Source organism: Nicotiana tomentosiformis, chromosome 12 (assembly GCF_000390325.3).
Source record: "Nicotiana tomentosiformis chromosome 12, ASM39032v3, whole genome shotgun sequence".
NCBI lineage: Eukaryota > Viridiplantae > Streptophyta > Magnoliopsida > Solanales > Solanaceae > Nicotiana > Nicotiana tomentosiformis.
Genome location: NC_090823.1, coordinates 40,539,911 through 40,611,999, shown reverse-complemented (window position 1 = coordinate 40,611,999; position 72,089 = coordinate 40,539,911). Strand labels below are relative to the sequence as shown.

The 72,089-nt window shown below is 39.5% G+C and overlaps 2 long non-coding RNA genes across 3 annotated transcripts; both read right to left on the bottom strand.

Moving 5' to 3' along the window:
• Positions 1–23,571: 23,571 nt before the first annotated feature.
• Positions 23,572–24,547, bottom strand: LOC138903708 (uncharacterized). The gene is made up of 2 exons (XR_011413064.1): positions 24,101–24,547; positions 23,572–23,944 (listed from the first exon to the last, which is right to left on the bottom strand). It is a non-coding gene; the product is annotated as an uncharacterized lncRNA (long non-coding RNA).
• Positions 24,548–41,544: 16,997 nt separating this feature from the next.
• On the bottom strand, positions 41,545–44,514 carry LOC104087885 (uncharacterized). Of its 2 annotated transcripts, XR_684401.4 has the most exons (3): positions 44,353–44,504; positions 43,780–44,040; positions 41,545–42,114 (listed from the first exon to the last, which is right to left on the bottom strand). It is a non-coding gene; the product is annotated as an uncharacterized lncRNA (long non-coding RNA). The 2 variants fall into 2 exon arrangements; XR_684400.4 differs by lacking the exon at positions 41,545–42,114 and having other exon boundaries at positions 43,715–44,040; positions 44,353–44,514.
• Positions 44,515–72,089: the final 27,575 nt, after the last annotated feature.

Below are 72,089 nucleotides of genomic sequence, written 5' to 3'. Positions count from 1 at the left end.
CAACCAATGCCATAGGAATTGATCTCAATCCATAAAGCTTCGATCCTTGATGAATTTCCAAAAAATCAACAAAAGTCAACCCGGGATCGCATACTTGAAATCTGGAACCATTGCCAAAATTCGATGACCCATAAGCTGCCGAGTCCAAATATGTGATTAGATTCCAAAACCGAGTATAAATCGATACTCAATTCCTCAAAATACACTCTCTTAAAATGTAGTCAAAACCTCAAATTCCATCTCAAAATTTCATGTTTTGGTGTTAGTAATTCATATAGATTTTTGAAATAATACCAAAAAGATGATTAGAAATTACCAAGCAAAATCGCCCCTCTCCAAGTTTAGGGCTCAAAATATAAAATAATTAGTCAAAATCCCGAAATAAGCAACTTAAATAAGTCTGCCTGGGGATACTCTTCGCGATCGCGACAGAGCCCTCGTGATCGCGAAGCACAAATGCGATCTGCCACACTACCCTCTCTTCGCGAACGTGAAGCTACAGTCGTGAACATGATGACCAAGAACTCTTATTCATTGGGAACATGATCATACTTACACGACCATAAAAACCAAAGTCCCGCCAGCCTGCACACTTTCATGAGCGTGAACACCTCACTGGAACACACTAAACCAGCCAGCCCAACACTACGCGAACACAGTCCACAAGCCGCGAATGCAAAGAACGAAGCTCCTTTAGCCTACTTCTTCTACGCGAACGCGAGAGCTTCCTCGCGAATGCTATGCATTACCAGAAACCAGCAAAACCAGCCATGCAAACTCAACTGAAATGGTTCGAAACTACCCCAAATTACATTTGAGCCCTCAGGACCCCATCTGTTCATACCAACAAGTCCAAATACATTATCCAAACTTATCCAAAGATTCAAAACACCACCAATAACATAAAAACCATGAATCGAAGATCAAGATCCTTTGCTTATCTTTCAAATATTCAACTTTGTCGAACGCGTCCGAACCACACTTAGACACTCAGGATCACAACCAAACTTTGAACACAAGTTCCAATCAACTAAATGAACCTATCAAGGTGTCAAAGCCACAATAGGAGTCCTATAACACCGAAGTCAACTCCCGGTCAAACCTATGAACTCTGCAATACTTCAAATTGCCAAGTTTCGATAAATAGAGCCAAAACCTTCTAAGAATATCCAAATCCAAATCCGAACATACGCTCAAGACCAAAATCATCATACGAACCTATTAGAATTATTAAATCATAAATCCAAGGTTGTTTATTTAAAAGTCAAAACTTGGTCAACTCTTCCAACTTAAAGCTTCCAAATTGAGAATCACTTTATCAAATCCATTCTAAACCACTCGAAAATCAAAATCAACCACGCACGCAAGCCATAATATACCATATGAAGCCACTCGAAGTCTCAAATTATAGAATGAAATGCTAAAAATGTAACGACCAGTTGGGTCGTTATAGTTGTCTATGTGCCACTCAATCAATCAAGGCGCAAATCACTATCGCGTGGAAGGAAAGAAACTCTGTTGGAAGTACAAGTTAGTACCATAAAAGGAAACTATCGATTAAAGGATATGAGACCAATTCAGTCAAAGGATAAGAGATCAATCAGCAATAAAATCAGCTTCAAACTATAAGAAGTATCTACCAGATAAGGAAAAGAAGAAATCAAGATGGCCAATGATTTGCTGCCAATCAAGGCAGAATTGCCTATTAGACAGTATAAATGAATCCAATCATAATACTAGATTCAAAGGCATCCATTAGGTCATACCCTTATAATATAATTTCCTCAAAAGGAAAAAACACAATCAAAGGGATCTGTGTTTTCATCTCTTAGCTCAAGAAGGTAGAAAGCATCGTTCATATTTGTGAATATATAAAGTGACAAAAGACTTGAAGAAAATTGCGCAACTTTCATATAGTTTTCAGTCTTTCTACTTCTTAGCAAAATATTGTATTCACGAGTCTACTATTGTCACAAAATATATATAGAAAAATAAAATAATTGAGTGAGTGTGTCCAGAAAAACTTAAAAATTATAACACGTTGGCGGTAAATGAAAGAAAAAACATAAACTCATTTGTAACTCAATTTCGCTGAAGATCTAAGAGAACCCTTGTGACCCAAGGGAACTGGATATAGGTGCCACACCGGTACACGAACCAATATAAAAACCATTGCCTAATTTACTTCTCGTCTTATACTTAGCTAATCATATCTGTTGCACTAACATTTGTTTGCAGGAAAAGATAGTTGACTACAATAAAATCTAGTCGACTAAAAGAATTATTACAATTCACTCTCCCCTCCTGTACTTTCACTCTAGTATTGATGTATAGATGAACATGCTGAAAAACTTATGAATCATCCCCTCAAAAGGAGTAACCTTGCTCTTAGGCAACCGAAGTAATATCTTCTCATTTCACACTACATCCACAAAGAATAACACATATGAGTCATCCTACAATCTCAATATATCAATCAGGTGTAGTACATCGGGCATCTGGCAAATTTCATACACAAGTCATCCTTAATGTCGCCCTTCTCAAGTTATAGTTAATCAACAAGTGTACCTTAGTCCAGGAACTATAATAACATATGTCCATATGATCGGATAATTGATGGTAGACTCCCCCCATCCTTTGTTTAAACCCATAATTACATTATTCGAGAACCTACAATACATTTTCTCCTTAACTTCTATGACCACACACTGGTACGTAGCTAAACTGATAACTAGTCCATGTGATACTGATCATATCACATTCCAAATCATCTATTCAATGCACGCTTATTATTGTGATAGTCGTGTCATCTTGCTCAAGCTATACAAACTCTCATTGTAGTGCTTCTATTCCAATATCTTGAAAGAAAACTCTTCATAAGAGCCTCATAAAAAGTCATTCAATCTCAAACCACATGAGATAACCCACCTATTTAGTCTTAACTCAACATCTCATTGTAACTTTAACTTGCCTATTGGCATCTATGTGATCATCTAAACTTTCCAAATCTATACTCCTCTATAAGATGTAATAATATGTCCATCCCATTAATGAACTACTAAAATCCCATTGATACGTCTATGTCATAAGACTTTAGTAGTCAACAACCTCGATGGTGAAGCATTCTTAATTTACCGTAGCATCTCAAACAAGCCCTTTCTGTTATAGCCAAACTTTCTAAGTGTAGTCTTTAGACACATAAGACTTATTACATAGCGGCCTCGCTATCCAATCCAAATTTACAACTCTATCATCCATTATCCTGATGTTTGTGGAGGTACCCACTCAATTCCCGAGCAACTAACTATTAACACTTAGCTATCCCATATCTCATCATACCATCTCCTCCATCTCTAGGGACATATCAGACTAAAGAGTCCTAAATCACAATCTTCATTCAAGTGAATTTCCCAAGCCTAAGCTGCGATATATAGATGGCCACGATGTCATATAGACTGGCCTACCCCCATATCACGGGAAACATATCTCGCACCTCATCCACAATATTATCACAAGCCGTTGGTGAATAAATAGAAAACGTGTTCTCACCTATGTATAGGAAGGATAAGAAAGAATGTCAGAATTCCTATTCCCAGTTCTATAGCACGAAGAGTGAGTGAAAAAAGGGAAACACTTTCCTAAATGTCGTAGTAGCCTCTTTTCTTATACATATGGAGCTTTACATATCCACAAACAAGACTCTACAAAGACACTATTTATGATTCGTAAGACCTATGAACCTAGTACTCTAAGACCACTTTGTTACGACCCAAATTCTACCAAGTTATGATGCACCTAACCCAACCCACTAGTGATCCACGTCCAATCCGCAGTCAATAGTGAATGGAAATGGCCGTTGGAAGAAAACTACCCAAAAAGAGTCGGGGTCGATTTCCACATGGTGTTACTAGGGGTGTTAGGAGTACACACTTGATGAAAGTGAAAAGAATAGCTAAATTGCACTTCCAGAACATGTTTTGATTTCTAATTCTAATTTTACTCTAGCAATTATAACCTAAGAAAAGAAACTAGAAGCGAATCAATGTTTTTGGTGTTTTTTCAAATAGTTTAAAGGCCTAGGGTTGTGATCATAACCTAGGTGTTTCCCTAATGGGATAAAGATTTTAATGCTTGTTTTGTTGATTGGAGTGTATTATAGATCTCAACTCTATGTTACCCACCCAATACCTTCGGTCAGAGAGTGATTTTGCCCAATTTGACTTTCTTAAGTCCAAATGGGTATAAACCAAAATAATTGATAAGAACTCAAGTCGGGTTCTTACTATCTCTAGTTTGAACCCTTTAATTAGGTTAATCAATCTCTCAATTAACCCAATTCCTTGTTAGCTAAGTTATCCTTGACTAGGTCTCTCTTTCTCAAGTAGAGACTAAGTCAAATAGGCAAGCATCAATGTCTGCAATCATTAATTCTAAAATTGATGCATGAACTAAGCTAAATAATCAACACCCAATCATAAACAAGCACTAAATTATTTATCCATAAGGTTTACATACTAGGGTTGGGTCACAACCCTAGTAAACATCTACCTACTCATAATGAAATTTGCAGAAAATAAAGAAGAAAAGTTAATTAAACTCATAATGGAAGATTAAAATAATGAAATCTAATGTTAAAATACTCAATAAGCTAAAACTTCCTAAAATAGCTAAAAGAAATGGCTACAACAACTTTGTATGATCAAACTTGACCTAATTTTGTAAAACTCATCTATTTATACAGGGCTAGAAATCACGGACAAAAATGCCCCTCGGGAGGTTCTGCGTCGCACAATTTTATGTGCGGTCCGCAGATTTCTTCAGTTGGCAGGAAGGAGGTTTCTGCGGCCGCACATTTTTGGACTGCGGCCGTGAGTCAAACTTCTGCGGCCGCACTTCACAAAGGCTTCAGGACTTGGTCTTCTTGCATATTCTCTGAACTTTGCATCTTTGTCAGTAAAAGCCTAGTTCTGCGGCCGCACAATTCATGTGCGGTCCTTACATCACTGAAAGTTCTGTTGAATTTTGCTTCTTAGTTTGCGGTCGCATATGGAATTCTGCGGTCCACAATTTCTTCTGCAGACCGCACATTTGTGCTTGTGCGCCCTTTATTGCCTTGTGATTCGGAATACTCATTTTTAGTCGAATTTTATCTTGATAGACCAAACTTCCAGCATTCCTGTAATTTGCACAATTTTATTCGTTTCGGGAACACAATTCAATACTTTCTGACTAAAACAAAAGCTAAAAGGTGTTAATAAGCAGTTAAAATCCCCACTTATCAACTCCCCCAAACTTAAGTCTTTGCTTGTCCTCAAGCAAATAAATTAGTTCCCACCTCCAAAAGTTAAGGGTCATTTCGACGAGTCAAAGGTGAGCCATCCACACATCAGTTGGGACCAACAATTGCTCACACTACTCATGTATTATCAACAAGGCGACAAGTTAAACATTCATGCACATATATTTCTAATGTGACATTTGAGCTTCAAGCATTGACTTTACTCATCAAGGACTCTTGTTGTATCATGTAGGTCATGGTGGAGTCCAAACTCTTCCTCCACTACTTTCCATTTGCCTAGCTTACTTAAGAAATTTAGCACTCAATCCAAAGATTTATGAAAGGTTCACTCATCTTTCTCAAGAGAATGTCACAAGTACGACTTCAAGTACCATAGGCTTGCCCCTCATGTAGATCGTCACTAATGTAAGCTCACTCGCTTTGAAATCAAGTAGGACTTCTTTCGAAATGTAATGAAGGCTTTTGGGTTAGGGTAGGATACCGTATGGGTAAGTGGTTACACCTTTCCTTAAGCACTCCATCTTTCATTTCTAGGCTCACACTTTGCCAATTCTTAGAGGCACTTTCTTTTCATTGGAGACTAGAGATACTTAGCATCACTATTTCTTGATCATTTCATTCTTTTCTCCCTTTTTGATTTCTCCATTTTTGGGATCATTACCTCTTTTTGAATCCATTCAACCCTTTCACTTATTCACTTTTTGCATTTTTCTTTTTGTTCTGTTCTTTTCTTGCCTTCTCTTCTCATAGAGATCCTTTCTTTTCTCTTTTTTGTGCCTTGATACCTTTTTCAAGTTCCTTGTCTCTCCCCCAAACTTACGTTTTAAGCCATTTATTTCACAAGAGTGTTAAGGAAAGCTCGGGTGCAAAGAGAAGGTCACGACAAAACGGGTAAAGGCTTTTGTAACATGGTTATCAAATGAGAAAGACTAGAGGCTCAAAGGGGTTGACTAGGGATAATGACATTGATTGGCAATAGAAAACTCAAACGGGTCAAGGAGAGCCTACAACCACTTCTCAAACCAAGCAAAACTTAGGAATTTGCCTTGAAACACATTCAGGGAAAGTTCTAGACCCTTCGCACGGATACTTAGACTAGCAACAATTCATCTCGCCCCTCATACAACTGGATTGTAAAAGAGGACAGAGTTGAGGGCCCACAATGACCACATTCAAGTTTAAAGATCATGATGGTCCACTTAAACCACTCGATGATTGCCAAAGTCAATACAAGAGTCACTCACTAGAGCTATTTCTTTCAAAAACCTTGTTTCTAACCATAAGCACGTAGTTAGGTTTGTTGGTGCCAATTGAAGTATGATTGAGTCTTCGAGCATGAATTAATTAGGTCTTTTTATTCATTACTACTACTATTATTACCTAAACACAAAAACAGACTCATTCCTTTAAGAAGGTTGTCACACCATCCATCGTTGGGACGAGTCACCCGGTTCACACTAAAACTACCTTTGGTAAGAATCGTGGCATTAAGAAAACCAAAGGCTTATTATCTACTAAAACTTAAAAAGAAGCTACTAAGCAAAACAAAAGCTAATACACTACTAAAATATAAAAAGAAACTAATAAGCAAAAACAAAGATAAAGAAGTTAATGAACAAAACTACTAAGGATAAAATGAATCTACATAGTAAGAGAGAGAGAAGATATATACATACAAATAAGAAATGAGAGGATATCATTAAATTATTACATGCCAAATGTATCAAAGTACCAAATGTATCAAATAACCCCCCCCCCCGAATAAAAGTAAGAATTGTCCCCAATTCTTAGCAAAATAAGAGTAAAAGAGAGAAGAGTGAAGAAAACTCCCTATGGCTCCTTGGACATCTCTGTGTCCCCAGCAGTATCATCACCCTTAGGATCAGCTAACTAAATCTCATCACCCTCAACTCTAGGTATGGCTGGGTTGGCGAACATCTGACGCACGACCTCAGCAGTGTCAGCAGCAGGGTCTGGCTCTTCAGACTGGCCAACTGGTGCCACCGGTGCAGATGGTGTTATATGATCTGGGACTGAATGGAGTGGGTCAAGCAGCATGTCAAAAGGGAGATTTCCGGCTGTAGCAAGCCTGGTCACCTGTCTTCAGAGCTTGTCCATTGACTTCTTGCTGGCCTGGGATTTTCTCATCTTCTTGACTTCCTTTCCCGGCTCTTCAATCACTGACCCATGTTGTACCAAGGTATCCATAATAGTCTTCTGGTTCTCCAGAATTTTCTTCAATGTCTCCTCAAGGTCAGAAGGAACATGTGATTCCTGTGAGGTAGACTGCGCTGCAACAGTACTAGATAAGTCAGACAACTTTACAGTGGTTGTCTACACCCAGTTGTTGAGACTCACCAATATCTGGGAGACTCGCAGTGTAGATAGTAGATGAGAAGGCATGTGCATTGGCTTCAAAGCTGAGGTGGAAGCTGTGGTAGGAGCTGCAGTAGGGGCTGTGGAGGAGGGCGTAGGCATAGCTGTTGCACTGGTGGAAGGCTGGGCTGAAGTGGATGGAACATCAACTACCTTAGCTACCATAGCTGGCTCATCAGACTGGCTCGCGGTGGTAGGAGGCTGAACTTTCTTCTTCGGATTATTCCCATCCATCAGTGAATAACAAGTAAAAGGCTTCTTCGGCCTCACCTTTGTGTCATAATCCCTCGGCTCTACCCTTGCATCTGTGAGATATTCTGTAATAGTGTTAGGATATGGGTAGGATGAGTCATCTTGCCGAGAAATCACTGAGATGTTGGCCGACATCATGGCACCCATATTGATAGGGTACCCGACCATAATAGAAGCAACCAAAACCGCCTGAGGAATCGGAAGGTGAGTCTCACTTTGGCTCGGGTCCAGTCTGCTGTAGACAAAGGTTTGCCACCCCTTCACCTCAAAACTTAGAGTGCTCCGGTGGATAAGAACCCCAACGACAATCCATGGTGGTGGTGGCCCTGGTGCTGCTAGAATCTCCGCTAACCAAGTTCGGACTGCGTCTCCTAATACAGACTTCTCCAAGTACTCCTTTGGCTCAATATCTTCGAAGCCCAAGTACGTGTTAAATGTATGCTGATCAAACCTCACTTTGAGGTTACACACTTTGGTCACCTTTGTCCCCTTTTTGATATGTGCCACATTGGCGTAGAATTCACGGACAAGGTACTCTTTGGCATCTACTACACTCTGTGTGAACCACATCCATCCCTTGCGTTCCTTGAACTGCCTCAAAACGGCTGGATTGTACCTCTCTAAATCTTTCAACAGATGTTGCTGCCCAAGTGTTAGCGACCTTGCTGGCCACCATGTACGAAAGATGGTGAAGGCAGCCAAGCTAACAATTCAGTCCTCCCAAACCTCTATCTTCTTCTATCTTTCAAGACCGGCATCTGTAGCATCTCCCCCTCTGCCATCATCGGGATATCATGAACTGGAGCATCCTGCGCTTCAGGGACTGGTGTAGCCGATGGCTTAGAAGCCTGACTAGAACTCTCCAAATCCTCGAAAGTGCTATGAGATAAGGACGACACGTCCCTGAGTTGGTATCTCTCTTGCGGCCTCGACTGTATGGTTGTCTGCTCCTGAATAGAGGTTGAGTTGCCCTCTGATGCTTCCCTAGACGGGACATATGAGCTCGTCTTGAAGATATATGCACCTCTCCCTCTACCGGTTGTAGCTTTCTTTGTAATTGTCTTTTGTTGGCCAAGGGGTAAGGCACTCTTGCCTCGACCCCGAGAAGGTTCACATCTCCCTTTAGATGTGTCGTCGCGTCCTCTAGATCGAACCATTGTCTGTATCAAGAAAAAGCGATTGTTAGATACAATTCAATGTTCAGACATACACGGGAGTTATGCAAGTAAGCTATAAACCATAAGACACAGTGATGGTACACAGTTAAAACATGCTTGTAGAGAAATGATCTGCGGTCCGCACAATATTTCTCGCGACTGCAGATGAGGACTTGCGGATCGCACACTTTTGTTGTGCGGCCGCAAAAGTGAAGTGCGGTCCACATAATTTTACTTGCGACACACCTCTGAAACTCAAAATATGCCAACTCTCTGATGATAGAGAAATGGCTGATGTGCGACCGCAACATGATTTCTGCGGTCCACAACATTAGACATGCGACCGCATATTGGGGTAAAAAAGTGTAGACTCTATGATGACAGTAAATATGTTATTCTGCGACTGCGATTGGAATTTTGCGGTCCGCATATTTTATCTTGCGGCCGTAGAATGAGTTCTTCACTAAGTTGCCCTAAATTCCACATATGCTGACCACACAAATTCAAGCGCGGCCGCAGAATTCAAAAGTTATGCACCAGTCATTTTTTTCTATCTAGGTTTTGCAATTTTGTGAATAATTTGACATGGCAACATCATAAAATCATGAAAATATGTTAACTCAGTCCCCATAGAGCATGGATTAGTTAACCCGTTACAGATTTACCCCCATATGGATACACAATTGAATTCTAATGACAAATGGCCTAAAAAGGACTAAACATCTACAGATTAAAAGAAAAAGAATAACAAGAAATTGAAGCATAATAGATAAATGAGTGTAATGAGTGACTGATCACAGCTGTTGTGTGTGTGGACAGACGAAATCACCAAGAAATTTTTCACAGAGGAATAATTTTATGCTCAGAGAGTGAAAAACATACCAAATGCCCCTATTCCTCTATTTATACTTTTTGTTTACCAAGGGAAGAAGAGCGAGTGCGACCGCACATTTTCATGTGCGGTCCGCACTCTGTTACCTCATGAGCATCTCATCTACGGTCTGCACAATTTTGTGTGCGGCCGCAGATTTCATGTGCGGTCACACATCGACCTTTTTTCTGACAGGCTAAACTTCAGAGAGTTGGTATTTTCACCCTCTCATTTGTGCGGTCTGCAAGGTAATCGCGCAGCCGCAATGTTCTTTTGCTGCAGCAGCCAAACAATGTGCGGTCCGCACAAATCAACTACGGTGCGCAATTCTTACAACACTTAGCTAGATATTTGTCCACAATTCTTGTAAGTCACACTCACCCATGTAGCACACTTCAAATCAAGTTAGATTAAAAATAACACCTAACTACAAAAGGAAAATGAAAAGAAACATGGGTTTCCCTCCAATAAGCGCTTGATTTAACGTCGCGACATGACACAAAATACCATCAATTGAAATGAATGACCACCACGACGTGGCTATCTCCAACTTTTCCCAAGTAGTGCTTCACCCGGTGACCATTAACTCGGAATACTTCATTGTTTTTGTTCTTCAAGTCTAATGCACCAAAAGGTGTCACATCCACAATTTCAAAAGGACCACTCCATTTAGACTTTAGCTTCCCGGGAAACATCCTCAACCTTGAGTTAAACAACAATACAAGATCGCCCATATTGAACTATTTGTTCCAAATGTATTTTTCATGAAGATATTTCATCTTTTCTTTGTACAAAGATGGACTTGCATAAGCATGGTACCGGAACTCATCTAATTCATTCAAATGTGCAACCCTCAAGTTAGCGGCGACATCCCAATCAAGATTCAACTTCTTTAGAGCACATGTGGCCTTGTGCTCTAGTTCCACCGGAATATGATAAGATTTTCCAAACACCAACCGGTATGACGACATCCTGATAGGTGTTTTGTAAGTCGTCCGATAATCCCATAATGTATCATCAAGCTTCTTGGACCAATCTGTCCTATTAGCATTCACTGTTTTGGACAATATACCCTTTATCTCCCGATTGGAGACTTCCACTTGCCCACTAGCTTGTGGGTGATAAGGGGTCGTGACTTTGTGAGTAACACTATACTTGCTAAGCAATGCGAAAGCCTTATTCCAAAAATGTGACCCCCATCGCTTATAATAACACGTAGGATACCAAACCTTGTGAAAATATTCTTCTTTAAGAAAGCCACCATACTTCTCGCCTCATTGTTGGGTAAAGTAATGGCCACAACCCATTTGGACACATAATAAACCGCGACCAAGATATAAGTGTTTCCATAAGAACTCACAAAAGGGTCCATGAAATCAATACCCCACACATCGAAAATATCAATCTCCAAGATGGTTGTGAGAGGCATTTCATTCTTTTTTGAGATTCCACCGGCCCGTTGACATTCATCACATCTCTTCACTATTCAACAAACCTTCTATCGTGGGATTAACACGACTAACCATTGTGTGGTGAATAAACTTGCTGGTGGAAATTTTATGATTACGCCTTATGCGGAGGCGTGTGAAATTTTAGATGAAATGGCGGAAACATTATCGATGTGGCAATCCCGGGCTAATGTTCCACAAGGTGATCCCAACGTGATCCACCTTCACAAAGAGTTGCATGACCATGGGCAAGCCATAGCCTAATTGACTACCACCATGAATCAACTAGCAAAGGCTCAACTTCAACAAGTGCAAAATCCTAGACAAGTTAATGCCATGGAGAGAGTAAACATGATGGTGAACAAACAGAAAACCAAGGGTCCATAAGTGCAACAACGAGTGGACAATATTGTGCAAGAAGATAGTGGGTTTGATCAAGATGACTCATACAATGACCAAGAAAAGGAGGTGCAATATGTGAACAACTTTCAAGGACAACAAAACAACTTCCAAAGCCTAAGCCAACAATAATGGCGACCTCAAAACAATCAAGGCAATGGGAATTCTCGCAACCAAGGAAATTGGAATGGTGGAAACAATCAAGGAAATTGGAATAGTGGAAACAATCAAGGGAATTGGCATAACAATAATAATCAAGGAAATTGGGGCGGTAACAATCAAGGCGGATGGAACAATAACCAAGGCAATCGGGGGTCGGGCTTGCAAAGGCCCCCGATGTATCATCAACCGAGAAACCCGCCTCCTTATCCTTTCCATGGTCCTAGTTCTTCCAATAATGAAATGGGGCGTATTGAGAACATGTTCAAGCAAATGATGGAAAAGAATGCTGATTTGGATGCCCAACTTGCCTCACACAACACATCGATCCGCAATTTAGAAGTGCAAATGGGGAAAATCTCTCAAGCTCTCAATTCTCGTCCTAATGGGGCACTACCAAGTGACACGGTGGTGAACCCAAAGGGTAGAAATAATACGGGGCATGCCATGGCATTAATACAAGAAGTGGAAGAGGTGGGAATGCACCCACCTCAAGTCAAAGGCAACTTGTGGATGATGAGAAAGTGGTACAAGAAGAAGAGGTCCCGAACGATGTGGTGCAAACAAATGATAAAGTTCGGATTGATATTGATGATAATGCGGAAGAGACTTAAGAGGATGTGAACCCATCTAGGGATCACGTTATTAACATACCGGAATAGGTAGTGCAAAAGGCTAAGGCACCATTGCCTAAGCCTCCACCTCCATATCCTCAAAGACTTGCCAAACAAAATGGCTAGAATCAATTCAAAAAGTTCATTCAAATGATAAAGAGTCTCTCAATCAATGTTCCATTAGTTGAAGCTTTGGAACAAATACCCGTTTATGCAAAATTTATGAAGGATCTTGTGACAAAGAAGAGCTCAATGAATTTTGAAACTATCAAGGTCACTCATCAAATGAGTGCAATTGTGCACTCAATGGCTCCTAAATTGGAAGATCCCGGTGCTTTCACAATTCCTTATACAATTGGAAGTGTTGAGTTTGTTAAAGCTCTTTGTGATCTTGGGGCAAGTATCAATTTGATGCATTATTCAATTTTCAAGACATTGGTAATTGAGCAACCAAGGCCCACCTCTATGAGGTTACAAATGACTGATCGTACAATGAAGAGACCTTTGGGAGTAATTGAAGATGTCTTGGTTCGTGTTGGTAAATTTATTCTTCCGTAGTATTTTGTCATTCTTGATTGTGAAGTGTATTATGAGGTATCGATTATTATTGGAAGACCTTTCCTTGCTACGGGGAAGGCTCTTTGTGATGTGGAAGCCGGAGAACTCACTTTTCGGGTGGGTGATGAAAAAGTGGTATTCCATGTGTGCAAGTCTATGCGGCAACCAAATAGCAACAGGGTGTGTTCTTTTGTGGACTTGATGACCGATGTTATTATTGATGATACAAGTGTCACAATCAATGTTGGTGATATGTTGGAGGCCGCCTTGCTCAACTTTGATGATGACAAAATGGATGGCTTCATGGAATATGTGAACTCTTTGCAAGGAATGGGGTCGTACAATTATGCACCCCGAAAACTATCCTTGGATCTTCAAAATAGGAAAAATCCTCCTACAAAGCCTTCCATTGAAGAGCCTCCTATCTTGGAGTTGAAGCCATTGCCTTCACATCTTCAGTATGAATTTCTTGGCCCTTGTTCTACTTTACCTATTATTCTTTCCTCTTGTTTGACTAACGTGCAGGTAGATTCTACATTGGCAGTGCTACATAAGAGGAAAAAGGCTATTGGGTGGACATTGGGGATATTCGGGGAATAAGCCCCGTATTTTGCATGCACAAGATCAACTTGGAGGAAGATGCCAAACTATCTATTGAACATCAAAGGAGACTCAATGAGGCTATGCAAGAAGTTGTCACAAAGGAGATCATCAAGTGGTTGGATGCCGGGGTTGTTTACCCCATTTCTGATAGTTCATAGACTTCTCCGGTTCAGTGTGTCACAAAGAAGGGGGCATGACAGTGGTCACCAATGATAAGAATGAGTTGATTCCTACAAGAACGGTGACCGGTCGGAGAGTTTGTATGGACTATCACAAGCTCAACAAAGTCACAAGGAAGGATCATTTTCCACTTCCCTTCCTAGACCAAATGCTTGATTGGTTGGCCGGCCGTGCTTTCTATTGCTTTCTTGATGGGTATTCGGGCTATGACCAAATCATTATTATTTTGGAGGATCAAAAGAAAACAACCTTTACATGTCCCTATGGTACTTTTGCCTTCAAGCGGATGCCATTTGGGTTGTGTAATGCACCGACGACTTTTCAAAGGTGTATGATGGCTATCTTCACGGACATGTTGGAGGACTACCTTGAAATTTTCATGTATGACTTCTCGGTGGTTGGGGATTCCTTCGATGATTGTCTTGCAAATTTGGATAAAGTGTTGGCAAGGTGTGAAGAAACGAATTTGGTGCTAAATTGGGAGAAGTGTCATTTCATGGTCGAGGAAGGCATTGTCCTTGGCCACAAGATCTCAAAGAATGAATTAAAGTTGACAAGGAAAAGATTGAGATGATTTCTAAACTTCCACCTCCAACTTTAGTGAAAGGCGTGCTGAGTTTCTTAGACCACGCGGGGTTCTACCGGCATTTTATCAAAGATTTCTCTAAGGTGGTAAACCCGTTATGTAAGATTCTAGAGAAAGATGCTAAGTTTCACTTCAATGATGATTGCATGAGAGCCTTTGAATTGTTAAAGTTCAAGTTGACAACCACTCCTATTATCATCGCTCCTAATTGGAGTGTCCCTTTTGAACTCATGTGTGATGCTAGTGACGTAGCGGTTAGGGCTGTTTTAGGGCAACACATCAACAAGATTTTCTTATCCAGTCTTCTATTCTAGTAAGACCATGAAAGGTCCCAAGTAAACTACACCGTTACGGAGAAAGAGCTCTTTGCCATTGTGTTTGCAATTGAGAAGTTTTGCTCGTACTTGATGGGTACAAAAGTTATTGTCCACACGGATCATGCGGCACTTCGTTATCTTATGAGCAAGAAAGATTCTAAGGCTCGGTTTATGAGATGGGTGCTTTTGTTGCAAGAGTTTGATATTGACATCCAAGATAGAAGAGGGAGTGAAAATCAAGTGGCGGACTACTTGTCTCATTTGGAGGAGGATGGGAGGTTGCATGATGGCCTTGAAATCAATGACTCCTTCTCTGATGAGCAACTCTTGGCTATTTTAATGAAGCAAGTGCCATGGTTCGTGGATCTAGAAAATTTCCTTGTGTGTGGAATCATCCCGGATGAGTTCTCTTCAAACCAAAGGAAGAAGCTCAAATGAGATTGTCAAGATTATTATTGGGATGAACCATACCTTTTCCAGATTTGCACAGATTGGGTGATTAGAAGATGTGTACCAGAAGGAGAGAAAAGTGAAATTCTTGGGGCTTGTCATTCTTGCCATATGGTGGTCACCATGGTGGATCAAGAACTGCGGCAAACGTGCTAAGTTGCGGTTTCTATTGTCCCACTCTTTACAAGGATGCAAGTGATTTAGTGAAAAGATGTGATGAATATCAACGGGCCAGTGGAATCTCGAAGAAAAATGAAATTCCCCTTACCACCATTTTGGAGATTGATATCTTTGATGTATGGGGTATTGACTTCATGGGTCCTTTCGTGAGTTCTTGTGGAAACACCTACATTTTGGTCGCGGTTGATTATGTGTCTAAATGGGTTGAGGCCGTTGCTCTACCCAACAATGAGGCGAGAAGTATGGTGGCGTTCTTGAAAAAGAATATTTTTACAAGGTTTTGCACTCCGCGGGCTATCATAAGCGATGGGGGGGGGGGGGAGTCACATTTTTGCAACAAGGCTTTCGACACCTTACTTGGAAAGTATGGTGTTACTCATAAAGTTACGACTCCCTATCATCCACAAGCAAGCGGTCAAGTGGAAGTCTCCAACCGGGAGATAAAGAGTGTTTTGTCCAAAACAGTGAATGCTAATCGGACGGATTGGTCCAAGAAGCTTGATGATGCATTATGGGCTTATCGGACGGCTTACAAAACACCTATCAGAATGTCTCCATACCGGCTGGTGTTCAGAAAAGCTTGTCATCTTCCGGTGGAACTTGAGCATAAAGCTATGTGGGATCTAAAGAAGTTAAATCTTGATTGGGATGTAGCCGCTAACTTGAGGGTCGCACATTTGAATGAACTGGATGAGTTCCAGTACCATGCTTATGCAAGTTCATCCTTGTACAAAGAAAAGTTGAAATATCTACATGACAAATATATTTGGAACAAAGAATTTAAGGTGGGTGATCCCGTATTGTTGTTCAACTCGAGGTTGAGGATGTTTCCCGGAAAGCTAAAGTCTAAATGGAGTGGTCCCTTTGAAATTGTGGGTGTGACACCCTTTGGTGCATTGGACTTGAAGAACAAAAATAATGAGGTATTCCGAGTCAATGGTCACTTGGTGAAGCACTATTTGGGAAAAGTTGGAGATGGTCACGTTGTGGCGGTGATTCATTTCAATTGATGGTATTCTGCGTCGTGCCGCGACGTTAAACCAGGCGCTTCTTGGGAGGCAACCCATGTTTCTTTTTCTTTTCTTTATTTCTTTTGTAGTTAGGAGTTATATTTTTACTAACTTGATTTGAAGTGTGATGCAGGGATGAGTGTGCTTTACTGGAATTGTGCACAGAAATCTGGTTAAGTGTGGAAAGAATTACGGACCGCAATTGCATTGTGCGGACCGCACAGTTATGGTTGCTGCAGCAAAAGGAGTTCTTCAGCCGCACAATTACATTGTGGACCACACCAATTAAAGGTGGAAAATGATAGCTCTATAAAGTTGTCCTGTCAGAAAAATGGCCGATTTGCGGCCGCAACACAATTCTGCGGACTGCAAAACAAAAGGGCAACTAAGCCCCCTGGTAATAGAGTGCGGACTGCAATTGAAATTCTGCGGCCACACTCACTTCTCCTTCCCCTGGGCAATCGATAAGTATAAATAGAGGCTAGGGCCATTGTTCCCATTTTCCCTCTCTGAGCACACAACTGGCACTAATTTGAAATATCTTGTTAAATCATCTGCCCACACGTCTGGAAACAGTTGATCACTCATTTCTTCACACTCATTCATTTGGTATGTTTCACAATCTTGTTAATCTTTTTCATTTAATTTTTAGATTTTTAGTAAAATTTTAGGCCATTTGTCTGTTGAATTTGATTGTACATACTTGTGGGGGTAAATCTGTTGTGGGTTAACTAGTACTTGCTAATTGTGGACTGGGTAAGTGTATTTTTATGCTTCTACGCCGTTTCCATATCAAAATTTATGCAAAAATTGCATTCCCTAGATAAATACACACACCGTTCGTAATTGTTGGAAATATGCGGCCGGACAAGAAATTGTGCGGTCCGTAGAAGTTGAGTCTAGGGTACTTTTGTAAGGAAGGGTTCTGCGGCCGCAAGAAAATTGTGCGGACCGCAGAAATCCCATTACGGTCGCAAAATAGCCAATTCTCTATTATCAGAGAGTTGGCATATTTGTGGTATCTGAGTTGCAGTTGCAAGACAAAATGTACGGACCGCAATCCAAATCTGCGACCGCAAGAGCAAATTGTGCGGTCCGTAAGGCCTTTTCTACGGCCGCAATGAAATATGTGTGGACCGCATATCCCTACCCTGCAAGAATGTTTCAACTGTGTTCCTCACTGTATCTTCTGGTGTGTCCTTAGAATCATTATATGTCTGAACTTGAATTGCATCTAACAATCGCCTTTGCTTGGTACAGAAAATGGTTCGATCTAGAGGTAGAGGCGACACTTCGAAAGGAAGGGGTGACCCTTCTCGGGGACAAGGAAAGAGACCCTTACCCTAGTGCCCAACAACACGAAATCACAAAGAAATCAGCATCCGGCAAGGGGAGAGGTGCAGACCTTTCCGAGACCAGTTCTTATGCCCCATCTAGGGAAGCATTAGAGGGCAACTCAGCCTCTGTACATGAGTAGCCAGATATCCAGTCAAGGCCGCTGGGGAGGTATCAGCTCACAGACGAGTTGTCCATATCTCATAGCACTTCCGAGGGCTCGAAAAGTGCTAGTCAGGCTTCTGAGCCATCTACTACACCTGCCCCTGAGGCACCAAAGACATCAGTTCAGGACATCCCCGAGGATGGTAGAGGGGGAGATGATACTGTTCCCGGCCTCGAAAGGTCGAAGAAGAAAGAGGTATGGGAGGACTATTTTGTCAGTTTGGCCGCCTTCACCAGCTTTTGTGAATGGTGGCCAGTGAGGTTGCTCCCTCTTGAGCGGAAGTTTCAGTTGAAAGATCTTGAGAGGTATAACCCAGCAACGTTGAGACAGTTTAGAGAACAAAAAGGGTGGATGTGGTTTACCCAGAGCGTGGTGGATGCTAAGGAGTACCTTGTTCGGGAATTCTACGCCAATGTGGCGCATATCCAGAAAGGGACAAAAGTGACGAAAGTGAGAAACCTCAAGGTACGATTTGATCAGCAAACATTGAACACGTACCTGGGATTTGATGATTTCGAGCCCATAGAGTACTTATAGAAGTGTGCACTTGGGGATGCAGTTGGTCCTTGGTTGGCAGAGATTTTAGCAGCTCCTGGGCCACCGCCACCATGGATAATAACAGGGGTTTCTATTCACAGGAGTACTCTGAGCTTTGAAGCAAATGGGTGGCAGACCTTTGTATGCAGCAGACTGGATCCATGCCAGAATGAGACCTACCTCCCGATCCCTCGGGCAGTTCTAGTTGCGTCCATCATGGCCGTGCACCCTATCAATGTGGGTGTTGTGATGTCGGCCAACATCTCTGTGATCGCTCGGCAAGCTGACACATCCTACCCGTATCCCAACACTATTATAGAGTATCTCACGGATGCGAGGGTAGATCCGAGGGACTTTGATACAAAGGTGCGGCCTAAGAAAAAGGGTCAGCCGTCTATCAGCACATGCCAGTCTGATGAGACATCGGTGGTAGTTGCAGAGGCAGTTGATTTTCAATCCACTTCGGCCGAGCCTTCATCTAGTGCCGCAGCTATGCCTCCACCACCATCTTCAGTTCCTACTGTAGTTCATGCCACAGGTTTCACCTCGGCTTTGAAGCCGGTGCCCATGCCTACTGCTCTACTTTCTGTGCTGCGAGTCTCCCAGACATTGGTGAGCCTCAACAACTGGATGCAGACAGCCAGTGCAAAGTTGTCTGACTTATCCAGTACTGTTTCATCACAGTCTTCTGTTCAGGCACCTTAGGTTCCCCCTACTGTGGAAGAAACATTGAAGAAGTACCTGCAGAACCAGAACACCATCATGGCCACCTTGGTATAACATGGGTTAGTCATCGAAGAACTGGGCAAAGAAGTCAAGAAATGAGAAAATTGCCTCAAGAAATTGGCAAAGTGTGAGCCAAGAAATGAATGATGGAGTGCTTAAGGAAGGTGTAACCACTCAACTATATTGTATCTTACCCTAATCCAAAAGCCTTCATTACATCCCGAAAAAAGTCCTATCTGATCCCGAGTCGAGTGAGCTTACATTAGTGGAGATCTACATGAAGGGCAAGCATATGGTACTTAAAGTTGTACTTGCGACATTCTCTTTAGAGAGATGAGTGAAACTTTCATAAATCTTTGGATTGTGCGCTAAAATTCTTAAGTAAGCTAGGCAAATGGAGAGTAGAGGAGGAAGAGCGTGGGATCCATAAGGACCTACATGAGAGTGAGAGAGAGAGAGAGAGAGAGAGAGAGAGAGAGAGAGAGAGAGAGAGAGCGTCCTTGATGAGTAAAGTCAACTTTTGATGCTCAAGTGTCACATTAGAACTATATGTGCATAAATGTTTAACTTGTCGCCTTGTTGATAATACATAAGTAGTGTGGGTAATTGTTGGTCCCAACTGATGTGTGAATGACTCACCTTTGACTTGCTGAAATGACCCTTAACTTGTGGAGGTGGGAACTAAATTGTTTGCTTGAGGACAAGCAAAGACATAAGTTTGGGGGGACTTGATAAGTGGGGATTTTGACTACTTATTAGCGCCTTTTAGCTTGAGGACAAGCAAAGACATAAGTTTGGGGGACTTGAATTGAGTTCCCGAAACTAATAAAATGTGCAAAATTGCAGAAATGCTGAAAGTTGGACCCCCCGAGATAAAATCCGGCTCAAAGAGGAGTAGTCCAAGCACAAGGCAACAAAAGGTCACAAAAGCATACAATATGCGGTCCGCAGAAACAATTGCGGACCGCAGAATTCCACCTGTGGCCGTAAATAAAGAAGCTAAATTGAGCAGATATTTGTGTAAATTGCGGACCGCATATGAACTGTGCGGCCGCAAGAGCTGGGCTAGGACTCAAGTTCAGAGAGTGTGCAAATTTTCAAGTTTCGAGTCCCTGTAAATTGCGGACCGCACAAGAATTGCGGCCGCAGAAGAAGTGCCTTGTGGCCGCAGACATAAATATGCAGACCGCAGAAGACTGATTTGCGATCGCAGTCATAATCTGCAGACCGCAGAAATGTTGCCTCGCGGCCGCAATTCAGAATTATGCGGCCGCAGAATCCCAGCTCCTGCCAGATGAAGAAGTCTGCGGACCGTACATGGAATTATGCGGCCGCAGAACCGCATGAGGGGTATTTTTGTCCGAGATTTTCAGACTTGTATAGATAAAAGAGTTCCACAAAATTAGGTCAAGTTTTGATATCAATAATTACTATAGCCGTTTTTCTTTGCCTCTTTTGGAAGTTTACTATATTTTGGTGTATTTTACAATAGATTTTATTATTTTAAGCTTACATTATGAGTTTAATTAGTCTTTCTTCTTCTTTTTCTTCAAACCCGAGCATGAGTAACTAGATTTTTACTAGGGTTGTGACCCAACCTTAGTGTGTAAACCTTATGGGTATCTAATTTAGTGCTTGTTTATGATTGAGTATTTTATTATTTAGCCTAGTTCATGCTCTGATTTATGGAATTAATGGTTGCAAATATTAGTTCATGCTTATTTGACTTAGTCTCTACTTGAGAAAGAGAGACTTCGTCTAGGAAAACTTGGCTAACAAGGAATTAGGTCAATCGAGAGATTGATTAACCCAATTAAAGGGTTCAACCTAGAGATAGTAATAACTCGACTTGAGCTTTTATCAATTATTTTGTGTGATACCCAATTGGTCTTGAGAAAGCCAAATTAGGCAAAACCACTCTCTGACCGAGATGTATTGAATGGGTAATTGAGAGTTGATAGCTATAATATACCCCGATCAACAAAATAAGCATTAAGGTCTTTATCCCATTAGGCAAATACCTAGGCAATGGTCACAGCCTTAGGCATTTTACCAATTTGAATAGCCTCAAAAATAACTATTCATAGTCTTCTTTCTTTATTCTGCAATCTTTAGTGTAAAATTAGAAATAGAAACAAAACCTTTTTGTGGAAGTGCAAATCAAGATAATTTAATCACGTGCATTAGAATATATACCCCTAACTCCCATCTTAGCTCCCTGTCGATTCGACCCCGACTCTTAGTTGGATTTTATTATTGCAAACGACTATTTCACACTTCTTTTGAGGTGTGCAATTGGATGCGATCAACGCCTGAATAGCTCAATCATCCGCAATCAGAGGGAGGTCCATCCGTTCCCTTTGAAACCTCGATACGAATTCCCTGAGCATTTCATTATCTCTTTGCTTTACCTTGAAAATGTCTGATTTTCTGGTCTCGACCTTGATGGCACCGACATGCGCTTTCACACAGGCATCTGCAAGCATGGCAAAAGAATCAATAGAATTTGGGGGTAAGTTGTGGTAACATATCATTGCTACTTTGGACGGGGTTTCCCCGAACCTTTTTAGCAAAACCGACTCGATTTCGTCATCTTCTAAGTCGTTTCCTTTGACGGCACACGTGTAGGAGGTCACGTGTTCATTTGGATTTATGGTTCCATTATACTTCAGAATTTCGCGCATGCGAAACTTCTTCGGGATTGGCTTCGGTGCCGCACTCGGAGGGAAAGGCTTGTGGACAAATTTCTTGGAATCCAGGCCTTTCAATATCGGGGGCGCTCCTGGGATTTGATCAACTCTGGAGTTATAGGTCTCCACTTTTTTGTCGTTGGCCTCAATTTTCTTCTCCCCCGACTCCACCTACTTCGTCAGTTCCTCAAGCATTTTTATTATTTCGGGGTTGGTCCCGAGCTCAGCTTCACCCGGCCTTTCTGTGGCTTGCTCACTTCTTCGGGTGTTTTCCCGTAATGATTCGGACTCAACTCTACTGGGGGCACGATTTTGATTTTGCAGCTGTGCTATCGTCGCCTGTTGGGACTGTAATATTTCGAAGATCACCCGCATATTGATTCTGTCGCCTTCACCTTCGGGCGTACCTCGAGTCGTAGGTCGAGCTCCTCCACGAACGTTGTTCTCAAGGTCGGTCGGCAGGTTGGCATCGACGGCCACATGCGAGTTGGCGTCAACTGGGTCTACAACCGGAACTCCGTTGGGATTAGTAGGGGGCACCTCGTTGCTAGGCACTATATTGTTGTTTTCGCCATGATGGCCAGATTCAACGTCAACGTTCAAGTGAGCAGACTAAGAGTACATTTTTAGGTTGACCTGAAATTAAAATCTCAAAGAACAAGTGTAAAACAGAGTGTGTTATGGAAATTTATATCAAATTACCACTATTATCCTTAGCCCCACGGTGGGCGCCAAACTGTTTACCCTTAAAAATTGATAACAATTAAATTTATATGCGATTTTAAGGATATGTGGACTAATTCAATACAAGTGATTAATAACGTTAGATGAGCGAATTAAAGATAGAATAAACAGCCAAACCAGTAGTAGCATTGAGTCCGGGCTCAGTTATGAGCTTAATAATTGGCCTGCCTTCGGTTCAGAACCAAGCACTTATGATGAACTATGAGCAAAATTAAGGACTTTGAGTCACTTTTAGGAGCAAAGAAAAAATATATATATATATATATATATATATATATTGCCCTTATATGCGTGTTATAGTGTGTCTGTTGAATAATCAGCTTTCTCTATATATAGTAGGGGAGTTTTACCCTAAGTACAGTTCTAAGAAAGGTAAAAAAATTTCTTTTCGCTAATCACTGATCTGCTACCGATATGGGTCGAGATTCACGCTGTGATATCCGGTTGGGCACGGATATCAAGTCTCTTTGTTAATCATGCGCGGTCATTTGGTAATGCTTTCCGAGGTCTTGGAACTCGAACCGGATCCGGGGGGCGTGGTCTCGATGACTCTGAGGGCAGGTGTTTTGTTCGGGCCTTGATACGAGATGATCCTGGCTTCGATTCTGATTCCTTATAGTTACGTCATTGCTTCGTTTGCCCCACTGAGAAATTGAGGTGCTTATTAGCCTCTGTTTTACCGTATACACTACCTTAATTACATAAAAGTAAGTACTTCTAGAGTTAATTAGTTTGGTCTTTTTATGTGGTACTTCCTCCGTTTTATTTTACATTAATTGTGTGAATGTGTTTGTATGAGCATGGAGTTTAAGGAGTTTAAGGGGAAAAAAAAGAAACTCAGTAAAATGAGTAAATTAACAAAGAGAAGCAACAAAATTATGGAGGGCAAGAGAAAAATAAAGAATAGAAGCAAATAAGCCAAACGAAAGATACAAATTATGAAACATAGAGTAGTGACAAGAGGGGGCAAGGACACGAAGCGGTCTTCAGTCTTCTTGATGCAAGGAAGAGGCATTGCCTTTATTGAAAAGAAAGAAAACTACGGTATGTGAAGTTACATGTCTAGACACTATACAACTTGGTGCAACTAACGATGACAATAATGAGAAATTACAGAGCAGCCAGAGCAACCATGACTTCGGCAATCTCCATTATTGTTACAGCGCATTCGATAGCATGCTGGTGGGCGCAGCTTGCTTGTCACTAGTTCTATTAATGTTGCCGCTTCTTCTGCAAGTACCTCTTCTTCCATGGCTTCTGCTAATTTTATTCTTCGGCACGATGCAACTGCAATAGAGTTTTCATTAACCATCAATTTTACACTCGTAAATTAATATATCTATGGTAAGGACATTAAGAAACATTTATACACATATAGATTAGTTAATTGGTATCACACAATCTACTAAGAACTTATTGAAAACAAACCGAGAGAGAACTAACCAATGGCAAACAAGAGGAGGAGGAGAGTAAAAAGAGCAAGAGGAGTTGACCACTTGGATGCCATGTTTCTAGTCTGTGTAAATGCGCTTAGAGGTCCTCCTCCGGACTTTATAGTATAATAGTTTGTGTATAAGTTGGATCAAAGTTGTGTTTTTTTTGGGGGGGAGAGGGGGACGGGGGGCGCAATATTATATTGGGAGTTGTATATGTTGTCAAGATTATGTGGCAGTATATAGGCCTACCCACTATAAAAGTCCGAGTGGATGAATAAATTAAGAAATATGACTCATGGCATGGCAGCTAAGTCCACTTGCAAGCGGTATAGATGATTCTAAGAAAGGGAATTCTAATAAGCCGCCATGAGAGAGAAACAGCACCAAAAGTGCTATTTATGATATACGAAATGTTGTGGGAGTAATTTTGGATAATTGAGAGGGTATTCGGAGGAACAGGTTATGTCGGATCATTGTATTTGTCCCTATCATTTTTGAATGGCGATTGGCGATTATATTGTAACATTCAAAAAAATGGAAATGTTGCTAGCATATGTAATCGAAACCGTACAACATTATTGCATTGAGACGGCCTAATAATTAATTAATAGGAAGATAATCGGAAATAATGATGCACATAATTAGGTAATCGGAAATAATGACGTACACATGAAGAAACCATGTTAATTTCTGGTGGAAGCTCCCTAAGGTTATAAATGTTAGTCCTGCCAATATTGCTGTATTTGTAAATAATAATTCTGCAAAATATAAGTTATCGTAATGAAACAGTAATTAATTTGAGCTCACTGAATTCACAGTGTTTCCTTAAGGAATTTAATCCCCTCCTAGTACCCAAGGTAATGGATTATTTCCTCCTAGGATAGAACGAATCACATACTGGTGTAGCGGTACTTCAAACCCCAGTATTTCAGCGAACACAAAGTTCGATAGCAAATTACACTTACAGTTGCTTTGTTTGAAGTTAAAACAATGCAGAACGAAGGAGTAGAAACTCAGAAAATCGTATGGAAATACTGAGAGGAAGGAGTGCAATGTATAGCCAAATCTGTTGAGCGATTTCAGTTTTGTGTCTTGTGTATTGTGTGTGTCTTTCTTCAACAGCTGCTGCACATATATATAGCAGCCAGTGTTGAAGAAGAACAGTCATCCACCCTCCATGGTGGAGCATGCACTAGCTTGTTTGTGGAGCAAGCACATTCATGGTGGAAAGAGCAATAGGCGGCTGCTATTGCAGCTGGTGGAAAAATATCCGTTACAAATGCGGATAATCTTACGTTAATATTTACTATTAACAAATAAATCTGGTCCAAAAAGTTAATCAATCAATCGATCATTTGGCCGAAGCCGAGCCGAGCGAGCGACGACGACGACGGCGCGAGGCTTGCTTTCTTCTTAACTCTTTAAGAACTACAAGAAGAGCAAATATATATATACCCACCAAAAATCTTTTCCTCTTCCAATATGGGACAATGTCTCATTGTTAAGAGGGGAAAACTTAAAATTTTACTCAAAAATTTTATTTTCCCTCCATTTCCCATTCACTCTCATTTTCCCTCCATTTTAAGAACAATCGTCCACCCTCCATGGTGGAGCATGCACTAGCTTGTTTGTGGAGCAAGGTGGGAAGAGCAGTAGGCGGCTGCTATTGCAGCTGGTGGTCAATATACGGATTGGAAAATATCCGTTACAAATGCGGATAATCTTACGTTAATATTTACTATTAACAAATAAATTTGGTCCAAAAAATCAATCAATCAATCATTTGACCGAAGCCGAAGCCGTAGCCGAAGCCGAGCCGAGCGAGCGACGACGACGACGGTGCGAGGCTTGCTTTCTTCTTAACTCTTTAAGAGCTACAAAAAGAGCAAATATATATATATACCCACCAAAAATCTTTTCCTCTTCCAATATGGGACAATGTCTCGTTGTCAAGAGGGGGAAACTTAAAATTTTACTCAAAAATTTAATTTTTCCTCCATTTTCCATTCACCCTCCATTTCCCATTCACCCTCATTTTAATACTATTTCATCTTAAAAACAAAACCTCAACAATAAATGACTGTTTTAAGGCATATGAGCACATTTATAGCTAGATTTCAAAAAATATGATGTATCAAAGAATATAATGGTTTCCAAATGTAGAAATGATTTATGTTATGAATTTCATCTGTTTTGGCACTGAAATGACTGATGAAACGATTTTTATAAAATAATTATGATTACATCACTATTCATGTTCTTCTAAATTAGTCTCTCCCAACCTTTTGAAGCGAATCGATGAGTCTTAGTTACTAAGTACATATGTACTCTATCTCTCTTTTCTTTGTTATTTCTTTTTTCTATAGACATAGCCACATAGGTAGTCCAACGAGACGAGTTAGCTAAGCTCCCTGCTCTCAATATTATTCTTGGTGAGTCCCACTTAACATTCAGTGGTAGCCTAGCTAGACAAAAAAACTGATTTTTCTTACGTTATAACATCACCTCCTGTGAGTAACCTCCTGTGAGTAAAATAAATGACAAAGATTCGATAGAGGGGAACATCTCCGATTTCGTCATTTGGATGGGCACCGCCGGCATAATCTAGGGCTCCTGTATTGGTCCACACAACGCGAACAAATCAGGTCTTCCCAATTTGACTGCAGTAGGATTGGATGTTGATCGCCCTTTATCTCCGTTCATACTTTCTCCAAGACTGACTTTATCATGTTGATTAAGGAACAAAACCCAGCTTAATGGTATATTAGCCAAGCTAATAATAATAATAAGAGAGAGACAAGCTAATATGATAAACTAAAAGGGAGGCTAGTGTGTTGGAGCGAACCTTGAGGGGAGTGATCTCTAAATTAACCCTATTCCTCTGCATTGTCGGGTTGCATTTTGAGCAGTTTAATTAAATATGTTACTCCCTCTATTTTACTTTATGTGATTGTACTTACTATTTGGTGATCCAAATAAGATTTTCTTTCACCATATTTTATATAAATATTTTTTAAATATTTTAAATTGCTAACTATTGTAACTTATAAATTTTTTTACATAGTTTTTAAATATATAAATTTTATTTAGAAAAATTTAAAAATTTAATGTCTAAATTCACACAAAAAATTAATCAACTTGACGCTCGTACTCTGAACACTATTAAAAATAGGATAATTTTTGAGTGAAAAAACGATCGAACGTGGTCAATTTTAAAGGATTACCAACCTCAAGTAGATCATTGCAGTTTTACGAGGTGACTAAATATAATTCGCGTTGATCAATCAAGAGGATTGTCGTCACTCCTTAAGATTATTTATTGTAAAATCGATTAAATCAGGTGGGTTGAAAAAAAGCCGATCGATATTGAAAACCGACCGACTTTCTCAGTCTATTTTCTGACACTGGACCAAAAACAGTTTTAAAAACCGACCGAGTCGGTCGATTTTTCAAATTACGCAATTATAAGATGCACCTATCGTGATTCAAATCGAGGTTTGTATCATTTAAAAATGAGGTCGATAATTTATTTTTTTAATAAAGTAAATCAACTCTAGTCTACACCATTTAATATAATTTTTGATTTATTCAGTCGATTTATTAAAAATAATTTTTGGTATAAATTACTGATAGACTCTGTCAGAAAAATAATTTCTTGGAATTTAGCATTAAATAAAATCGACGAAATTCGATTAATTTCTTAAAAAAAAGTTGAAAAAGATAATTTGGTAATTTCATGCGACTCAATCCGTTTTTGGGTCAATATATATGATGAGGTCGAAAAAAAAACTACATATTTTAGCAGTGGGACTACGTCATATAAAATGGAGCGGAAGGAGTATTCATCTGTTATAAAGGCTCAGTTCATGTTTATAGTATGAGTATTCGTTATAAGTTTTCATTATTGAAATACTATTCTCATGTATGATGAGGCTAATGAGGCAAAGCTTATGATCTTATTTGTTTACCCGAAAAATGGATAGAGTTGAATTTGTACGTAGTTCTAAGGGTATGTGGTATAACTCGACACAAATCGTAAGAGTAAATAAGAATATCAAATATTGACTGTAAGGATGAAAAATAAGCAAGGTTGAAAAGAGGATGATTTATAGATTAAGCAAGATGAATCAATCTTATGAAACTAAAAAAGGATAATTCTTCAATTTGGGAGTGTATGATATGTGAGTTACAATGTATACCAAAACTTGGTCCTTTACAGAAATATAGCCATCCCTCTTATAGTGGAAGGATCCTACTTTAGATATAATTAAAAATACATAGTGGGAAACCCATGATAAGTCAGCTTTTCCTTAATTCCCGCTGAGGTTCTTTCCCTTAGTGCGGTTATAACGGCTCTTGTCTACGAGCTCGATCTTGATCGGACTCGGTATTGGTCGGTATTGGTCGGTATCCAGTTTTAGAGCTCGATGTGGGTTTGAGCTCGATGTTGACTCGGGGCCCAGTATTAGGCCGGTATTGGTTGGCCTTTGGCCCTTAAGCTCGATTCCACCGCTTCTCATCATAGTTCAATTTGGACGCGAGCTCGATAATGACTTCGAGCTCGGTATTTGACCTGTCCCTGAAACTTGAAGCTCGTTTGTGCCTTCTTCGGATCTCATCTCGATATTATGAAGACTTTTTTCGGTCCATTATGTTCCCATCTCGATCATTCGTACGAACGCCGAAATCAATTTCTACCGTATACAGATAGTCCCACCGTTTCTCGGGAAGGATGTGACGAGAAACAATATGATTTCACAACGGCTCGATTGGATGTGCACTAACATTTGCATTGAGTCCGACCATGACGTACGTGATAGCTATCCCGTCGGTTCAGTTTACTAAGGCATTTAATGTATGTCAGACTGTGGTTGGCCACTGCTAATATTGAACTGACATCGCTCAATCTATAAATAACCCCTCCTTTTACCATTTATCACTTTCACGTATTCAATCTTCAATCTCAAAATTTTCCAAGTTCTTTCTCGCTTCTTCTGAGTTCATCTGTAAATCTGTGATTTTTCTGCAAATATCTTTCTTCTGTGATTTTTACTGAAAAATCTTTCTTCAAAACACCACATCTTTGTCATCTCCATCTATTTTCCATTTCTAAATCAAAAATGGCGAAAACATCTAAAATTATTCCTCAAAAAGAAAAACTTCTTCTTCATAGCCTACCATCGACAAAACACCGGTGGAGCCACGACCTGAAGAGTATGTTCCCGGGGTGTGTGTTCTTACCTCCGATTTTAAGGTCGATAAAGGCTCGTCGGTTCCCGGTCGATACGAGTCAATATCGAGGTATATGTGCTCGATAACCGAGGGGCATATCGAGCAGCTGAGAAAAGACTGTAACTGGGAGAAAATAGAAGTGATAATCCCGGCTCCCGAAGAAGATATCACCACTTATGTGAAAGGGTTTTTAAGTGTGTATACTTACCCTTTTACATTGGGCCCCCTCGACCCTATCATCAACGATTTTTGGCGCCAATACCGGGTAACCCTAGGCCAAATCCATCCTTTATTTTGGCTGATCGTTATTCTGATCCGTTTCTTCGTGAACAAGATCGAGGGGATGCCTTTTACCCTCGACCACCTCATTCGATTGTACATCCCCCGCCTCTTTCGAGGCGGGTTAATAAAACTTCAGCGCCGGGCCACCAAGGTTCTGTTCTCGAGTATAGACGAGGACAAGGATTGAGGTTGGATGGGTAGGTTTGTTCGAGTGAAGCCTTCAGACCTAATACCGGCCGAGAAAATGCCATTTCCCGAGGAGTGGAACATGAAGCATAAGTGTAACTCTGTCGTTATCTACTATTGTTTTGTTCCTTCGTCTCTTTCTTACTGATACCTCCCTTTGTGATGCAGCAGTTCCTTAGATGCCCGGTGCAGTTCCTGACCTTAAGAACTGGGTACGGGGACTGATTTCGACCTCTACATACGCCGAGCGCTCATTGCGTGATTTGTCAAAAGGCCGATGGGAGGCCAAAAATCACGGTAAGCCTTTTTTCTCGTATCTTTGACAATTCGAATGAAGCATTTTTCGTATATTTAATCAATTTTCTTGTGTGTAGGCCTGAGAAAAGATGCGGTTTTGAGGACCCCGTCCGATGAGGAAGAGGGCCCCCGTCCAACAAGGAAGAGGCTTCGGCCTTTGTTCCAAAACCGGTGAAGGATAATAAGAGAAAAATGGCCTCTACTTGCGAAGATCCAAAACCGAAGACGAGGACAGCTCATAAGCCGAGGAAGGATATCATCCTTTTGACCGAAGAATCAGTTCCGCGTCTAAGGGATGACGATGAGGAAGAAGAAGATGACGGGTCTGTACTGGTGGCCCGAGTGAAGAAAACCATTGATGCCTCAAATGCAGCTAGATTGATGGTGGTTCGTGCGTCTCCGCCTCGAACTGAGGTGGTATTGGAGAAGGATTCGGGAAAAGTCCCCGAGTTAATGGAGGTCGAGGATGCCTCCCACCGAAGTCGACAACCGGTGGGTATATCTGAAAGGACCGATCCCGAGGCTCTCCGAACCGAGAAGAACGCCCCAAGCGAGTCGCTTGGGGAAATAGTAATTGGAGACTCGCCCACTCTCCATGTTGTCTCTGAAGGGGTGATTCGGGAAGCCCAAGCTTGGGGGGCCCTAGAGATAAACCGGTCTCATGAAGGGGAGGACCTCTTCTATGATTTTGTTTACTTTTGCCGAGGATGTTGCTGGCCCTACTGATGTGTCGGGCCTTTTCTGTGAAGTGTAACAAGCTCTAAATCGGGTAATACCTAATTCCCTTTGTTGATATCACTTTTATGTTTGCTATTCTTTTCTAACTTCTTTTCTTCTTTCTTCGTAGACCGAAGCGGTTCATCGAGAAGCATGTTCTCGGTCTCGAGCTGAGCTGCATCAGTTCGAGGCCGACCTCCGACGGGTCACGGAGGAGAGGGACTCCCTTAGACTCCTTTCCGGGAAAAGGGAAGAAGAAATCAAGGGCCTTCGAGCTGAGTTGGCCAAGGCTCATCAAGACCTGACTGACCTGACTGAGTAGGTAATGTTAATCTTGAAAATGCATGGGCTTGATTTAGGATCGAAGGGTAATATTTCGATCTCACAGCTGCAGCAGAAGCTCGAGACAATCGGGCAGCTTCGCGAGGAGGTTGATATAATAAGGGCGGAGACCATGGGATGGAAAGATGGCATGGACCGCCTTGTTGCAGAAAAGGAAACTATTCGGGCCCAATTATTATCGGCCGAAAGTCAACTTCGAGGTCTAAAGGAGAGGAGCTCAGTTCAAGCAAGGAAAATAGAGGAGCTCAAGGATCGGTTGGCCTCCGAACTTGCTAAGGCCAAATCTGACGCCGAAAAAGTAAAGGCTAATATGGATGCATTTGTGGCCGTCTATCGGGCCAATGCTGAAGCTGCTCAGGTACATGCAAGAGAGGCAGCCGAGACCGCTAACACTCGAGCACATTGGATTGCTGAACTTGCTAAATGCCGATCTCGGAGGGAGACCCTCGAAGAGATCCATGCTTGAGGTTTCGATCTCACCGAAGAAATAAAAAGGGCTAAAAAGCTCGAAGCTGATGCTAAAGCCTTGGCTTCCGATGATGATGATGATGGGAGCAAGAGTGGGTTCGAGAGCTAGGAGGAGACCGATGGAGAAGAGACCGCCCCTAGAGATAACCAAGAAACTTAGCCCTTAATTTCTATTTGGGTCTTTTGTGTGTAGGGTCCTGTTCGGACGTTGTAAACATTCTTGTATATATATATATATATATATATATATATATATATATATATAAAGATCTTTTCTTTTCTCGACTTGCCTCCATTTTATCTCTGCCTTGTGAAGATTTTGTTTCATTCATTCCTTATGCAAAGTTTTTCATAAGTTTGAGGCTTTAGGCAATTTGATCAAAGTCGAACCTTGTAGTCTTTATAACCGAGTGAGCGTTTGCTCGAACGTGAATAAACAATATCCCTTAGGCTTAATAATCGAGTGTATTTTCTCGGACTCGGGATTATATGGCCCATAGGCTTAATAGTCGAGTAAGTGATTCGAACTCAAAGTAAGGTAGCCCGTAGGCTTTATAGTCGATTGAGTGATTACTCGAACTCGAAGTAGAGCAGCCCGTAGGCTTTATAGTTAAGTGAGTGCTTTGCTCGAACTCGAAACAAGAGTAGCCCGTAGGCTTAGTAGTCGAGTGAGTGATTCGAACTCGAAGTAATGTAGCCTGTAGGCTTAATGGTCGAGTGAGTGCTTTGCTCGAACTCGAAGTGATGTGGCCCGTAGGATTATTAGTCTAGTGAGTGATTCGAACTCGAAGTAATGTAGCCCGTAGGCTTATTGGTCGAGTGAGTGATTGCTCGAACTCAAACTAAGAGTAGCCCGTAGGCTTAGTAGTCGAGTGAGTGCTTGCTCGAACTCGAAGTGGTGTAGCCCGTAGGCTTATTAGTCGAGTGATTGATTCAAACTCGAAGTAATGTAGCCCGTAGGCTTATTAGTCGAGTGATTGATTCAAACTCGAAGTAATGTAGCCCGTAGGCTTAGAGGTCGAGTGAGTGATTTCTCGAACTTGAAATAAGATTAGCCCTTAGGCTTAGTAGTCAAGTGAGTGATTGCTTGAACTCGAAATGAGATTAGCCCTTAGGCTTATTAGTCGAGTGAGTGATTACTCGAACTCGAAATGCTGTAGCCCGTAGGCTTAATAGTCGAGTGAGTGATTCGAACTCGAAGTAAGGTAGCCCGTAATCTTTATAGTCGAGTGAGTGATTGCTCGAACTCGAAGTAGAGTAGCCCGTAGGCTTATAGTCGAGTGAGTGCTTTGCTCGAACTCGAAATAAGAATAGCCCGTAGGCTTAGTAGTCGAGTGAGTGATTCGAACTCGAAGTAATGGAGTCTGTAGGCTTAATGGTCAAGTGAATACTTGCTCAAACTCGAAATGATGTGGCCCCTAGGCTTATTAGTCGAGTGAGTGATTCGAACTCGAAGAAATGTAGCCCGAAGGCTTAATGGTCGAGTGAGTGATTGCTCGAACTCGAAATAAGAGTAGCCTGCAGGCTTAGTAGTCGAGTGAGTGCTTGCTCGAACTCGAAGTGATGTAGCCCATAGGCTTATTAGTCGAGTGATTTATTCGAACTCGAAGTAATGTAGCCCGTAGGCTTAGTAGATAGTCCCCGACTGAGAATGGTTGCTCGAACTCGAGTCGGTGTAGCCCTTGGGCTTCGTAGATAGTCCCCGATTTATGGGGTAATAGTTGGCCCTTAAGCCTGTTTGCATAATAGATCATGAAATAGAGGATGGGTTGTGAGACACGAGATATGGGCAGAGAAGCTTCTTTTCATGTCATTATACATGTGTTTATATTTTGTACTAGGGATCGAGCAACCTACACGAGCATGGTTCGTTTTGACCATTTGGATCTTACAATTTTTCCTATCGGAACCTTGTTGTTATGAAGAAACTTTCTTGCATCGAACTTGATATATTTGAGGATAAGGTAATGCCCCCCTCCCCTCAGCATTCGAGGTTGATTGTAAAGAGGCCTCAGATACTGCTGAATTGTTCTAAGTTAGCACGATCAATGGTTGCCTCATTTAAAACCTTGCCTAAAAACCCATTTGGGATAAAATCGGTCTAAGAGAAAAAGAGTGCAACGCATGCTTTCAGACCTAAGGCTTCGTGTTGAATAATCCATCCTTGTTCCTGATCGAACTCCTGCAAGGGTTAGTTTCGAAATATAAATGAACATGGGAGGGTCGTACCTTAGCAGTAGTATCATTTTAGGTGCGATACATTCCAATTGCTCGGTAGTTGTTTGCCGTTTATAATATCGAGCTTGTAGGATTCTTTACCGACGTTTTCGAGTACCTGATATGGTCCTTCCTAGTTTGGACCCAGTTTTCCTTCATTTGGATTTCATGTGCTGAGGGTGACTTTCTTTAGCACTAAGTCCCTGATTATAAAATGGCGAAGATTGGTTCTTTGATTATAGTATCTTTCGATCCGCTGCTTTTGGGCGGCCAATTGGATGAGAGCGGCTTCTTGTTTTTCATCCAATAATTCGAGGCTAGTATTCATAGCTTCGTGATTTGACTCTTCTGTTGTATATCAAAACCTGACACTGGGTTCCCCGATTTTGACTGGAATCAAGGCTTCAGAACCATATATTAAGAAGAATGGGGTTGCCCCCGTACTGGATTTTGATGTTGTTCGATATGCCCAAAGAACTTCGGGTAGAATTTCTCTCCATTTTCCCTTAGCGTCGTTCACCCTTTTCTTTAGGTTTTGAATGATAGTCTTGTTCGTCGATTCGGCCTGTCCGATCCTACTAGGGTGGTACGGTGTTGATGATATCCTTTTTATTTTGTGGTCTTCGAGGAATTTTGTTACTTTGCTGCCGATAAATTGCTTCCCGTTGTCACACTATTTCGGCGGATATCTCAAATCGACATACGATATGATCCCAGATGAAGTCTATAACCTCTTTCTCTCTTGCTTTCTCGAACGCTTGTGCTTCAACCCATTTAGAGAAATAGTCAGTTATAAATAAAATGAACTTAGCTTTACCTGGGGCCGATGGCAGAGGGCCGACGATATCCATTCCCCATTTCATGAATGGCCATAGGGATAGGACTGAGTGAAGTTGCTCTCCGGGCTGATGGATCATCGGTGCAAACCTTTGACATTTATCACATTTTTGAACAAACTCCTTTGCATCTTTGTCCATATCGATCCAATAATATCCTGCTCTGATTATTTTTTGGACTAATGAATCGGCACCAGAATGATTTCCACAAGTACAATCGTGAATCTCACGTAGGATGTAGTCAGTGTCTCCTCGTCCTAAGCACACTGCCAATGGTCCATCGAATGTTCTTTGGTATAATGCCCCATCTACAGTCAATGTGAATCGAGCAGCTTTGGTTCGTAGGGCCCTCGAATTTTTAGGGTCCGATGGGAGCTTTCCGTTCTTCAATTATTCAATATACTTATTCCTCCAATCCCAGGTTAAGCTTGTAGAGTTTATCTCGGCATGACCTTCCTCGATCACGGATCTCGAGAGTTGAACGACAGTCCCCGAGCCGATCTCATCTTCCTCGATCGATGACCCCAAATTTGCAAGTGCATCGGCCTCACTGTTTTGTTCTCGAGGTACATGCTGTAAAGTCCATTCTTCGAAACGATGCAAAGTTACCTGTAGTTTGTCCAAATACCTTTGCATTCTATCCTCTCGAACTTCGAAGATTTTGTTTACTTGATTTACCACGAGTAAAGAGTCATACTTGGCTTCAATGATTTCTGCTCCCAAGCTTTTAGCTAGCTCGAGACCTGCAATCATGGCCTCATACTCGGCCTTGTTGTTAGTCAACCTAGTAGTTTTGATAGATTGCCTAATAGTGCTACCCGTGGGCATCTTCAAAACGATGCCTAGCCCGGACCCCTTCACGTTCGAAGTCCCATCTGTGAAAAGGGTCCATACCCCCGATGATGTACCCGATTTCAAAAAGAGTTCCTTTTCAACTTCGGGTACGAGGGTTGGCGTGAAATTGGCCACGAAGTCTGCTAAAATTTGAGACTTGATGGCCGTCCGGGGTTGATATTCGATATCGTACCCACTGAGTTCGACGGACCATTTGGATAATCGGCCTGATAGTTCGGGCTTGTACAAAATATTATGAAGTGGGTAAGTGGTTAGTACGCATATGAAGTGACATTGAATGTATGGTCTTAACTTTCTAGAGGTGCTTATCAGTGCAAGTGCCAATTTCTCTAAGTGTGGATATCTAGTTTCTGCTTCCCTTAAGGTTCGACTTACATAATAAACGGGAAATGGCATACCTTGCTCTTCTCGAACTAGGACATCACTTACCGCTATTTCCGATACCGCCAAGTACAAGTAAAGTTTCTTATCTGCCTTTAGAGTGTGAAGCAGTGATGGGATCGATATGTATTGCTTCAATTCCTCTAATGCCTGTTGGCATTCCGGGGTCCAGGCGAAATCGTTCTTCTTTTTTAGTAGAGAGAAAAATCGGTGGCTCCGATCTGACGACTTCGAAATGAATTGGCCTAAGGCAACTATCCTTCCGGTTAGCCTCCGTGCAGTTTTTACATTGTCTACGATGGTGATGTCTTCGATGGCCTTGATTTTTCGGGGTTGATCTCGATCCCCCAATTTGATACCATGAAGCCAAGGAACTTGCCCGAACCGACCCCGAAAGCACATTTCTAGGGGTTGAGCTTCATGTTGTATTTCCTTTAAATTTCGAACGTTTCCTGCAAATGAGCTAAATGGTCCTCTGCGCGCAGGGACTTAACTAGCATGTCATCGATATAAACTTCTATTGATTTACCTATTTGTTCCTCGAACATTTTATTTACTAGGTGTTGGTAAGTAGCTCCTGCATTTTTTAGCCCGAAGGGCATTACATTATAACAATAGGTTCCGTACTTGGTGATAAATGAAGTCTTTTCTCGGTCCCCCGGGTTCATTTGGATTTGATTGTACCCGGAATAGGCATCGAGAAAAGTAAGGATCTCGTGACCGACCGTGGCATTGATCATGTGGTCGATGTTAGGCAGTGAAAAAGAATCTTTGGGGCATGCCTTGTTTAAATCCTTATAATCTACACACATTCTAAGTTTGTTCCCTTTTATAGGAACTACAACTACATTGGCTAACCATTCGAGATATTTCACCTCCCGAATGGACCCTATTTTGAGAAGTTTAGTTACCTCATCCTTTATGAATGCGTGCTTTATCTCGGATTGGGGTCTCTTCTTTTGCTTCACCGGTTTGAACCCGGGGTCCAGGCTCAGCCGATGTATCGTTATCTCCGGTGGGATCCCTGTCATGTCTAAATGGGACCAAGAAAAACAATTTTTGTTATTAATAAGAAATTGAATAAGCCTCTTCCTGAGTTCGGGGGTTAATCCCGTTCCCAGGTATACCTTTCGCTCGGGCCGATACTCGATCAATATAACCTGTTCCAGCTCTTCGACCGTTGATTTGGTGGCGTCAGAATCTTTGAGAACAATAAAAGTTCGAGGGGTCAATCCCCCTCTTCTTCTTCTATCTCCTGCTTTCCCGATTCGGTCGAGGCTGATGGCTGTGATTGCTATTTGACTTCCTCTTTTCCTTTGATGCTCGACTTCTCCGAGGTTGATAGTGCCGATATCAGTGTTACCTCGTCGACCACAGATATTTCCTTTGCAGCGTGTTGTTCCTCATATATTGTATTAACACCGTCCGACGTCGGGAATTTTATCACTTGGTGGAGGGTCGAAGGGACTGCCCTCATATTGTGGATCCAAGGTCTTTCGAGCAGGGCATTGTATCTCATGTCACCCTCGATTACGTGGAATTTGGTGTCTTGAATCGTTCCAGCCACGTTCACCGGTAGAATAATCTCTCCTTTAGTTGTCTCACTGGCCATATTTAAGCCGTTTAAAAACCGAGTTGCAGGTACGATTTGATTCTGTAGGCCGAGCTGTTTCACGACCTTCTGCTTCTTCGTTGTTGAATGACAAAGTGCCTTCGGGCACATAGTCTCGGGTTCGTTTTTCTCTAGTGAATGATACCTTAGTGTGTTTGAACATGGGTCCCTGTGGAACGTCGATACCACCGACGATTATATGAATGACATGTTGGGGTTCCTCCTGTTCATTTTTCTTGTTGGCGTCTCTTTCTCAGAAATGATTCTTGGCTCGATTGCTGAGGAACTCTCGAAGGTGTCCCTCGTTGAATAGACGGGCTACCTCTTCCCTTAATTGTCTGCAATCCTCGGTCTTGTGACCATACGTGCCATGATACCCGCACATCAAATTTGGGTTTCTTTGGGAAGGATCGGTCTGTATGGGTCTGAGCCACTTAGTATCTTTGATCCTTCCGATTGCCGATACAATGCCCGATGCATTGATGCTAAAGTTATATTCTGATAACCGAAGTGCCTTTGTGGGATCGGCATACTTGTCAAAACCACTTTTGCTCATAAGTCCCCGAGAACTCTGTCCTTGATCACTTCTTCGATTGTTCCGGGCGGAATTGTGTTCTGAACCACTGTTCTTTTGATCTGCGGTATATGGTTGATATCGATCTCTGTTTGACCTTTGCTCCCTATCGATGTCCCTCTGGTTCTTAATTACCGACCTGTTTGGATAAACTGAATCGGATGGGGCTCTTAGTTGATCGTCCTCAACCCTGATCTTCGACTGATATCGATTGTGCACATCTACACAGGTCACGGCTGGATACTCGATCAAACTTTGTTTCAACTGACGTGATACTATCAAACTCCGCTCGTTCAACCCTTGGGTGAAAGCTTGAACGGCCCAATCATCTGTGAATGGTGGCAATTCCATGCGTTCTATTTGAAATCGGGACATGAACTGCCTCAGCATTTCATTATCCCTTTGTCTTACCTTAAAAAGGTCCGATTTCCTCGTTGTGACCTTTATGGTACCCGTGTGTGCCTTTACGAAAGAATCTGCTAACGTGGTAAATGAGTCAATGGAATTTGGAGGCAAGTTGTGATACCAAATCATTGCTCCCTTCGAAAGGGTCTCTCCGAATTTTTTCAACAACACAGATTCGATTTCGTCATCTTCTAAATCGTTACCCTTTATGGCACACGTGTAAGAGGTGACGTGTTCGTTAGGGTCGGTCGTCCCATTATATTTAGGGATCTTGGGCATGCGGAATATTTTGGGGATCAGTTTTGGAGCTGCACTCGGGTGAAAAGGCTTTTGCACGAATTTTTTGGAATCCAACCCTTTCAACACTGGTGGTGCCCCAGGGATTTGATCGACCGTTGAGTTATATGTTTCCACCTTTTTATCATTTTCTTTGATCCATTTTGTGAGTTCCTCGAGTATCTTAGCAATTTCGAGATTAGTACCTGATTCTTGCTCATTTGACCTTATTATAGCTGGCTCCATTCTATGGGTGATTTCTCAGGGTGGACTGGGCTCCGGTATGCTCGGTACCTGGGTTTGACTCTACAATTGAGCTATCGCTACCTGTTGAGCTTGCAACATTTCGAAAATCATACGCAAGATGATTCTGTTTTCCTCAACGTTATGGGTTTCTCGAGGTGCAGATCAGGTACCACCATGAATGCTATTTTTAGGTTCAGAATGTAGGTTTGCCTCAATGGCCACATGCGAATTAACATCTAATGGTACTTCGACTCGAGCTCCAACGGCATCGACAAGTGGCATTCCGGCCCTGGGCGTCAAGTTGTTGTTCTCACCTTGAAGGCCAGCTTCGTTGTCGATAGGTAAGGCCATTTAATTGAGATCTCGTCGTTGCGAATCCGAAATCAATGATACTTCTGAAAACAAGCGTAAAATGGTGTGTTTTTGCAGATTCGTATCAAATAACCACTATTATCCTTAGCCCCACAGTGGGTGCCAAACTGTATGCCCAAAAAACATATAGAGTTGAATTTGTACATAGTTATAAGGGTATGTGGTATAACTCGACACAAATCGTAAGAGTAAATAAGAATATCGAATATTGACTGTAAGGATGAAAAATAAGTAAAGTTGAAAAGAGGATGATTTATGGATTACGCAAGATGAATCAATCTTATGAAGCTAAAAAAGGATAATTCTTAAATATGGGAGTGTATGATATCTGAGTTACAATATATGCCAAAACTTGGTCCTTTACAGAAATATAGCCATCCCTCTTATAGTAAAAGGATCCTACTTTAGATAAAATACATAGTGGGGAACCCATGATAAGTCGGCTTTTCCTTAATTCCCGCTGAGGTTCTTTCCCTTAGTGCGGTTGTAACGGCTCTTGTCTACGAGCTCGATCTTGATCGGACTCGGTATTGGTCGGTTTTCAGTTTTAGAGCTCGATGCGGGTTTGAGCTTGATGTTGACTTGAGGCCCAGTATTAGGCCGGTATTGGTTGGCCTTTGGCCCTTAAAATCGATTCCATCGCTTCTCATCATAGTTCGATTTGGACGCGAGCTCGATAATGACTTCGAGTTCGGTATTTGACCTGTCCCTGAAACTCGAAGTTTGTTTGTGCCTTCTTCGGATCCCATCTCGATATTATGAAGACTTTCTTCGGTCCATTATATTCCTGTCTCGATCAGTCGTACGAAGGCCAAAATCAATTTCTACCGTATATATTATTATAATAAGTATTTTTACAAACCATTGCACATGATGGTTTAGTTTGGAATGCAATCATGCATGATATGGTTGGTTCACTCGATGGAGTTAAGTATCGAATATCGCTCACATGTTTTAAAGTTTTGGGACGTAACAAAAAATTTAAGGAAAAAGAACACATCATCCTTAAAGCGGTACATTTGTACTTACCATCGGTAGACTTGGGGGATGGAAAAAGAAACGGCTTCGAAGAAAAAAATTGGGGTTCCCAATGCTTCTCCACGCTCAACGAGATGCGCCAACCTCGGGATACTTTACTCCTAACCCCATAAGGTTCCGAGACGGAGCTTAACCTGAGTCTTGATTAAGAACGACGATGATATACGTTTCACACGGCAGCTGCTGGTGTAGCTGGAGAAGAACCAGATAAAGGGTTGAGGCCTTAACTAAGTACTAACTACTATTTTGTTGGAGTGACTTCCTTCGATTGGACCTTCCAATCGAATGAATCTTAATCTCGCAACTTCCTGGCCTCATTTGTTTGTACTTAATGGAGATCTGAATCTTAATTATTCAGATTTTATAGTTATTAAATACGTTTATTTTTTAAATTTAGATTTTAATCATTTAGATCTTACCATTAAGTTTGTTTTATTTTTAATTTTACAATCACTTAATGAGTCTGATTGTTGCAGCCAAACGCACACGCAAGTATATACGGTCGTCAAGTAATAAAGTGATAAGAGAGAGTGTTGAACCCATGAGTACTTGTTATCAACTATTAACTAGATCAGACTATCTTAATTATCTAAACAAGGATTAAATCCAAAAGTAGTGATGCTAAAGTAATTAATCTAAAAAATAAATAAATAATGAAGTATGAACAAAGGAAGCGTAGATTTTTAAGTTATCAATGTAATGAAAACGATCTAGAGTTATGGGTTACCTAACATTCCTATTGTATTCTTCAATTGAATTGACTAACTAATTTATCTAGTTTATTGGTTGACAAGGTTAATATCGCTCATAAGTATCTGTCGAGTACATACTCGCCTATTCAAGCTAACATAACGCCTATATGTCTGTGGAATTAGAACTAACAAGAACGCATTTGTAATTCCTGTAAATCAACGAAGCAAGACAATCAGATATATGTCTATCCTAACCGCGAATCTGTTCTCCGATGCCCAGATTTAAGAACTTGCTCTATTAAATCCTATATGCAATCTAGAATTCCCACTTTCGAGTTCAATTCTAGATTTGTAGATAGTATTCAATTGGTGATTGAGCAATCAAATAATTAAGCATATGATTGAATAAATAAACTAATATGATAAATCAAGAAACCAAAATAATATTCGAATAACAAGAGTCATGAAAGAACCACAACCCTAGAACTTGAAGTTTAGCTCCCCACATAAACATGGTAGCCAAACAACAAATCATATAGAGAAACATAAGAAATACTAAGTTTGGCGGAAGAAGATAAAATCCGGCCTCCACGGTGGCTCCTTGCTATCCCTAAGTCGAATCCCCTTCAAAAAGTGTGTTCTATCCCCTAAAAGAGACGTTTTTGACCTATATATTGCGTATAAAAGTCGTGGGCAAAAATTTCCCTTTATCTTTTCCGAATCAGCTTCAGAGATTGATGGTGGGGTGGATGCTTCGCGTCCGCCTTAGCTTGAACTTCTAAGCATTGAATATTGGGGTGAATGCTTTGCGTCCACCCTCTGTTCCCTCAACCTTGCTTTATCCAGGTGCGAATGCTAAGGTGGATGCCTTCTTAAGACTTCATTGCTAAGGTTGCTCCAAATTGCATTTTTTTCAAGGTTGGATGCGATGCATCCACCCTCTTCTCCTATAGAAGGAGCATCGTTTCTTCATATTTTTGCACTCCAAACATCCTAAATCATCACACAACTTAATTAGTCATAAAACCAATATTTAACATATGTTGGGCATTTTTAACACCAAATAGCCCAAAAAAACTGTTAAAACATGGGTAAAGTAATATTAATACATATAGAAATATGCCCAACATCAATAGATCTTCATGATTAAGATCTATAGTAGGGTGTATTATTAAGATGTTATGCAAAAATGATATTTTACCATTTCTCCATACACTTTCACCAATAACCATCACCGTCGCTACTACTGTGTCCCACACTATTATAGATTACCACCACTCACTGTCCACCACCCACTACTACCATCCTCAACCACAACTACCCCCACTGCCAATTACGACTATCAATTGTCATTACTATTAGCTACCATTTTCAACTATCAACCATCATCACCACAACAACCATCAGTCACCACTATACCACTATATATCACCTACCACTATTTTCAGTCACCACCACCATCAACCATCACCGTTAACTACTATTATCATCCACCATCTACTACCCATAACCATAACCATAACCATCAACCAACACCACCACCAACCACTACCCAATCGGTATCCACAACCACTACCATTAGCCATCACCATCACCAACCATCATATATTTTTTTGAAAATATTTTAGTAATAAAGTATTAGATGAATTAGTATTTGATTTAAATTTATATTTATTAATTTTTAAATAAAGACAATTTTATATGTTCAGATATTGAGAAAATAAATAATTTTAATTATTCAGTATTTAGATCTTAAAATAATATTTTAATATTCAAATATATATTTAAATTTATATATTTTAATCTTAATACATATTTTAATATTCAAATACGTATCCAAATTTAAATATTTTAATCCTAATAAAAACAAATAAAGCAAAGCGCTTTTCATGACCGAAAATGTTTAGAAATTCCTAGAAGATAGTTGTCCGCAACAACCTGATGCAAATGAGCCTGAAAATTAGGTGTTGGCGTATTCTTTTGAGCAGTTGGAAAGCACGAATTCGTCTTCATGTTTTTGGTGGACTCCTATTAACTAATGTTTGGGCAATAACTCCAGCTTCAAATGCCTTCTGAGTCAAATTCTTGGACAGCGGATTCGTCTTACATGTTTAAATTAAAAAAAGGAACAATTTCATAATTTCACTTGTGATTTTGCGTTATTATGCTTATATTGTGCTAACCTATTTATTACTCTCTCTATCTATATTTATGACAATAATCACTTTTCGAAATTCAATTTTTTTAATTTTGACTGCATATTTGAACATAGAGTTCTTTAAGTTTTTCTAAATAAAATTTACATATTTGAAAATTACGTAAAATTTATAATTCAAAATATTTAAAAGACATACAAAAAAAATTACAATTAAAAAATAACTTTTTTGACTCTCGAAATTCGAACACCGAGGGAATAGTAATAAAAAAAAATTATGAGTTGACTAATTTGGTCTTTTTAATACTACTTCTCTTTGCCCCCTCCATCACCACTCTTATGTTTCATAAGTATATCTATCATTTTTGCCGTATTTGCTGCTATTGCTTTCATTTTTTGCAGTAGCCTTTAGTTAAAAACATGACTATCTTCTTGATATAAGGGAGAGACATTGCCTTTATTAAAAAGAAATAAAGAAAACTACGGTATATGAAAGTACGTACCAGCCTAGGCTCTCTCCCATGTGCATATATATTACATATATTGGTACAATTAAGTCATACAAACACCCCTACCCATGATGTCCGAAGAACATCTAGAGCAATAAAACTTTTTGCAATGAGAATCAGAGTGACAACGATAATATGTGCATCTGTCATTTTGCTGGTGCTGCAGCACTTCACTTCTTAATAGCTCTATTGTTGCCATTGCTCCTTCATCACCTACTTGTACTTCTTCCATGATTATCCTTCCAGACGATGTAACTACGTACATTTATCATTAAACTTCTATTTTACTATGCACGAGTTTAAGAATAAATCTAAACTTTTAAAACTTATCCTAAACAAGCCATAATATTTATGTGAATATAATTCTTTAGATCATAAATATACCATAGTATTTGCATGCCTCTTAAAGCTTCTCATTAAATGTAAAATTAAAAATTTAAATTAAACTATTTTGAAATTTAATAGGGGACAATTTTTTTTTATGGAAGAAATAACTATTTGAAAATATAATCTACTCTAGCCTTCATTGAAACACATGTATACAGAGAGATGGGGGGAAGAACTAACCAATGGTAAATAAGAGGAGGAGGACAGTGAAAAGAGCAAGTTTTGTTGAAGATTTGGAAGCCATAATTCTGGTCTGTAATGTCAAGGTCATCGTCCGGGTTTTATAGTATGATAGTTTTTATTTATAAATTAGATTAAAGTTGAAAGGGGACAATATTATTATATTAGGAGCAGTATGGTCAAGATTACATGGCAATAGGCCTACCCGTGAGCCACACTATAAAAGTCCGAATAAATGAATAAATTATCAAAAAACATATGACCCATCATGGCGGCTAATTCGACATGTTAGGTAAAATAGATTTTGAAACGTTGTTTCCATTATAATATCTGCATTGGTCTCTCGGCTCTATCCTAAAAATGCCACTTTATTGTAAAGCGAAGCCAAGTCCTAGCCGCCATGAGAGAGAAACCACATACTTATATTTGCAAGAAATACACAACAGCTAAACTACGATAATAACTACCAAAGACGTTGCAATTGACTATATTAACGTGTAAATGCACTTGTCACGATCCAAAAGTCCATCAATGATCATAATGACCTAACATTTAAGATTAAGTAAGCCAAGCACAAAATGACACAAAAAATTTAAATAAGATATAATAACTCTGAATTTTCTTTTTTACATAAATTACGTAATAAAGTCTCAATAAAGCCAAAATATAGGTACATAAGTCAAACTTTCCAAACCTAGGTAATAATGAGTCATGAACTCTAAACATAATACATAACGAGTCTCAATAAGTACAATAATGTTTGAAAGTAATACAATAGTATAAAAATGAGGGAAGGGTACTCCAAGGGTCTGTGGCGTTCATGCAGTATTACCTTGAATCCTCTCGAAGATATCACAAGCTCACTCACGAGGTATGCTCCCTCCAGTATCCGGATCTGCACAAAAATATGCAGAAGTGTAGTATGAGTATGGGTCAACATGTACTTAGTAAGTATCAAGACTAACCTCGGTGAAGCAGTAACGAGGTTCAAGTCATATTATATACTCACTAATCAGAGAACCTGTGCAATAATACAAATAACTGCCAACAAGAATATAACGAGATATAGTACCATCAATACAACGACATGAGTTATCAACTTATCACAGGTAAATCATGTTTGACAAAAGAATTATCAGTCAAAAATAGTGGCATAGAGTAGCATGTTAAAAAGAAACGTGAAATCATATAAAGTGCATCACAAAGCATAAAGAAATCACTTGTTCAGTCAGGAATGCTACCCTTATTCTCCATATTTCACGATAAGAATTCCACTCTTATACTTCACATATCAACGACAAGAATGCCACCTATATGCTCCACATTTCATCAATAAGAATGCCATCATTATACCCTACATATCATAGATATGAATGCCACCCTTATGCTCCATATTTTATCAACAAGAATTCCACCTTTATACTCCACATTTCATCAACAAGAATTCCACCCTTATACTCTATCTATCATAGATATGAATGCAATTCTTATACTTCACATCATCACAATAACAATATCCGTCCCAACATGTCCACATGTACCATAAACATAATATTTCATGATAATATTTTATCATCAAGAGACATATTCTCATAATTCATCAATAAAGTGCACGACGACATGAAAATAATAGAGTGCAGATGTGTGCTCATGATATAAGACATGACTACGACTAAATCAATTTAGCAATGCTTCCACTAAACATCTTGGCTAATTAGGATATAACAATCCTAAAATATAATCTCTAGCATGAAAGTATAAGCTCGTGTAGTCATACAAAGAGTTACACATATATCATAGAGAGTACACAATCAATTTAAAGCATAATAGAAGCCTAGAGTCTAGTCCGGTTATTTTTCATATATAGCACCCACATATATGCTCGTCACCTCGCATGTACGTTACATCACATACATTACAATTAGAAAAATAAGATCAGAGCTTAAGGGTTATTCCCTTACACAAGATTATGCAAGATACTTACCTCAAAGGGACCAAATCAACCCTCCAAAATTGTCTTTTCTTTAGAAACTATCTTCGACCGGCTTGAATCTAGCAAAAAATAACTCAATAGCGTCAAACAAAGCCATAAGAAATAACCCCAAATAATAAAACTTCGATCTTTAATCAAATTCTCAAAAGCCAACAAAAGTCAATCCAAGCCCACATGGACAAAATCCGAGTCAAGGGGAAGCTCCCGATTACCATAATTCCACTAGTTAAATACATAATTAGATTTCAAAACTGAGTCCAAATCGATTCCCAAATCTCTAATTTTTACTCTCTTAAGTTGTAGACAAAAATTTAAAATTTTCCTTTAAAATTCAAAGTTTTAGGTATAGAAATCCATGGGAATTCAAGATATAAAGACAAATTCAAGTGAAAATTTCTTACTTCCAACGTAGTTGTGAACATGCTCTCCAAAATTTCCACATCTTGAAGTTTAGGGCTCAAAATATGAGAGAATGGATAAAACTCCTGAAATTATATCACTTAAAGGTCTGCATAGTGATACACTTTGAGAAAGCTGCTACTGCCTCGTGTTTGCGAAGCACAAATAACACAACATCAAATAACTCTCCGCGAACGCGGCCCCCAGCCCAGGAACATGATGCACAAGTTCCACTGGCCTACGAGAACACGATCACACACTCGCAAACATGAAAGCTTAGCTCCAGTATTCCCCTAGCCTATCATCATCCTACACGAACGCGACCGCCAAGGCGCGAACGCGAAGGACAATCAACCACAATGTCATGACCCAAATTCTACCACAGGGGTTATGATGACACCTAGTCTCTAAAACTAGATAAGCTGATCACTTAACAATATTAAATCAATAAAACATGATATAATAAGGCAAAGTTCAATATAAAAGCAGAAATAAAGTTAACACAAGCCGAAATGGTTGTACTTAATATATCTCCTTAGAAAGAGATAAGTCATTAGCTATAACTGAATACATACGGAATATACAAAATACAATACTGTTTGAATGAAGAAATAACAATATCAACATAAAGGATGAGACTCTAAGGGACTGCGACAACATGCAGTTTTACCTTGAATCCTCACGAACAATGCAAGCTCTCACTCTCATGCCGCAGCCTCCAACACCTGGATCTGCAGAAAAATATGCAAAAGTATTGTATGAGTATACTACAGTCAGTACTCGGTAAATATCAAGACTAACCTCGATGAAGTTGGGGTGAGATTCAAGTCATATGATACACACTAGTCAAAAAACTATGCAATATATCAATAAGTGGAAACAAAATATGTACGGGAAAACAATATCAACTGTCTTGTAGAACAATATGATAACAACTCGATGTAGAAAAGTTCAACTTTGCCAACAAATCATCCAATATAGGTTAAGTCATATGATAACATGTCAAGTTTCACTAATGACTCATTAAAAATACAAGACAAAATTTTGAGAAACATGTATGTGATCAAATATCAACCTCGTTGCAACACATAAACAACATCAAGAAAGACACCCCCAAATCATCACATAGCATCATCAGCAATGCCACCCTTATTTAGCTACATGTGCACATAAATAATAAAACGCCTTCCTTATTTTTCCTCATGCACATATCACCACCCTTATTTCTCCACGTGGGCAACTTGAGAAAAAGTCCACCCTTATTTTGCCCCACGCGCACATCAATAATCAAAACCGCATGGTAAAGACCTCGTGCTGACACCCCCAATCAATCCCCTCAACAGGTCCACATCTGCCATAATTAACAAAAAAATAATAATGCCAAAATTTTGTCAAAGACATAAGCTCACAACTTATCAACAAAGTGTACAAGGGCATGACAATAACATAAAAGTGCAGATTAGTGTTCAACACATAAAGAATAATTTGGCTAAATCAACTGTATCGATCATGATCATGTAGTCACAAAGTGATTAAGCATGTTTCACGTAAATTATATCATCAAATTAAGGCATATTAGTAGACTAAAGTCTAATCCGGTCATAAGCCACACATATCACCCGTGTACACGCTCGTCACCTCGTGTACATGTCGCTTTTCACATAACAAGAACAAACAATTAAGGCTAAATCCTAAGGGGCATTCTCCCACACAAGGTTAGAAAAGATACTTACCTCAAATAAGCCAGATCAACACTCTAAAAAGCCCTTACCTCTTAAATCGGCATCCGAATAAGTCAAATCTAGCAAAAGAATTAGGCAATAACTATTACGCCCCGCACTCTTTTCCCAGGCATGAAGCTGAAATATGTGAAAATTTAGCCTTTAGAGAAACTAATCAGTTGATACCATACCTACGGACAAAAAGGTGATTACATTTCATCAGACTTGCGCCAGCTGTCCCACCAGGTGTAGTGGCCAGGACGACCCATTTTGCATGTGGTGGCGGTGGAGTTTTCTAGGCTTCATATAAAAAGGCAGTACAACTCTCTTTTCTTTCATTCCAGAAAAAGATCGCTAACCTTAGTTTGCCCAAATTGCTCTCAAGCCTTCTAAGAATTTCCTAAACGGATAAGGCTAGAATGGAAAGGAACTTGGTGAAATATTTAGGTAAAGGGGCTTGTGATTATCAATGTACCATCTATGATCTTGTGATACTAACTTTGGAGATTTCTTTGGAAATAAAGGTAATCACCATGGAAATCGGAGGTTCAGGAAGCGTAGATAATTCTTTAACAAGGTGTAACGACCCGACTGGTCATTTTGAGTATTTATATTTAAATTGGTAGTTTGAGGTCATGGGTAGATTCATTTGGTATATTGTGACTTGCATGTATGATCAGTTTTGATTTTCAAGTGGTTCGGTATTGACTTGGAGGAATGATTCTCTATTTAGAAGCTTTAAGTTAGAAGGATTGTCCAAGTTTGACCTTTATATATTTGACCTTAAATCGGAGTCTTGATGGTTCTATTAGGTCTGGATGGTATTTTAGACTTGGGAATATCCCTGGATTTGCATTTGGATGTCTCTAGAAGATTTTAGCTCTATTTGGCGAAAGTTAACAATTTGAAGATTTAAAAAGTTCATAGGTTTTACTGGGAGTTGACTTTATTAATATCAGGTTTGGATTGTGGTTTCGAGAGTTGGAATAGGTCCGTTGTGTCATCTAGGACTTTTATGCAAAATTTGAGGTCAATCCGAGTTGATTTGGTATAATTTTGCATGAGTTTGGGAAGTTGGGAGTTCGTTAGGCTTGAATTGAGGTACGATTCATGATTTTGATGTTATTATATGAGATTTGAGGCTCTTGAGTAAGTCCGTGTTATATATTGGGTCTTGTTGGTATGTTCAAACGGGGACTTGAGGGGCTCACTACATAGAATAAGGGTAAGGTAATTTTTTTTTTCGATTCCCCATTCTTTAAGAAATTTAATCAAAATGGGACCTAAAATCGCACCCGAATATGGAGGAGGAACATGAAGAAAAATCAACTCCCTTTTCTAAAGAATCCATTTAAAATTCACATAATGAGCCGTTACACACATATACCAATTAGATGCTAATGATGTTCACATATCTGATGTCAACATAATCTACTAGAAATAATAGCAAGCTCATTATTTTAAAAGTTCTTTTTCGCTTGCATACATATTCAAGATATCTAACTTCTTCATTTTTCATGATATGTGCTTCGCTAGTGGATTTAAATATGAATAAAGGTCCCTGATACCTTTATGTTCTACAAAATTGAAAGCATAGTTATGCCTGACTATGGCTAATGATATTTTCTCTAGATAAACTCTCTGATCTATTGGTTCACTTTGACCCTCTTTTGCATGATTCAACAGATGTTTTATCAACAAATGGCACTTCAAATTTGATGTTCCAAATTTAGGATCGTATATGAAGCATTTTTCACAAAGCGTACATTGGACTTTAATTTTTCCATCACTAGAAATTTCAGGCGTTGTTACCTTAAAAAACGAATCCCAAATAGTGGATATTTATCTTTTTGATTATTTTAGCATAGTTGAAGATCTTTGTTCACAATAATCAGCAATACCTTCCATCGACATCTCTATCTAAAGATGAAGTAAATAGTAAGAATTAGGCTCGATATAAATCAATTTATTATAAGTGATATACATACGATGAAAGACTTTGCGTTATAAAAGAAAGGCACATAGTAATTTCTCTTTGCTACTTCCATAATTCCATAAGAATTAGAACACATATAGAGAAATGAAGAAATAATAGGGAAGGGGTTCTTGAAATTACCTGATTAATGAACTGAAAATAGTGAATTAAAGTTTTTTGGTTTGCCCACTGGGATTTCAAAAAGCTTCCGACAAACCAAAATCTTGTGAAAGGAAATTGAAGCTTACTTCGGTCCTCCCATCTGAGAATGCGATAATTTTGTCAGGAGAAGAAAGCGAAGAAGACAAAGAGAAGAGAGAGAGAGAGAGAGAGAGGAGAGAATTATCGGAAGTTGAAACTCACCGGAGAAGTTGCGATGCTTGATTGGGGAAGAAGGGTAGAGATTTGAGGAATTGAAAATTTAGGGATTTTATGGGGAAAATAGCGGACATGAGAGAAGAGTGAAAATAACGAACAACACTATGGCTTTTCTAATGGGTTTGAAAAGCTTTAAAATAGTAATATTCATATTTTATCCATTGGTTACCCATTTGGTTACCCATTTTTATAATGGAAAATATGGATAATTATCCATATTCGACCCGGTTTTAAAAAGTTAGTTATACAACCCATTTTTAGAGAGTTGGGTTGGGTGAATAATTATTTTTAAACTATTTTGCCAGCTCTAGTCAAGATGCTGGTGGTAAATACCATAGGGCCTCATGGCAAAAATTGTATTACTCATATAATGAAGGAAAAGCTAACTTTTAAAGGCTGGCAGATACATACCAAACTTTTAAAGCAAAACTGTAACGATTCGACCGGTCGTTTTGTATATTTGAGCTCTATTTCCTCTTTTAATTCTTCACACATGTGTATTTATAGTTTTATGACTTGCGGGGTTTGTTAGTTTCATTCCGAAAAGGTTTTGGGTTGATTTTGACTATTTGGTTCTTCGTTTAGAAGCCTAAGTTGGAAATATTGACCAAAGTTTGAATTTTATTAAAATGACCCTAGAATGATGTTTTGATGGCTCCGATAAGTTCGTATCATGAATTTGGACTTGGGCGTATGCCCGGAATCAAATTCGGAGGTCCCTAGGTTGATTTAACTTATTTTGCCAGAAGTTGGCAATTTGAGGTTTAGAAGTTTTTCCAAGTTTGACAGTAGGTTGACTTTTTGGCTATCAAATTTGAAATTTGATTTTGGGACTTGGAATATGTCTGTTTTGCTATTTGAAACTTGTCTGTAAAATTTGGTGTCATTTGGAGCTGGTTTGATTGGATTCAGACGCTCGGTTAAAATTCTAGAGGTTTTTGAGTTTTCTTTTTAAATTCATGCATTTTGATGTCCGATTCTTAGTTCTAAGTGTTATTTTTGTACTCTGATCATGCAAGCGAGTTCATATGATATTTTTATACTTTAGTGGATGTTTGGTTTTGGAGTCCCGAGGGCTCGGGTGAGTTTCGGACGCGTTTCAGATTGGATTGCTTGTGTGCTGGTGTTGCATTTATCGCAATTGCGAGCACCAGTATGGCAATTGTGAAGTGAACATGTGAGTGTCAGGTATCACAATTGTGATGCCTCACTTGCAATTGCGAAATGTAGGCTACACTGGGTAGGTTCGTATTTGTGACACTTTAGTCGCATTTGAGAAGGGAGCAGGCTTCGCAATTTCAAAGCCAATATCGCATTTGCGACTTCCCACACAGGCTGTCAGTGTCGCATTTGCAAAGCATTCTTCGCAATTGCAAGGGTTTGCAATTGCGAACCCAGTGTCGTAATTGCGACATCTGCAACTGAACAAAAGGGCGGGGAGTCGGGATTTCATTTCATTTTCTCTCATTTTAGAACCCTACACTAGGGGATTTTCACCTCCAATTATTTGGTAAGTGGTTTTAATCAATTTTTAACTATATTTCATGAGTATATATGAGATTTAACATTAAATTTATGAGAATCAAACTCGGATTTGAAAATAAAATACATATGTAGACTAGTGCGGTTATGGATAGTTGGAATCTACCCTTGAACTAGTCGTTTTGACCAGACGCGCCCGGGGTTAACTTTTCGGGAATTATGTAAAGATTATATCTTTATCTATCATAATTGGTTTCTCTTGCAATGTTTGATGTTATTAGGTCATTTTTGGTTAGATTTGACTCGTGCAGGGGTGAATTTTAAGGGAAAAGCTATTTTTGAGGGTTGATTTGGCCTAATTGAGTTAAGTATCTTATCTAACTTTATGTAGGGGAAACAACCCCTTAGGATTTGGGTTGATTATGTTATTTAAATTATATGGAAGAGGTGTACATGAGGTGACGAGTGTGTACAGGGGCTTTAGACTCTTAGGTTACTCATATGCACTTAATTGGCGTTATTATTATTATTATCTATTCTACCTTTCATTGTTAATTTTATTCTTACATGCCCTAAATTGAAGTTGTCATTACATATTCCAGCTTCTATTGTCAAAGTTAGTCTCATATGCACTTATTTGTAGTTGTTGTTATATGTCATTCTCTTTATTTTTGAGTTATTCTCATGTATTAGACTAAGTTACTATTTCATGCTATCTATTTCATTGTTAAGCTTGTGTTTTACACTTGAAATTGGAAGATGCCATTACATGAAAATACCTAAATCGTGGGTTTTTGAGTTGTTGTTGTGAAATCAAATAGCACATTGAGGTCAAAGTGGTGAACTGTTGATATATCTTTCCTTGTTGAGTTATTTTTCATTTATTTTGTTGTTAGTGAGATTCTTGTACACATTGCGGTTGAGCCGTGGGCTATGTGTTGTGGTAACATTGGTATTGTTAATGTTGGCAAAATTGTGGCATATGTCCACGTGTGGTGCAAGTTGATTATTGTATTGTGATATTTATGTGCATGCGGCGGTATAAGGATAGGGGTTTATTTGCATGCGGTGGCATAATGTGGGATTTATATGTATGTTGCTAGTAAGAAAATTATCTGAAGCCACACGTCGAGATAAGGGAGCTAAAGCGCGTGTAGCCATTTCGGAAAACTATTTTCAAAAATACAAATACAAGGCTCACGCGGCGATATACGGAAGATTGTGATTGTAAATTGTGAAAATGTGAATATGAGGTGTGGTGCCTCGGTTGTGATTCTTGTTGTACATTCTTTATTAAAAAGGCTTGTTGGTGGAATAGTTTTGGTTATTTCCTCATTTACCTTGTATTTGTCCGCATTGAATTACTTATTAATCTTATCATGTGTTCACTCATTGTTTCCTTTATTACAATAAATTCCGTTGTAGTCTACATTATTATACTACTTTGTTATCATTCATTTTCTCACTTTCCGTTATTAGTCTATATTATACTCTGTTCAGTTTTTCTTGTCCTAGTAGGTGTCTTGACCTGGCTTCGTCACTACTCTACCAAGGTTAGGCTTGATACTTACTAGGTACCGTTGTGGTGTACTCATGCTACGCTTTTGCATATTGTTTGTGCAGATCCAGGTACATCCGCTCGTGCCGAATGCCAGTGATTGACCAGTTATTTCCGGAGACTTCAAGGTATACATGCCCGATGCTTGTAGGCCTCGTAGTCACCTTCTACATTTAGTTTTATTACTGTTTATTTCATGTTCAAAACAGTATTGTGTTTCGAGATTCTTGACTCACCAGGTTAAGGGGAGTTATTCGACAATCATACTGTTTGAGTTTATTTATGATAGTTTAGCAGTTTAACTTGATATCTAAGTTGTTATATTTGTTAATTCGCAATGTATATTAGGCTTACCTAATCATAGAAACTAGGTGGCATCACGACATCATAAGGTGGAAAAACTGGGGTCGTAAGAAGTTGGTATCAGAGCTCTAGTTGCATAGGTGTTACAAGTCATAAGCAAGTTTAGTAGAGTCTTGCGGATCAATACAGAGATATCTGTACTTATCTTCGAGAGGCTACGAGACTGTTAGGAAATTCCACTTCTTAGATTCCTTATCGTACGAATTTGTTGATTTTGAAATATGTCTTTGTCATTCTATTCTCTCACAAATGGTGAGGAAGCGCACTGTTAGATCAGACGATCAGACACTCGCACCCACTGCTAGAGCCGCATGAGGCTGGGGTCGGGGTAGAGGCCAAGGAGGGGCACATGCAGCAGCCAGAGCACCTGCCCGAGCAGTGACTAAGGAGCCACCAGTAGCTCCGGTTGGGGGGCAGGCACCTGAGGCACCTATTACAACCCCTGGACTTCAGGAGACCCTAGCTCAGGCGGTATTGATTCCCCTTACACCAACTACATCTCAGGCTGGGGGAGGAGCTTAGACTCCCGTGGCCTGTTCCCCCAAAGCAATGGGTCCATATTGATCAGGTTTCGGATGTTATGACAGCACAACCCGTTATTACAGTTCAGCCTGAGGTCAGGCCAGAGACATCTAAGGATGAGCAAAGAAGACTTGAGATGCTTAAGAAGTATAGTCCTCCTACTTTTAGTGGCACAACTACCGAGGATGTGCATGTTTTTTTTTTGAGAAGTGCCACTATTTTATCCGCACCATGGGTATTGTGGAGGTGGGCGGAGATGTCAGGAGCAATGTACAGGTGGTGACAGGCTTACGAGGAGGTAGGCTAACTGATGCAACCCCACTCACTTAGGATCAATTTTAAAAGATGTTTTTGAGAAAGTTTGTTCCGCAGACTCTTTGGGATGCATGTAGCACAGAGTTTGACCAGTCGCGTCACGGGACTATGTCAATGTGAGAGTATGCTATCAGATTCAGAGAGTTGTCCCGACATGCACCTGCCTTGGTTTCTACCGTCATAGAGCGAGTCCGCAGATTCATCGAGGAGCTCAGTTATGGCCTTAGATTCAGCATGGCTCGACAGTTGGAGATGGATACTCCATTCCAGCAGGTGGTAGAGATCGTGCTGAGGCTAGAGGGTATGCAGGGCTGAGAGAGAGAGAGAGAGAGAGAGAGAGAGAGAGAGAGAGAGAGAGAGAGAGAGAGAGAGAGAGAGAGAGAGAGAGAGGATAGGGAGGCCAAAAGACCTCGAGGTACTGGAGGATTTAGTGGAGCCACACCACAATTTTAGCCCATCATGGCAGAGGATATGTGAGTCAGCCAGTTCATTCAGTAGTTCCAGATTCTACCAGTGCTCCGGCTATTCTGAGGTTGCAGATTGTCCATTTTGCATAGCCACTTTCCAGTGCACCTCCTGCACGGGGTGCCTTCAGCGGTCAGTCTAACTGACAAGGCTAGAGTCAGTTTCAACAGCCATGTCCACCGAGAGCCTTTTTTGAGTGTGGTGATATGAGACACATGGTGAGGGATTGCCCCAGACTCAGGAGGTGTGCACCTCCATAAACTACACATGCTCCATGGATTCCAAGGACGACCCCTACTGTGGTGGGACTGACCCTCAGAAGAAACACCGCTGAAACCACCCGATCCATGAGGCCTCTTGGCCTCCCTCTCCTCACGCTCCTGACTACGGACCAGCTCTAGACGCCTATCAATATCATCAACTTTGTCGAACATAGCACCAGACATATTCTCTCGAGTCATAACAAAGCGTATTCCATAGTTTAGGCCATCAATGAACCTCTTAATCCTCTCCCTCTCTATGGGAACCAACCAGACCGTGTGATGAGCCAACTCTGAAAATATCATCTCGTACTGGGTCAATGACATGCCCTCCTAGCGTAGCTGCTCAAACTGCCTACACAACTTCTCCTTGCGGGTTGATGGCACAAACTTCTCCAAGAAGAGAACGGAGAACCCATACCACTAAAGTGGTGCAACATCGACTGGCCTGCTACGCTCATAGGTCTCCCACCATCTGAAGGCTGCCCCCGTCAGTTGAAAAGTAGTAAAGGAGACCCCATTAGTCTCCAGAATACCCGCCGTGCGAAGAATCTGCTGGCACCTATCCAAGAAGTCGTGGGCATCCTCTGACTCAGCCCTACTGAATGATGGAGGCTTGAGCCTCCCAAATCTCTCTAGTCTCTTTTGCTCCTCATCACTCATAACGGCACCCACCTGGGGCTGAGCAACTGCAACCGACTGGGCTGGTAGTACCCCCGGTGTCAGGAGTCCCTGCACCACCTCCTCTAGAGTGCGGGCAGCAGGAGTTTGAGTATCTCCCCTAGCCTAAGAAGTGACTGGTACGACCTGAACTGAAACTGCCTGAGCAAGGCTGGTTCAAGTCAATAGGCCAAAGCCTCCTGGAGGCCTGGAATCATAATGGGCATAGCTAGTGCCTGAGCTGGTCCCACCAGCTCAGCTACATCTAGAATCTGCTCCTAGGCTGAAGTGATTGGTGGGTCTACAGGTGTTGCTCTAGCTGCTGTACGAGCTGCACCTCGGCCTCTACCGCGGCCCGACCTCTTGTGGCCCTAATTAGTGGTACTGGTGGCTGTCCACCCAATCCGGTAGCACGTGCCCTCACCATCTGTGGGAGAATAGAATTACAGAAGTTTAGTTCTCGGAATCAACAAATTTGCACAACAAGAATACAAGAATGTGAAGTTTTTCCTAAGGGTTTGGTAGCCTCTCGAAGATAAGTATAGACGTCTTCGGAGGGGCGTATCCTGTCCAAGCGCTAATAATAAGCCAATCTGGCCTGCTGCGGCGTGCATCTCAATCCCATAATGATAAAACCTAGAAGGACTACTGCGGCATGTAACTCGATCCCATAATGATAAAGCCTAGAAGGCCTGCTGCGGCATGCAACCCGATCCACATATAAGCCATAAGGCCTGCTGCAGCGTGCACCCCGATCCACCAATCTCACTCACGACACGGCTCTCAGGCCCCAACTTAGTCATCAATCTCTCTAGTCTCTCGCGCTCACAAATCTCATGCCAATTAGCCCAAATAATGATATATAACACAACAATAAATAATAACAGAGACTGAGATATGATATGCAATGATGGATGTGACTGACTACAAAATTGCCATCTAAGCAAATAATTCAACAACAGAAATGACCACAATGGGTCTCAACAGGATGAACATATATCCTAACATGATTTCTAATATGAATTTGCAGCTCAATTACTCTAACACATAGAGATGACATGAATAGCAATAAGGTTTGATGACTACACAGTACCACGGAATCGATAAGATCACAATTACTATGGTGCACGCCCATATGCCTGTCACCTAGCATGTGTGTCACCTTAAAATCAACCACATAATACGAAACTCAGGGATTCATACCCTCAGAATCAAGTTTAGAAGTGTTACTTACCCCAAACCATGTAAATCTCTACTCCAATAAGCCTTTGCCTCATGAATCTGCCTCCGAACGACTCGAATCTAGTCACAAACAACTCGATACAATCAACATAAGTTATATGAATCAATTCCATATAATAAAGCTAAGTTCTTAAACAAAAGTCAAAAAGTCAACCCTGGACCCATATCTTGGAATCCAACAAAAGTTACAAAATCCAAACACCCATTCAACGAGGAGTCCAAAAATACCAAAATTACTCAAATCCGATCACAACTCAACCTTCAAATCCTCAAATTAAAGCCTAGGAAGATTCTACAATTTCCTCCCCCCCCCCCCCAATTTTTCAACCCAAAATACTAATTAAATAATAAAAATAATGATATATTCATATAATTTAACCAAATCCGAGTTAGAATCACTTACCCCAATCACTCCCTTGAAAATCTCTCCAAGAATCGCCTCAATCCGAGCTCCCAAAATTAAATTGTGAAATATAACTCAAACCCTCATTTTTTAAACTTATATTCTGCTAGATGTCCCTTCTTCACGATCGCGAAGCACAAATTCACAGGCTGCCCAATTTACTCTCCGCGAACGTGGAATCCCACGTGCAATGTGATACACAAACTTCTCAGACCTACGCGATCGAGAACAACTTCATGCGATCGCGATGAACAAATGCGCGTGAACCCCATCCTTCTCTTTTCTTCTTTAAAGACGCGACTAAGCTTACGCGTTCATGATACATTAACTGCCAAAGCTACACGATCGTAGACCTTACCTCGCGGTCGCATTGAAAAAATTCCATCAATGAAAAAAACCCTTCGTGATCGTGACATCTCACTCGCGATCGCGTATAAGAAAACCAGTAACAGAAATCAACAGCTCCTCCAAGGTTCAAAATGCGCAGAACATGATCCGAATTACACCCGAGGCCCTCAGAACCTCAACTAAACATATCAACAAGTCCTAAAATATTATACAAACTCGCTCAAAGCGTTAAATCACATCAAACAACAATAAAACCAAGAATCGTGCATCGATTAAAGCCTAATGAATTTATGAACTTTTAACTTCTACATTCGATGCCGAAACCTATCAAATCAACTCCGATTGACCTCAAATTTTGCACATATGTCATAAATGTCGCAACAGACCTATTCCAACTTTCTAAACTAAAATCCAAGCCCGGTAACCACAAAGTCAACTCTCGATCAAACTTCTCAACTCTCCAAACTTCTAATTTTTTCAACTTTCGCTATTTCAAGCCATAATCACTTACGGACCTACAAATCACTATCCGGACACACTCTTAAATCCAAAATCACCCTACAGATATATCAGAATCGTCAAACCTCCATTCTAGAGCCATTTACACCTAAGTCAACATTCGGTCAACTCTTTCAACTTAGGCTTCCAACCCTGAGACTAAGTGTCCCAATTCATTCTGAAATATCTCCGGAACTAAACCAACAACTCCGAAAAGTCACATAGTAACAATTAAGCACATAATAAGCAGTAAATGGGGGAACGGGGCTACACCACTCAAAATGACTTGCCGAGTCGTTACAATTTTTAAAAATACAAATACAAGGCTCCCGCGACGATATAAGGAAGATTGTGATTGTAAATTGTGAAAATATGGATATGAGGTGTGGTGCCTCGGTTGTGATTCTTATTGTACATTCTTTGTTAAAAAGGCTTGTTGGTTGAGCAGTTTTGGTTATTTTCTCTTGCCTTGTATTTGTCCGCATTGAATTACTTATTGTTCTTATCATGTGTTCACTTCTTGTTTCCTTTATTACTTTAAATTTTGTTGTAGCCTACATTATTATATTGCTTTGTTATCATTTATTTCCTCGCTTTCCGTTATTAGTCTATATTATACTCTGTTAAGTTTTTCTTGTCTTAGTAGGTGTCTTGACCTGCCTTCATCACTACTCTACCGATGTTAGACTTGATACTTACTGGGTTCCGTTGTGGTGTACTCATTCTACACTTGTGCATATTTTTTGTGCATATCCGCTCATGCCAGACGCCACTGATTGACCAATTATTTTCGGAGACTTCAAGGTACACCTGCCCGACGCTCGCAGGACTCATAGTCACCTTCTGCTTTTAGTTGTATTACTGTTTATTTCCTGTTCAAAACAGTATTGTATTTCAAAAGTTTTAGTGCACTCTATATAGAGCTTATGACTCGTTTCCACCAGGTTTGGGGGAGTTATTCGACAGTTGTACCGTTTCAGTTTATTTATGATAGTTTATCAGTTTAACTTGATATCTTAGTTGTTACTTCTGTTAATTCTCAATATATGTTAGGCTTACCTAATCTTAGAGACTAGGTATCATCATGACATCCTAAGGTAAAAAAATTGAGATCGTGACAAAAACAATGGTGGTGCCTGCGAACTACCAGCTCTCATTGGAAAGCTCTCATTGGAAAGTGTTCATGGAAACTAAATACTTTGTAGAAGACTCTTATTTCAGACAATGGAATAAAGGCCAATCTGATGCTGAAAAGCTCTCAGTGAAATTAAAGGAGGGATGGAGAGGAACATTTCATGAAATATTGGGAAAGGAGATATTTCCTTCTGGCATAATGGGTCTAACCTGGGGCATCTATACCAACTTCTCCCTGACGGTGTCATCCATAACAATATTCAGATCAATGAAGTGCTTACAGAATAAGATTGGGACTGGAACTGTCTCCAATCATAGCCGACAAATGACGTTAAAGGCAATATAAGAGACTTGGATATTATCATTAATAACACTAAAAACGACATAGCCATTTGGAGTAGCTCCCTTATCTACTAGTCAGTTCACGGTTGGATCAGTCTTGAATATGATGAGACTGAGAAAAGACTATGATAACATGCATAGTCAAATATGGAACAAAGATGTACCCTTCGAAATGTCCTACTGATGAAAGGGTTTTCAGGTTTGGGATCATTTTAGTCCCAAGATGATATTGTTGTGTTACTGGCAACATGACAATAGAACTTGAGAATGTGGAACACATTTTCTGCAAGGGTGATCATGCAAAAGCTATCTAGCATCACTTTGCTGGACCCATGGGAATTATTAACTATAGAAATATAAGCCTTAAAATATTAACTCGATGGAGGCAGTCACAACCTAGATGAAAATTGATGTCTTCAACTCTTCCTCTAAGCTTCCCAGGCTAGTTAGGGGGCTTATAAACATGGACAGATGGAATTTCCCATCATTTAAAATCAAGCAAACTAAGCCAGCACACATCATCTACGATCCTCTCTGAACTACAAAGTTTGGGATGCTAAACTCAATTTGTGACTTTTTTGCTCAGTTTTAATAAACAAAATAAAAGTTCATTTTGTTGGTACTGACACTTTTGCCCATTTTCATTTACACATAAGATTAGGTCTCTAATTTTCTCACTCTAACTTTCTTCATAGCTAGAATTTTCTGCCTTAGTTCTTTAAATTTTTCCAATTTTACTGAATTTATAGAATCCTAAATCCCCATACACACTAATTACTCATGTGATTTAACACAAAAGTAACATGCGTTGACCATAAATATTTGCTTCATTATATCCCAGGAGATTAATAACACATCTATAATTCACTTATACTTTATTTGATAATTAATTTATTTGGAAGCTAAACATCAAATGCCCGAAGTACCTCCCACAAAACTATTTTTTATATTGTCCACATTCCACAATCATCTCAATCTATTATAGAAGCATTTTTTTACAGCTCATTTCTCATCCGCGCAAATATATGAATCTATCAATAGTGTCATCCTCAAACACATTAAAGCAAAAAAAGAAGAAAAAAAAGGCATAGTGGCAAAATAAGTCATAATGAAGAGAACATTTCAGCAACATAAATTTTGAACAAAATATAGCAGCAAAATAAAAGAATAAAAAAGTTAAATCATTTTTGGTTAATAAGATTAAAATTTTAACGAAGTAGAGGAGTGACAATAAAAAGTGTAGTGATGATAGGCTATAACTACGTATTTTAGTCATTTATTACACTCTAATTTACTGCACTTTAATTGAGTTTGAGCTTTAATCGCTAATGTTTTGCACTAATTGTGTATTTTATGCCTTGTAGGAGTGATTTCGAGCTATGTAGAGGTTATGGAATGAATTCAAGTGATTTGGAGCTTTGAAATCTGAGTAAAAGCCCAAGGAATTAATCCGAGATCGTGTTCGGGGATCAAACGGATGACAGTTTAGAACGAACGAAGAATCGAGTAGGCATATTGCGCATTGTCTAGTCAAATGCACATAACATTTTGCTCAGAACGCGATTTGGGCTCAAAAATATATGGTTGAAAAGCTAATTCAAAGGGCTACAACTTTTATGTTTTACGTTTTTCAAGATTCCAAACATAACAGGGTAAAAAATGTGCGGTAAGTGCGCGGCCGCGTACTGGCCGCACATGTAAGACAGAAACTGGCCAAAGTGCGCGGTCGATGCATGGTTGATGAGCGGCCGCGCACGTTCTGTCCGGAAAAAGTGTCCTTTTTCGCGTAGGAGAAGGTATAATTATTTGGGCCCGACCCTACATGGTATATATACATGGAAAAACGGTATTTTGCAGACTTTTGATACACTTTGGACCTAAGGAGGTAGAGACACAATAGGAACAAGGCGGGAAATTCTTCTACAAGTTTTTCACTTCCTTCTTCCTATTTCCATTACTGGTTATAAATTTTAGTATTGTAGTTATGCATACTATTATGATTAGCTAATTTATTATCTAGAGTTTTGATGCAACCTCTTGGAGGATGAATTCTTGTTATGTTTTAATATAATTTAACCCTTAAATTTGTCTATTTGTTCAGCTACGTGCTTATTTCGGTTGATTGAATGACCATCGATTGACTGTGCCTATTTATTATGTGTTGCTTGAGAAAGTATACATATTTAGGTGGTTGTTGAATAACGTCACTCCTGACGTATGTGAGAAATTAATACAGCGGGTTTAAAGGTAGGTTTAGAAATAATAAAGCCTTGACGTGGTCATAATGAGCGGTTAGATAAAGCCAACTAGCATAGTTTGAGAGAATATGTCTAATAAATTATTGTAGTTGCTCGAGAGAGAATTACGGCACCTAAAGTGCTCATGATTAGTAGAGAATACATAGACGAAATTGTAAGGAACATAGCGGGAAGGATTCCAACATTTGAGAAAATCATAACTCTAGACCTCCTAAATTTAATCACCAACCCTTAGTATCTTTAGTTGTTAATTTACTGCTTTAGTTTCTTAGTTAATTAGTTAGATATAAGAATCTTAATCTTTATAACTTAGAAATTTATTCAAGCTTGTCTTTTTGGTGATAGTGAACAGTTATAGCTAAACCTTAGTTTCCTGTGGGATTCGACTCCGAACTCTTAGACCAGATTATATTTGCAGCGACCGCTTAGTCCTTTTTATAAGGCATAGTTGGGCGTGATCAAATTTTAGCGCCGTTGCCGGGGAACTAACGATGTAGCTGTAGGTGTACATATTTCTAGGTTGCAAGTTTGAACTTTTATTTTTGTTTTCTTGTATTTGATTATTTTTTAAATTTTTATTTTTGACTTGAGAGACATGGCATCTTGGAATTATGAGAGGTTTGATGTTGGTAATTCTACTTTTAATACTCCTTATGCATATTTTGTTGGAAACCACCCATTGCAAAATTATCAAAATATTTCCGAGAGCGAGTTATGTGCACCAACTCAATCTTATGTGTGGAATGTGTGTGATATGTGTGGTGGTCAAGATGGTCACTTTCATGGTTGTGCTTATATGTCTTATCCTCCCCCAACCCCTTACTTTGATCGTTCGTCGTTTTGTTGTGAAGTTAATAGGAACAAAGAACCTACGAAAGATGACCTGAAGGAGATCAAAGATATATTAAAGTGCCTTTTGGAACAAAATTATGAGAAACAACTGCAGATAGAAAGGCAAGAGGCAACTATTCGCAACTTGGAGGCTCAAGCGAGTCAAGTGGTTGAAGCTTTTAATGCTCAGCAAGGCAATTTTGTGGATAGTAGCCAAAATGAGCATGTATTAGATGCAAAATTGAGGTACTAACAGAGGAGGTCAGAGTAGAACACCAACAATTAATCGAACTAGATTTTGAGGATGTCGATATTGTAGAAGAGATACTAGAGTCAACCAAGGACGTTGATGATACATATTTAACTGACTCTAGTGTCATGGGTGTTGAGGATGTAGACTATCTCAATGTTCATGTAGTTGAGCGCATTGGTCTACACTCCAAGCATTTTTCCACATTGTGTTTGGATGATGATATAGAAATAGAGTCATCCGAGCCACTTGAGGAGTCAAGGAATGAGGAACAAGGTGCCTACATTCTGGAATTCTTCTTGCCAGAAAGTCGGAATTACACACCTCTTCTAAAGGCCAAGAAGTGCAGAATACTACATTATTTCCTTGGGCCAGTTAGATTCGTTCCACCACCCTAGGAGCATAATCATAAGCTTGAATCAAAATTTGGGGTTCAATTCATAAGCTCGAGGTAGAGTCAAAAAGTAGTTCATGTCGTGCCGCGACATTAAATCAAGCGCTTTTTGGGAGGCAACCCAGTTTTACTTTATTATTATTATTATTATTATTATTATTATTATTATTATTATTATTATTATTATTATTATTATTATTATTATTATCATAATTTATTTTTTATTATTGTATTATTCTTGTAGTGTAGATTTTTGATTTTTTTTAGGAGCATGGAAAGCAAAGCCATTGGAAGGATGCAACAACAAACCAGATGGTTGGAACTAAGTGTGAGGTACCCGCACGAAGGACCAGGCCTGGGAGAAGTCTGAGTACCCCATGAGATCCTAGTGCTTCGGCCTTTGGCCTACCAAGGAGTTTCTTTTACCCTATTGTATGTATGGGTGTGCATTGGGGACAATGCACAATTTTGAGTGTGGGGTGAGGTTATTGTCTAGGTGACTTTCTATGCTATTTTAGTCGTGTTAGTTTAATTGAATAATACTTTTTATTTTTTAAATAGAAAAGATTGGACTTTTCCCGACGATGGATCTATTAGACAATTTTCTTAAGGGATTTAAGGCGAAAGGATAAAGAATAAAAGATTTTCTTTTGTTAGGTAGTGTAGCAATTCCCCCATGGTTTTTCTTTGTGCCGCGGTTCTTTTCCAAGAGTTTTGTTTAAACCGGGTGTAGTTAGTTTTATTTTTTTTTAGGTATAGGAGCCATTGTGCTGTGTTTTGAATTGAAGCAATATCTCTTGACTTTGTTATTCCTTGAGAATAGTGAGTACTTTGGTTGTGATGCTTAGGCTCAGTTTTTGACTCTTGTATAAGTACCTTAAATTATATGATTTTAAATTTGCTTAACTACTTTGACTAGAGTGTCTTGATGAATCCAATCATGAATGAGTTATGTGCCATGTGTGTGTGAGGTTTGGGTGTTATTCTGTGCATTGCATTTAATGTCTAGAACTTGCCCTGTGTATTTGCAAAGCGAAATAGTAGGTTTTTTCAGTCTTGGAAGTGATATAGGCATTTTCTTATTGAGCCAGATATGTATATTTTACCCGCCTAATTTTTATGTATCGTAGTTAATCCCTCTGAGCCTGTAATCCTATTTCTTTGGCAACCACATTACAAGCCTTACCCATTTCTTTGAATTAACCATCTATTTGAACCTTCTAACCTCTCATGAGCACTTGAATTGTTATGAACTGTGTAAAAGTTAAAGTGTGGGGTGGTTGATTTGGCTTTTGAGTGGAAATAATGAAATAAGGAGAAATGTGCACTGTTTTGAAAAAGTAAGAGCCACTTGAATTGAAAAAGAAAGAAAAGGAAAAAATAGTTGTATTGCTGTGAAAAACAATATTCCTTGATAAGTGGTGACTCTTGATGTAATTGTGCTTAAAGAAGTATGGGGTAATATACATTGATATGAAGGTGGAGTTTGGTTTGACATAAGTATGGGGTTTGAATGTTAAAGTATATGTATTAAAGTGCTTAGGGAGGTGTAGTCACTCTTATGTCTAAATGTATCATACCCGTCCCGCAGCCTACATTACAACCAAATGAAGTCTTACTTGATCCTAGACTGAATGAGCTCGATTAGTAGAGTAGTACACTACGGGCAAGCCTATGGTGCATCTTTTATGGCATATGAATGTTATTTCTGAGAGTGAGTGAATTCTTTCTATCTTGAGTTCCTAAGTGTTCTTAAATTTTAATGTGTGGAACTAATCTCTTTTGTTGTGTGAGGGCACTTGATTCATGAAGAAAAGGTAATATCAGTGACCTCTATGTTAGAGTAAGTGGGTGAGTTGTGAATAATGCCTGGTACTTGTAAGTCAAATCTTGAGGTGAAGATGTTACGATTTTGTGCTTAGTGTATTTTAAGTATTCTTGGTGTGATGAATTAGGAGAATTGTTTAAAAAGGTCGTGTCTATATAAAGTGTAGTTTGATTACTCGAGGACGAGCAATGGTTTAAGTGTGGGGTGTTGATGATAGGCTATAATTACGTATTTTAGTCGCTTATTACACTCTAATTTACTGCACTTTAATTGAGTTTGAGCTTTAATCGCTAGTGTTTTGCACTAATTATGTGTTTATACCTTGTAGGAGTGATTCCGAGCTATGTATATATTATGGAATGAATTAAAGTGATTTGGAGCTTTGAAGTCTGAGTAAAAGCCCAAGGAATTAATCCGGGATCGTGTTCGGGGATCAACGGATGACAATTTAGAACGAACGAAGAATCGAGTAGGCATATTGTGCATTGTCTAGTCAAATGCACATAACGTTTTGCTCATAATGCCATTTAGGCTCCACAATATATGGTTGGAAATCTAATTCAAAGGGCTACAACGTTAATGTTTTACTTCTTTCCAAATTCCAAACATTACAGGGTGAAAAGTGCGCGTCAAGTGCGCAGCCACCCACTGGCCGTGCATGTGAGGCAGAAACTGGCCAAAGTGCGCGGTCAATGTGCGGCCGCGCACGTTCTGTCCGGGAAAAGTATCTTTTTTCGCGTAGGAGAAGGTATAATTGTTTGAGCCCGCCCTTACTTGGTATATATACAAGGAAAAACGGTATTTTGAGGACTTTTGATACACTTTGGACCTAAGGAGGCAGAGACACAATAGGAATAAGGCGGGGAATTCGTCTACGAGTTTTTCACTTCCTTCTTTCTATTTCTATTATTGGTTATAAATTCTAGTAATGTAGTTATGCATACTATTATGATTAGCTAATTTGTTATCTAGGGTTTTGATGGAACCTCTTGGAGGATGAATTCTTGTTATGTTTTAATATAATTTAACCCTTGAATTTGTCTATTTGTTCAGTTACGTGCTTATTTCAGTTGATTGAATGGCCATCGATTGACTGTGCCTATTTATTATGTGTTGCTTGAGAAAGGATACATATTTAGGTGGTTGTTGAACAATGTCACTCTTAACGTATGTGAGAAATCAATGCAGCGGGTTTAAAGGTAGGTTTAGAAATAACAAAGCCTTGACGTGGTCATAATGAGCGGTTAGATAAAGCCAACTAGCGTAGTTCGAAAGAATATGTCTAGTAAATTATTGTAGTTGCTTGAGAGAGAATTACGGCACCTAAAGTGCTCACGATCAGTAGAGAATACATAGGCGAAATTGTAGGGAATATAGCGAGAAGGATTCCAACATTTGGGAAAATCATAACTCTAGACCTCCTAAAGTTAATCACCAACCCTTAGTATCTTTAGTTGTTAATTTACTGCTTTAGTTTCTTAGTTAATTAGTTAGATATAAGAATCTTAGTCTTTATAACTTAGAAATTTATTCAAGCTTGTCTTCTTGGTGATCGTGAACAGTTGTAGCTAAACCTTAGTTTTCTGTGAGATTCGACTCCGGACTCTTAGACCGGATTATATTTGCAGCGACCGCTTAATCCGTTTTATAAGGCATAGTTGGGTGTGATCATGTCGCCCGTATTTTCTTGATACAGAGGGAAATACAATCTTTATTAAAGAAAAAAAACTAAGGCATGTGTAAATATGTACTCTAATTTTCTCACCCTCATGCATGTTGCATAGCCAGCACGATTAATTAGGGGTTGAGACAGTAACCATGGGAATGACAAAACGGGCATCGATCTACGACAGTCATTGTCAGTTTGACAAGAATACTGTGGGCATCTACCAATTTGTGGGAGCGTATTGCTTCTCACTAGTTCTATCTTTGCTATTTCTCTTTCACCTGCAACAACTTCATCCATGCCTTCTGCTTCTATCTTTTTAGTCAACACAACTACAAAAACTTTCTCATTAAGTATCAATTTTGCAAAGCTATTTATATAAAGAGACACAAAGAAATGCATATACTACGTACGATCTATACAACTCGATCGATCGGGGAAGAATCAAGAGAAAAGAAAAATGGGAAATGTTAGAGCGAGTATTAGTTACTCCTACTTCGCTACATAGTGTACAGTAGTTTTCATAGTAAAAGAGAGAGAACTAACCAAATAGCAAACATGAGGAAGACAGCGAATAAAACAAGAATATTAGTTGAAGACCTGGATGCCATGTTTAGCTAGGTATTATTCCGAATATTTGGTTTGTAAAATGCAAGTGTAATTACAAGACCCCTTTGTAATGTATAAGCTCCTGCTTAACTCGGTATTCGGATTCTTATGTGTTGCATAATGCAGACCTCACGTGGGCCGTGGCTTTAGAGTTGTACAGGATCTGGACTGACTCAATTTGAACCGAAATAAACCAAATTGGAAATATAAAACTAGAGTTGTTTAAATTTTAAAATCAGACTAAGTAAATCATACAATTATTTGGTTCGAACCAGTTAATGCTTTAACAGAAATGATAATGAGAAGAGAGTTTTAGGAGTCAAATGACAGATCAGTTTTTTTTAAAAAAAAAATTAAATTTCCCAGTGAATCTGGGTGTGTTGTATATATCTATAATAAAGGAGGAGGATTTCCTTACCTCCATAGATTACAACACAGTCAGGTGATCAAATTATCAACCTCTGTGAAGGTACAAAGTATATCTAATTAATAAAAAAGTTCGCTTTGTCGTACTTAGTTCTAACACTAGGAACTTGGAATTTGTCCAAAAGAAAGGGTCTTTTTGCTCTCCTGGGCAGTTGATTAAAGGAGAGGTAGATATTATCCTCCATAGCATTAGTTGCATACTTTGCTAAAAATATCTACTACTTGGTTAGCTTCCCTATAGCAATGAGTAGGAGTGATACTAGCATGGTTCATGTACTGTGAGATCTCCTCCATAGTTCTTCGCAATTTGTAGTGTTGAGTATGGTTGTTCTTCAGCATGTTTGTCACTAAAAGAGAGTCAAGTTAATTGTAAAATTAGTGACCCCATTTTATATGCACCATTTAATCCCGAACGGTGCTGCCTGAGCTTCAGCTTCATTGTGGCTATCACATTTAGCTGGGATAGCATAGGCCATACAGAAGTCACCTTGATCATCTCTCAGAGTACCACCAAGACCAGCTTAACCATTACCTTGGATATTGCTACCATCGGTATTTAACTTGTGTGTTCCCTGAGGAGTCTTCAACCAAGTGACAATGATGGCCTCTTGAACATGCTGTAATTTTATCATATCGTCACAGAATTTGACCCAGGGCAATATCAGTTTGCATTTAAGGAAAACTCTTTGTACAACTGCTTGAATATTCCAAAATATATGTTGCTTCATCTTGTAATAGTTGAATCGTTTTTGATCCCCATATCTGCAGAACATCTAGCCTTCCAAATTTCCCAACAAATGATGGTTGGAGTAATTTGAAGAATCTGTTTGTGGACTTCATTGTTGTATTTTTGTTTTCACTAGTGATTGAACCATCCTCTGACAGGCATTTGTACATGTTTTATCCCCATCGGGTCACCAATGTCTTTCCAAATATCTTTAGCTACATCACTTTCTATAAAGACATATTGTATAGACTCATTGACATGGTTAGTACAACATGAACATTTAGAAACAATATGCTTTCAAAAATTAAGAATGATTTCATCAAATGGAAGTTTAGATAACCATAATCTCCAAGCAAAGAAGGATATTTTAAAAGGGATGCTAGAGTGTCATACCTTGTGCAAGAATTAATCTTTGTTCTGTTGTTTCTGAGCAGATTGTAAGTGGTTTTGTTTGAGTACTTACCATTCTCTGTGAGGTCCCAAATAGGTTGATCAGGAATGTTCTGGTCTCCAATGTTAATCTTCATGATATGTTCCATAGTCTCTTCAGAGAAGATACTTCCTAGTTTATTCTTGTTTCACTCTCCGTTTTGAATATACTCTTTAACCTGCACCTTAGGATTAGTATTGATATCCTCATGTAAAGTTTTCATGGCCCTTACCTGTCCAGTTATCCCATCTAATGCTCGAGTTTTTAGAGTTTATAAGCCACAATATATGAGGTTCTGTTTTGTCTCTGATTTTTCTCAGTTTTTTCCATTAATGTGAGTCATTATCTGATTTTTTTTATTCACCAAATGAGACCGCGGACAGTATTTATGCTTCATATAATCAGCCCACAAAGAAAGAATTATTCTAATTTTCCACCATCTTTTAGCAGCTAACATGTTATCAAAAGTTTCCATCTTCGTAATATCTATACCTCCCTCATCTAAAGGATAGCATAGCTCTTCCAAGATCTCCAATGAAAATTCTTTTTCTCACCAGAGAGACCCCAAAAGAAATTAGCAAAACATTTTTGAATGAGATTAAAAGTACTTTTAGGGGGGGGGAGACATAGCAGAAAGATTATAGATAGGCAATGATTGCAAGACATGCTTTATTAAGATAATTCTACCTCCATAGGAAAGGCTTTTTCCATGCCAACCATTCAATTTCTTAACAATTTTATTTACCAAACAATCAAAATAAGCAATCTTCTTCCTACCAATATAAATTGGACAACCTAAGTAATTAAAAGGGAAATTCTTATCCCTGAAGCCCGTGATATTTCTATTTCTATTAATTCTATTGGCACAAGTATTAGGCGCAGTTAAAAAGAAACTCTTATCACTATTGACTTTTTACCCAGACCTATCTTCATACCTCCTAATGACATCCATGATGAGATTAATAGAATTAATGTTACCACTGGTGAATATAACAATGTCATATGCATATGCAAGATGATTAATACTAGTAACATTGGAAGACATAGAGAAGGGGGCATAAGAGCTATCAAGAAATAACTTATTCAAGGAGCATGTGAAGACTTCTGCAACAAGGATAAACAGTGATGGTGATAATGGATCACCTTGTTTTAATCCTTGACTAGATGTGAAGAAACCCTTTCTATTTTCATTAATTATCAGAGAGTACCAAACACCAGAGAGAAGGTTTATTATCAAATAAATCCAATACTCTGAGAAACCAAATCTCCTAAGCACAACAGTGATAAAGTTTCAAGAAATTCTATCATATGCTTTGGAAGGCATAGAGAAATGGGTATAAGAGCTATCAAGAAACAACTTATTCAAGGAGCATGTGAAGACTTCTCCAACAAGAATAAAAAGTGATGGTAATAATGGATCACCTTGTTTTAATCCTTGACTAGATGTGAAGAAAATCTTTCTATTTTCATTAAATATCAGAGAGTACCAAACACTAGAGAGAAGGTTTATTATCAAATTAATCCAATACTCTGAGAAACTAAATCTCCTAAGCACAACAGTGATAAAGTTTCAAGAAATTTTATCATATGCTTTGGCCGTATCTAATTTTATAACAATATTGCCACCATTATTGACTTGAGAAATAGATTGAACAATATCTTGAGTTAACAACACATTTTCAGAAATACGCCTTTCTTTAACAAAACCACCATGGTTTGGAGTAATTAATCTTGTTAATAGAGGGTTTAGTCTAAGAGAGAGTATTTTAGAAATAATCTTGTTAGTAAAATTAAAGAGACTAATAGGTATAAATTCATTAAAAGTGACAGGGCATCTGTTTTGTTAATTAGGACCAAACAAGTATGAGTATAGAAATTAGTAAGAGGAATACCTTTGAAGAAATCCCACACAAAAGCATTGATATCTTCCTTGATGATGTCCCAACTGTTTTGAAAGAATATACCATTGAATCCATCTGGCCCAGCAGTACTTGTAGCTGATAGATCAAACACTATTTTTTTTATCTCTTCCTCGCTAGGAATCTCATCCATCCTGTATCTATCTTCATCAGTGATCCTTTTGGTGATACAATTTAGAATAGTAGGATCAAGACTTGGAGTTCGGAGATTGAAAATTTTGTTGAAGTGTCTGATAGCTACTTTTGCTATTTTCTCCTCTCCCTGAATCCATTTATCCTTATGATTTTTTATCCTGTTCACATGAAGCTTCTAATGACAATGGAAAGATATGGTATTTCTG